Below are 72,089 nucleotides of genomic sequence, written 5' to 3' on the forward strand. Positions count from 1 at the left end.
ACATGCTAGCAAATGGAAGAGTTAAGATTTGAATCAAAGTTAACTAGCTATGGACTCTACATCGTTTTTATTTTTTCGGTGGCTACTCCCAGTATCACAAGAGAATTAAGACTATAAAGTGAGTAAAGTAGATGAGTATAGGTGACAGAAAACTGCAACTGCACATAAATCCTTGAGAAAGTAGAACTAGGGAAAAGAGAACACTGAGCAAGAAATGTAAAATGCAGAGAAACAAATAAGAAACACCAGAACTATAAAAGCCATGGTGAAACAGAGGACTCTCAAAGAAAGGTGTTAGTATCAAATACTGACAGGAATCAATGCAGTGGAAAATATATAACCAATTCTTCAGTGGAGTGAATTTGCATTAGTATGAAAAATAAATGCTTAAGATAAATTCTAAAGTAAAAAGAGCAAGTTACAGAACAGATTGCAGACTAAAATTCCATTTGTGTAAGAATAAGATACATATGCTTGAATATGCACAGAAAAAAAATTGAAATGCCATATAAGAAACTGTCAATAGTGGTTACCTCTGGTAAGTAGTAAAGCAAGATCTAGGAGAATTCATGGGCATTTTACTCTTTTCACATCCATCTGTATTGATTGAGGTTTACAAGAAGACACATATTTTTATAACAAATTAAAATATAAAGGTGGAGGGAAGGGACTTCTAAGTTAAACTGGCAGCAGGCTGATTGAGGGAGATGCACCTTCTTCAAATGCATATATAGACACCATAAGGGACCTATACTGACAACAAAGGAAAAAGAAAGTGAGAAAAGGTTTCTAAATTCAAGGCATAATTTTCTCTTATAGAGGTATCAATCTAGGGTTGACTAAATGGCACATATACATTCCCCAGCCTGAACATAAATAACATGGAGAACCAGAGGATTAAGACCATTTGTTGAGGTCTCTGAACTCCAGGCCACAGAGACTACACCTACCACAATAACTGGCTGCCATAAAATGCAAAGCTGTTGTGGTCCTACTCTCCTCAGCTCTTCCTCTTCACATCAATTCTGATCCTACAATTTACATTATGCATAGAGTGAATGAGATGGGAGTGATGTGTTACATCCCAGGAATTACACACTTCACGTGAGTACACTTAATAAGGTCCCAAGCAGAAATGCACATTTTCCTAGAAGTCCTAACAACATTTAAAAAGTGAATATATTGGATCTGAAGTAACTTTCCTATGTTCATACATGAATACACCACTATGTACAACCACAAGAATGGGATCCTGAATAAGTTATACTGCATATATGTATAATAAGTCAAAATACACTCTGCTGTCATGTGTATCTAAAAAGAAAAAATAAAAATGAAAAAAAGTTCATCTATTACAAAATAGGTACAAGTAACACTAAAGAGAACTGCATGAGTGAAGAGATGAAAAATAAGAGATGTTATTTAAGAATAACAATGTCAAAAAAATGTAATTAAAAAAAAACATTCCCCAGAAGCAACAAACAGTAGGATCCAAGCTGCAGAAAATTTTATCAGCGATATACAGAATAAGTTGGGATTTTTAAAATCAGAATGCAAAGGAAAAGGTGGAGATAAAAATTATGTGTGTCACAGTGATGTCTCAGAGCATTAAATTTAGTCTCTCTGTGTGTTTCCTTTCCTTTGTTCTTTATTCAGGGGCAATTTTACTTCTTCCAGGCTACGTTGAAAGCAAAGTTTCTAGGAAACTATTGAGCTAAAGGGAAATACAAGATAGGGAAGAAATAATAGTATTCTTGGGATTGAAATCTTTTGAAGAGGTAGGAAGGAAGCAGGAATGGGTAGAGGGAAAAGAACCAAAATTAGCAGAAAAATTACACTTATTCAGAGAAGACCAAGGGAAAACAGTAGGAGAGATTCTCAGAGCAAGCTTTTCTTGAGCATGGCTCTACCCCAGATCTCCATGTAGATTTTCTGATGTCCAGTGAGATCTTATCCCATCAAGAAAGGACTCATTACCCCATGTGCTGGGAGTATTTCAGACAGACAACTCTCATCTTCAGGCTCCTTTGGAAATTGCCTCATCTGAAGAAATACCTCTCCTGTAGGTCAGATCCTCTTTCTGGCATAGTTCACTCGTGGTGACTTACACAACACAAAAGTATGAAACTCAACGCTTCTAAAACTCAGAACAACTTTGAATTGTTAGTCCCTTTTGAAGGCAAGCTATAGTGTGTGGTAGTGTCAGTTCAAAACTCCATCATAGCTTGCCTTCAACCCTGCACAATGCTGCTGCTTCTACTTGAACAGATGTTGATCTAAGGAGTACTCTCTCCAAAACCTTTAGGCCCTGAATCTCATAACTTTCTCACCAGGAAAGACCTACTGAAATATCATCTGTGGACATTCATCAGTCCTGGAGGCTTGCACACTTCTGTAATAATATGGAGCTCAGATATCCTTCATGCAGAAAGACATAGTCAGAAGTGACTTCTCTAGTGCCAAGAAAGAACTGAAAAGATCACAAAGAGAATTTCCCTGTAAGTGGGGGAAGAGTAACTCTCACAGTCATTGGTACATTTTAAGGCAGTCCAGGAAGCTATTATACAGTTAACTGTGGTACCACTAGGGCTGCCCTGTAGACTAGTATCTCAATTGTCAAAGTGAGCATTGCTGTGAGAATTATTTGTGGGATTAGAGATCCACCTGTGTAGTAGTAGCCATAAGCAGGACCAGGAAAAGACTGCAGGGGTTGTCAAAACCAAATTAGAACCCCTGTCCTGTAGATATGGATACCTTAGAACTAGATATGCAAGAACAATGGTGCTGCTATACAACTGTACATAAAGGAAACTCAGCCTTCAACCTGTTTAAGACTGGTGACAAACAATTAGCAAATAGGGTCAAATCCAGGAATAAATCTATCCTTCTTGAGGCTGTGCTCTGAAAAGGAATGGTTTTACCCAATAGGGGAAAATATAACATTATTTTCCATTTGGTATAGATGTTCAAAACCAGAAACCTTTTGTAATCACCTGAGAAGTACATCTAGCAGTTGGAACCTGGTAACTAGAAAAATATGCCCTTTATTACCAAGGAAAACCTTCACAGAAATTCATGACTCATTTCTAAATTTTAAATTCTTTGTATGCTAGGTGAGAAATTTTCAGATCATAGCTAAGGTATGCAACCTAGATGTTTCCTGACTCACAGCTTATTAGATTCTGAGAAACAAAGGGATGCTATATCTGCAACACCTGAAATTTAATGCCATTAGAGCAACCAATACATCAAAAATGGTAATATTTAAGGAGCAAATAGTCTGTCAGAGGGCATCACTAATTAATTTATTATTCACCTATTAGTAAACCAAAAGAAAATACTGTATTTCTTTCTTTGGTTGTGAAAGCTCTGAAGAAAAAAAAAAAGCACGACCCCTAGTTTCTGGTTCTACTAGTTGTAGAAACCAATCATATGGTCAAAGAGATCCTGTTCATTCATCGAAGTAAAGTAGACAGAACCTTTCACCTTCACTTGTTGTTGTAGAGGGCTGAGATACATATGAAAGGATTGTAATGGGCTTCCTATTCAGTTTTCTGAGCAGCTATAATATCAATCTTTTTCTCAAAGTGTACAGGGATGTTAAAAATTTCAAGCATTTGTAAAGCTGAGACTATCTACGAGATTGTATTAATATGAGACACAATCAACCTATTCTCAGTATAAAAGTTTTGCATACTCAGAACTTTGCCCTTAGTCAGAGAAGGAACTGTAAGATGTTGGCTGTGGGATAGAAATAGAGTGGGAATTAAACAATCTGACAGCAGAATTTGGAGTTTTCTCCCTCTTTCTCTCTCAGAGAAGAATTTTTTAAACAATATCTTCATTTTATTTGTATGTAGTGTTGAGGATCGAACCCAGTGCCTCATGCATGCTAGGAGAGTGCTCTACCACTGAGCCACAACCCCAGCCCTCAGAGAAGAATATTTTTCCCCACAGTGTAGGGAATTTCAAAATATTCCAGATGTATTAAATACTATCATATAAATTCACAGTAATATTATGCTAAGAGAAATTAGACAAAATTAGAGAAACTACAAATTATAAATATCAAATTAGTGAAATATAACAGGAGTCCTCATGTTGCCATTACCTCATCAAAATGAAGTGTCCCACTTAAAGGGCTGAGATTATCCTTAGCTTTCTCGTTTACAGTCCACCGAAGTCGGACGGCGCCCTTTCCCCCTGGGGACCGAACAAATGTCAATGTCACATATGAATTGTCATCAGAAAACAGGGAAACATTGACCATTATCTGAAAGAAAGAAAATCCAGTAACATAAAAAGAATAACAGAAGAAACAAACAGAATCTTCTTTTCACGATGAATGCAGTTTTCAAATTTAGAATTCAATTCATGAAATGTTACAATCATGGCAGAGAAAAATATTTCACCCCACTTCCTATCCTTCTTAGACACTCAACAACATGGAATTTCCCATCTTCTCTTGCAACTAGATAGAGCCACTGAATTCTTGTGAGTAGATTATATCTAGGAGCAACATATGCTGCTGACACTCTGGCCATAAACTTCCACACAATCCTCCATATTCTCTCTTTTCCCATGTGTCAGGTGAATAGAGAGGATTCCTAGGACCTAAATGAGAGAAAGAAGGAGTCTGATACTTGAGTTATCAGTTAAAGACAAGGTATCCATAACAATTAGCCAACTAGGAATACTGGCATAGGACTCCTGTATAAATAATAATATTATGGGAAGGAACTAAGATTTAGGGTTTTTTTTGTAAAGGTGTTCAGGCTCCCCACATAATACAGACTTCAAACTGTCCTCTCAATTATCTGCAGTTTACCTACTTTAGTAAAAAGAGGTTTTTAGTTAAAAGAGGTTTAACTTGATTTAAAGAGAGGAGATTCAATACATTAATTTGCCAGTATTTTTTTTAAACAAGTCCTTATTAAAATAAGTAATTCAAATGAATTACATATGTTAACTCAGTGAAATAAAGTCTGAATTGAACCTACAATATCCACCTTCAGTGCAAATGCAAAATAACACAATGCTTCCATTTTTAAGGCAGATACAAACTTAACAAACATGAAATATAGGTTGGTTGGTTGGTTTTCCATGAGACTTTGCATTCAAACCAATAATAGAGATTTGGAGCTAACTGATATGTGTTGAATTTCCATTATTTGTTCATCAGTTCTTCATACACTTTGCTTTTTTTAAGATTCACAGAAACTCAGAAATCAGATGTGTATGCATATTTGGCAAAAAGGGGGCCTGGAAAGTAGTTTGATATTTAGACTGATATTTACTAAGAAAGAAAAAAGAAAGGAATCCATTATAAATCAATTGTATACCTGTGATGGTTTTGATTCCACAGATATAACATTAGTTTGGGTTTCATATGTAGATTTCTGTAGATCTCTGATATTCCTAGTGTCTTGGCATAGGAATATCAGAGATATTCCTATGAGCATTATTCTATGAGCAGCTTATGAACTTTGACACATTAATACTAATCTTTCCTCAATATTCTTCAGTTCTCAGTCTAATCTGTGGCACAATTAATGCTAACAGAATGTTTACTATGTGTGCAATGTTGTATGTTTATATACATGTTAAAAGATAAACTCCATGTTATTGGGGACTTTCTCAATAAAAAAGATGGGATATAAGGAAAGCAGCTGGAAAGAGCTGCCAAGAATCTATTCATTCTACACAATAAAAATAGCAAGTGACACTTAGTGTAAAGAAATCCCAGGTACATGAACTCATTTACTCCACATAACAGTTATGAGGAATTATACACTGCAGACTGAATAACCTGAATCTCACTTGTGAATCTCAAGACAAATTGGAAATTTAAGGCTATTTCGATAAGATATTATTTCCAGGCATGATTCAATTAGGTTTAGAGCACAAAAGTTTATGTTAGCAGTTAAGATAAAATGAATAAGCAAAAATTACTTATGAATAGTAGCATAACTTTATTTTCCATATAGGGAAGAGAAACTTAAAAACGCAATATCCAACATCCAACTCCAAAAGTGTGATGAACTCCAAAGCAAAAACATTAAGGTTTTACCACCTGAAGATTTCAACACTAAATCTGAAATTTTAACCTAAGCTCATAAGCTAATAGAGGAATTTTATTAAAAAATTAAGTTACTTATTCATACATATTAAAATATGCAAAGAATTCCACGTGGTTGAAAATACACAAAATATTAATGCTGTCTCTCTTAGGATACTAATATTATGGAAAATTTTACTCTCCTCTTTAAATTTGTTTTATTTTTTTCAGACTTTAATGCTGTCTGAGAGATAATCACAGCTATTCTTTTGCCAATCCATCACTCCTTGGAAACACTTGTGCAGTTTTTTGCCAAGGAAGAAAGAGAGTTTCATGGAGCCACAGCAAAACTGTGCTCTGTTCCTTTTATAGTTTCTATTTCCTAATGAAATTGAAATTTCATTGACCAAATCATTAGGTAATTATTAAGCTCTATTTTAATTCTGGAGCGTATGAAAAGCCCAGCTCTGAGAGGTAAGTTGTAGGTCTAGCCTTTCATGCACAGGACAGTAAAGACAAGGGGCAGTCAAGCAGTTTAATCACTGAAAATTATCCACAATGATCAAATATAAATGATTAAATAAAGAGAGTGATGACATATGTAATCAGGAAAGTTGCTAAGGATCTTTATGAATATTTCATCTGGGAATTTCCTTTAAAAGATAAAATCATAATAATTATGGCCCAGAGATCATGTAATAATAATTATGATAGAGTCATAGTACTTTCAGATGTGGTGATACTTTAATGTTAGTTGCCAAGCTATGCCACACAAATATTTAATTCTTATGATTAACCAAACATAAAAAGCTTTTTTCCCTCCCTCAGAAGATGAACCAATAATAAGTGAACTCCCTCTTTCAGGTCTTGGAAGAAAACAGCCAAGTGAGAAGTGAGAAGTGAAAGGGAAGAACATGACAGCATACCAGAACTGAGGGAAAATTCCCTCATCAACTAAACCCATCCTGGGATGCCACATTCAGGCCATGACAGTCCTGTTATGTGGCCAGGATGGTGATCTGTAGAATAGACAGAAAATAAAAGGTATGGACAAAAAGTAATTCTTGTTCTAGTATACTCAATAAATAGGAAATCGCATTCCCTCTGTAATTGTCCGGTGTTAGGAGCTCACATTATATCAAGCTGTATGTATATGTTGGAGGATTGGCCCCTAAATTAACAGCAAACTCAAAAGATAATTGAAGAGAGATTTGTAAAGGAAGAGTAATGAAAATTTCAAAACAAAAGTAACAGACACTTTTCTACTTAGAACTATATGAGAATTTCACACTCTCCTGATATATTTAACTTACAGTCTGTTTTTCAAATCCAAATACTCCAAGTGGAGAATCATTCTGTGGAATAATCACAGTTACCACAATATCATCCCCCAGTCTGCCACCTCCAGCCACATGGATTAAGGAAATATTGAACAACTCCTTGAGTTCAATCTCAGCATCATCAATTATGGTGATTTGTATCATTGCAGTAACCTACAAAAGAAAGGAAGAAAAGGAGAGAGGAAGAGAAAAATAGAGATAGGAAGGAAGAGAGGGAGAGAAGGGGAAGGAAATATTGCAATAATTTTTCATTATATATATTTCAATAGAAACTTAGAAACATGACACAAAAGAAAGAAGCAATAATTTTGCCTGTTAGATTTGTAATACTTTTAAAATCATGATATTTATAGTAGTTGAAAGTCAGAAATTTACAGTCTGCTATTTTTGAGATAAAACATTATAAATGTAATAAAATATACTATATTTACAGATAGAAAAAACAAGAACTTGTTAATCTTGAAAAAATATTATAAGTGCTATGAATGCTCTAACAACTATTGTACAAACATAAAACCTAGTGTGCTTTGTTTTATTATATGAAAGCAAATGAAACAATAAAAATTATAATTGAATTCTGCAATTCATATAAATGCTATTGATTTCAAATACATATATATATATATTTAATGTAGGGGAAAAGAAAAGCATGAAGAAAGGCCAAATTTGATTTTGGTTTTTTTTTTAAGATTTTTTAAAAATCAGGATTTAATTCATTTCTCTGAGTTTATGTTAAAAGTTTTATAAACTTATAAATAAACTTGGTTCACCTTGTGATTTCCCTAGTGGTCATAAACCTATACTAGGTATATATTCAATATTTAAAGTCTCTTTTTGTATGCCACAGGTAAATTCCAATACTTTGATATACATCTTTACCAGAAAATGAAGTTTTCTACCTAAAACCTTTAATTTAACAACAAGGAGAAGCAAGAAATCTGGATGTCACACTCAGATAAACGAAAGCTTGAACAAAATCAAAAGGTAAAATGGAAGCGCATTAAAATGTGTGCACCTCAAATTGGTACTGCAGGATACAGACTGTCTTCCATATTGATGTGGACTTCAAGGATCAGGATGATACTAAGGATGTTGGAAAATGATGAGACTTCAACTATGTGCTCAGAATTACTACTGATGACGTAACTAAAGTTGGAAGGTTGCTTTGGTGAAAAATCAATTTTTAGTTTCTGCTTTTTATGTAAAAATCTCATGTACTTAACATTTCCTCCTCCATGTTAATAGGAAATGATGCAAAGTTCTAAATCTGATAATAGAAAACAAAAACTCACGATTTCAAAAACATTAACTATAATAAGTCTCTATGTGTAGAAAAATGTAGATTTGCATGCTTATCCTTTAATAGAATTTCCTGAGCCCCTAGGGGCAACCAATAAGTTTATGAATACTATGCAGATTTGTCAAGGCAAGAATAAAGCTACCTATAGATTCTGCTATATGAAGTTACTAATATTTTCATGGTTGTGCATATGCCTTTTCCACTTTTCATGGAAAATATTATAAAGATATCTCATTCTTATATATTACAAAACACCCAATTTAGAAAATTTATAATACTTTGGGAATATTTTGTAATTTTTAAGCTTGGTAGACCTAAGTCTAGAATGTCATTCATTTTTCAGTTTTTAGTAAAATAAAGTAAATTTGAGACATTAATTTAATATTTAAAAATTTTATTGGAAATTCTAAATTAAAATATGCATTTATAAACATTAAGAAATAAATAGAGGGGGGTGAGGTTGTGGCTCAGTTGTACAGTGCTTGCCTAGCATGCATGAGATATGGGTTCAATCCTCAGCACCACATAAAAATAAAATAAAAGATATTGTGAAAAAATTGTCCTTAACCTTTATTAAAAATAAGAAATAGAATAAAAGCATTTGTGATCATAAATACAGTCAAGTTCATCACGTAGGTTTTTATACACTGCAGGCACCTCTAAGTCAATCATTATACTGTTTTAGAATTTTTGGTTTTTAATGGAATCAGGTGGGGAAGTTCAAAAAAGGGTGAGCTAGGCACAGTGCCTATAATCCCAGTGGTTCAGGAGGCTGAGACAGGAGGATCATGAGTTCAAAGCCAGCCTCAGCAACTTAGGGAGGCACTAAGCAAGTCAGTGAGACCCTGTCTCTAAAAAAAAAAAATACAAAATAGAGCTGGAGGTATGGCTCAATGGCCAAATGCCCCTGATTTTAATCCCCAGTATTAAAAAAAAGGGGTGTAATTCTTGCTTCTTAAATTTATCTTCATAGGCCCACATTTATTAATAATATCTGTGTCTGACTTGACACAGAAACATTCAGAGTTATAATACAACTGGCAATCATTAATGCATGCTCATTTGGTAGATACCTATAAAATTCTTGAAGAAGAATCAAAAAATACTAACATGTTCATGACAAACTTACTTGCCCATCTGCAAATTCAAGAATCCCTTGAGATGGATTAAAGTCTTCCAGGCCAGCAGTGCCTGGTATTGCTTTCCAATAAACATTTACTGTCTCAAAACTTCCAGCCAGCCGGACTACAGGAACCTGAAGAAAGTTCAAGGGTGGAGGCACCTCATGAGCAGTAATAACTCCACCAACATCCTTGAATAAAGAACACATGTTGAAAAGTAAGACAAAAGGGGCAACTATCCTAAATCATCATCTTGTAACTTTTTTGCTTCCACTTATATCTCATACTTCACTCTTCAAATTATAAGTTAATAGAACGGAAATAGGCATGATAGGTCTTTAGAACTTTTACTCTGAAATTTCACAAAAAATAAACTTGATGAATCCTTTGAGCTGGTCAAAGAGAACTAAGAATTAATTTGAAAGACAAATTTGGCTGTTCATCTATTTTAAAATACCTACAAGCAAAGCCAATTGTTTTGCAGAAAATACAAAAACACTGAACAAATCATCAGAGATGAGCTTCTACATTACTATAAATACATGAAATTCAACTCACCCTAATAACATGAAATATAAAAATTCCTCTGGGATCATCATTTTCCTCAGTCGTTATCTCAGCTGTTTCCATTCCTGGTCTCTGTACACTTGGCTGCTCTGCAGAGAAGTCAGAGTTCACCAGGTTTACCTCAGTGATGATGATGATAAATCCTTCTTCCAACTCAGGAGCATCATCCTGGGAGGTGGGGTAAAAGAAAAAGTGCTTTTCTGGTTTTGGTTGTGTTTGCGAGGTGAGGTCTCACTATGTAGAGCATACTAGTCTTGAGCTCCTGGGCCCAAGAAATTTTCCTGCCTCAATCTCCCTTGTAGCTGGAACTACAAGAATTAACAAGGATGGTAGAATATGATAGACATCATCACCCAAAGTACACGAATTGGTGTCAACATAATTTATATACAATCAGATATATGAAAAATTATGCTGTATATATGTAATAAGAATTGTAATGCATTCTGCTGTCATTTATTTAAAAACACAATTACAAAAAGAATAAACCATCACTCCCAGCTAATTTTGAAAGAAAAATATTTAATTTGCATTGGAAACTTGATATTTTTCAGTATGGAACAAATGAGTTCATCTACATGAATGGGCAGCTCTATCACACACAAAAAGATTCATATTCAAATGTATACATTCTCACTGACAACTTCAGGATCCATGGGATGTTCAAGATTAAAGGCAATGTTTCTATGGAATGCGCATTCTCATTAGAAAATAAATAAGTTTTCAAAACCTATTCCACAAATTTTATTGTTGAGGTACCAGGGAATGAACTCAGGGACACTTAACCTTTGAGTCACATCCCCAGCCCTTTTTTAAAAATTTTTAATTTTGAGACAGGGTCTCACTAAGTTGCCTAGGGCCTCACTAAATTGTTGAGGCTGCCTTTGAATTTGCAATCTTCCTGCCTCGGCCTTCCAAGCTACTAAGATTACTGGTGTGCACCACCATGCCTGACCTATCCCTCAATTTTAACATGTATTGAATATGCCTTTCATATATAATATTCTAAGAGAAGTTTAGTAAATTTTACTTTTCCTTTAAAAATGAAAGTTCTAGACCTGTAAATCTAGATGTAATACTATATTTAATTCATTCTTAAAGGTTTTTATTTTTTTTGAACATGAAATAAAATTTCAAAACATAAAAAGAAAACATGTAGAAAGGGAAAGGAAACCACCTTCCTACACTATTCCTGTATCTTTCCCAGACAGTCCTCTTCAGAAGTCACTACTAGTAGGAAAACTAATGACATTTACTAATAATATAGACATGTATAATAATCAACATATAGTGCTATTAATATTACAATGTACTATTTATTAATACCTTAGTTGATTTAAGTGCATAGTGTTGGGAATCAAACTTGCCACATGTTAGGCAAGTGTCCTGCCACTGAGCTATATTTCCAGCCCCAATAATTATAACATTAATACAACTATTGCCACTTTCAGTTTTTTTGTGTGCATCATTATAGATTTTTCCGCATTCTCTCTCTCTCTCTTTTTCTCTCTTTCAATATGTAAATATAGATATACAGAGCAAAAAGTAGACCTAAGCCATCTGAATATTAATCTGGATTCAAGTAATTGTACCCTGAAATGAAATTATTCCCCTATCAAACCAACAATAAAATTAACTAAATTGTTCCATTTTTTTAGATATTAGTTTAAAGCAACTAAACAATCAACATAATAGTACAGACAGTCAGGCAAATAATTAATCCAAATACAATGTTTCAAAGTTCACTCAAATTTGTCATTTTTGTAAGCTAGTTATAAAATATTTATTTATTCATATTAAATATTTATTTAGGTGAAAAAATTACACACATTTTCTATATTAAAAGGATCATTAAAAATGATTTTTACCTGTAAGAACATCACAATTTTACATTGAAAAGCATTTTCTTTTCTTTTCTAGCATATTTATTGCCATCCATACTTACTGGCAAAATGGCAATATTCACATGAGTTTCTTTTATGTTTTCTTTCATTATTATTGTTGTTTCTTGCAGTACATAATCTTTATTTTCAATAGCTTGATTATTTGTGTGTAGCGAGAAATTGGGTTTCGCCTTCAAGTGAATGGCAATGTCCCCAAAGAACCCTTTATCTTGAACAATGTACAACTGCAGATTGGTGATGTTCTCTATGAGACAAACATGCCTCTAGTCAGTATGCTTTTCTGTTTGCTGTCAATGTTGTTTCAAGTACTCACAGTGGAATGTTCTGCACTATCTTTTTAAACAGGTAAGCAAACAAGTAAAACAAATACAGTACATACTCCCAAGGAGTATTCTGTCCATTGTCCCCAAAGTTGTGCTGAAAATCACCATCCATTCCTAGTATTCTGTCTAATCCCTCAGCTCTGATTCCACACGTAGCTTCCTGTGTTGTACGTGTCATACTGAAATTGCTGAAAGTCTTAGGGAAGTGCATATGTAAAGTTGAACAGAGGTTATATGTTTAAAAGATTCTTGAAAATAAATAGTGAGATACATGAAGACATCATTTAATGACTAATCATTAGAATAAGAGTGATCCATGGGATGTTCAAGAGTAAAGGCAATGTTTCTATGGAATGCTCATTCTGAGCATATACTGAAGTTCATATACTGAGGTGTCTATCTCAAGGTTCAAATTATTTCACAACACCTACACTTTATTTCATTTCTTAGATTTTTAAAAAATTAATTTGTCATATAAAATGCAGTAAAAATGCCTGTCAATATTCACCTGCAGGTCTATGAATTTCTAATGACTAATGTTGTGTCTTTCTTTCCAAATTCCACAGTGAGATTCCTGGCAATTGCTAGGTATTTCAAAAATGTGTGTTAAATAAAAAAAATAAATGGCTTATTTTATCATAAGTCTATTGTTTCAGTTCTGAACACATGGAAATATAAAGACCCAGGAAATACTACATGTCATTTTTTCCCATCAACTCTTCCAATGAAAGATATTTGAAAGTTGGATATCCACACTGTTATCTGAAAATGTTAGAATCATCTCACAGTGTACTCTAAATACATATTATGTTTAACCCTTTTTAAAAATACATCAAATGACCTTCATCCATAAAATTATATTTATCCAACAATACAAATAGTTATTTAGGTGAAGATTTCAGCACTTAAAAGAAAAATAACAAGGACTGACCAATGTACACCTCACAGTATAAAATTTTTTCTCATTAATTTTTTGGATTAAGCAATTTATACATTGATACGATGTGCTTCTCACTATGTTGTCAGTGCACCATACAAGTACTAAAAATGTAGAGAGAAAATGTGGGTGAGGAAAACAAACAATGAAGAGAAACTCAAATAAAAAACAGTTACCTCTACTGCAATGACTTCACTAAACTGTTAACATTTTTACCATGATAGTATATCTTTAAAAATTGAAAGTATTTTTAAAAACCTTATTGCTAAGTAGTCACATGATCATAAAATTTGAAGAACAAAAATGGCTATGACTTGTCAAATTGGAAAAGTAATATAAAAATAGAAATTTGCATTTTTTTAAGCATCAAAAGTAAATTCATTTTTTACTAAAGCCTGAAAAATATGTAACTGAATTTACCTTTAGGCTCTGCTACTCTGGTGAAGAGAGACTTGGCATGCCAGCCCACGAAGCCATAGGGAGAGTCACTGGGCAGAGTAGTTATTACGGACTTGTTTCTTTTCTGATCAATAGTAGCATCTTTTGATGGGTCCTCAACCCCTTCTGTGGCAATTTGGGTTAGTGTTATGATCACATCCTCTGATAACTCTGGTATATCATCAGCAAGAACAGTTAGAGTAATTGTAGACAGTGCCTGGCCTTCAGTAAATGAAATCTAAAATTTTAGAGAAAGATTTTATTTATCCTGTCATTATCACTCTGCCGTAAGGATATTAAAAAGTTTGATTTTTTTCAATTATGATATAATTTAACAAAGAGTTTAGCAACAATATGTTATTATACAAATAAATAACTTTTACATTAAAAATAAGAATGGTAGGAAAAAGAAAAAGTAAACCATTTCTAAACCTAAGCTAATAAATCATATAGTCAAGTTGTCATATCCTGGAGCCTATATTTCTTTCTAATTTCGTGTACAAAGTCTTTCTGAAAATCTGCTAGATAACACATGTAAAGTTCTATAAAAATAAAAGAAGGCGGCATGACAGCTTAAACATTTTTCTCTATAGAATTTTTGTCAGGATTGCTACTCCAGATAGAAGCAACATTTAACAATGAATCAACCTAAGGAAAGAGAGAGAGAGAAAGGGAGAGAGGGAGAGGGAGAGAGGGAGAGGGAGAGAGGGAGAGAGGGAGAGAGGAGAGAGAGAGAGAGAGAGAGAGAGAGAAATACAAATCATAGCATTTCTCTCCTTCTCTGTCTCCATTGTCTAAGGAGACAGATCCTAATTTGCTAAAAGGCATCTGAAGTCCCTGTTGACCAGAATTCTGTCAGCTTCTTGAATGCTATTTCCCATTATGCCCACCTCATACCCACTCTCCAACAATATGGCTACAAACCAAAATTATTCAAATTGGTATTACAAGCCTATGCATCTACCCCTGTTGACGTGCACCTTGCCACTCAGGGAAGGCACTGGAAGATAAAAACCCAAGAGCTTTATTAATAAAATCAGGAGTGAGAAAACTACTGCCTACTGGCCAAATCTATTTTTCATAAATGAAGTTTTATTGAAACACAGCCAAGCTTATTCAATTGCATGCTGTCTATGACTGCCTACATTATCTACTTTATATCATCTAGCAAAACTGTGCAACAAAGGCAAACTAGTTGTGAGCGAGAACAAATGGCTAAGAAAGCCTAAAATATTTACTATCTATCCCTTACAGAAAAAAAGTTCTTATTCCTGAGTAAAATAATTCTTTCAATAATATAACATACATTTTGGGTAATACTATGCACTAAATTACAAATAATTTTAATCATGCTTTTATATGAAATCTTAATTGGAGATATGTAATTCAGAAATATGACTTAGAGTCTTGGTAGCTTGCATAAAGTAAATATGAAATTCAATGGAATTTGCTGTAACATTCCTTTTTTAAAGATTTTTTTATAATATTTTTTAATTGTAGATGGACACAGTATCTTTATTTTATTTATTTTTATGTGGTGCTGAGGATCGAACCCAATGCCTCACACTTGCTAGGCAAGCGCTCTACCACTGAGCCACAACCCTAGCCCTGCTATAACATTCTTAATACACTGAAATTCCACTCACCTTTCAAAATAAATGAAACTAGAAATGTGGACTATAATAATCAACTTTCCTTTTGGGGGATATTGCCATAAAAGTTTTTTAAAAATAATTCTTCAGAGAAGCATTTGGGCAAAACAAAACAAAAAACTTGACTAATGTATAAAACCCAAGGCAAGCTAAGGAGACAACCCATCTTGTACATCAGACAAGAGGCTTCCTGAAACTTCTTTTTGTGAATCATCTACTTCTGTGGCCATCCTGATTCCACTTTTGCACCTGAGCTCCAAATTTATACTGTCCTCCAGTTAATGCTAATGTGATCCTCTACCCACATCTCTTCTAGGGACATACAACCCCACAGCTGCTGGGAACAACAGCTTCTGTGCTCCTCATTGGGAATGGTCCTTACATGCAGCAAATGTCTCACCCAAGATTATGCCCCACTAGAAGGTCGCATGAAGTAAAGAACTACAAAAATGGGGAAGACAATGGTTCAGCCCTAAAATTGGAATGACTCCAAAGGATCAGCTTGACTGCAGAACTCTCCCACAGGATCAACTTCAATTATAACTTCCCATAGATCAACTTCTCCCCCTCCACTTTCTTCTCTTCCTCTTTTTCTTATGAATGCAACTCAAATAAACCTTCTGCCCATGGTTCCCAACCTCTATCACTATACAACATTGATATATCTTTTCCAGAAGGTTGATTATTTTACCCAGGCTTATTCATACTTACCAGCCCTCCCATTTTATCTAAACATTAATAACATGTTTCCATCCACAGTTTGGGTGGCTTTATCTTTCTGACAATGTAATACTAAAAATTTGATATATTGAACCTCAAGAGGGATAACTATTTACAGATAATTTGGGTTTTGTAGAAAAAAGGAACAATAACCATAGCAACAAAACTAACCTCAAATTGTATTTCTCTCTGTGGTAATTTGTAAGAATTCAGTGTTGACATTTCATCACTGAGGCAGGATCTGGTCTCATATATCAACAGTATTCATAATTTGTATGTGTCTTCTACAATTTTTGAACATTACATACCACTCCCGAGGTAGGAAATATATCATCAATACTTCCATCAGCTTCCCATACTACAGTTATATGGCCATATGTGCCTTTTAAGCGCTCAACATTCAAGGTTATGAGGCTATCTTGCTCCATTTCTTCTATTTGCTTAAATAATGAATTCTGAAAAATACGCCAAAAGTCACAAGGATTGACTTGAAATCATCTAAATATAGTCTTTTCTTTATTTCATGTTATTATGCTTTTGTAGATTTCATGGTAATAAGCAATGTGAAACAGTAAATTAAAATAACAGTTAAAAATAGTAAAGTAAGAATTACTATGATTTTATTTTTAAACATACAGGTTTAAGTAGATAAAATACTAGTCAATAAAGATTTAATTTTATAGGATTATTTTTATTTTTGTTCTATATTTTCAAATTTTGTTGAGTGAACATATTATTAAATTGATAATCAGAAAGCATGTTCTTTTATAAAAGAGTACTTATAACATGTAAAAAGTTTGTAGAATGGAAAGGACATGGAGTCAGGTGAGCAAGAAGCCTTTCCCTCAGAGTAAGGTCTGGCAATCCCTCTAGGTATATTCTTCCTAATGGTAAAATCTGTTGGACCTACAAGGTCTCCAGCTCCCACCCCAGTGCAGCCCATCGTAAGAATGAAGGTGCTCCTTCCAATCATTTGCAAATGTAACTTTATACTTAAATTCACATCCTCTTACCTATTTCTGTTCATGGTGTTTCATATCTACCTCACAAACCTTACAACTATTTTACCAGCCATAAATCTTCCTTTGCTTTATATTAGAATTTCTTTCTTCTCACCTATGCTTCCTAGCCTCTTACCATTTTCCCAAATTAATTTGTACCTCTGTGACTTAATATTCTTCACTGAACACACAACAGAAGATCTCTTGCCAGCCATTTAATGAAATTTCCTTCAAATGAATATTTTAGATAATCCCTTCTTACAATATATCCTTGGCTTCTCAAGGGTAATAAGAAAAAAATATGAAGTTTTAAAGATTTTTTCTTTCCAGTAAGATTTTTCATGTCTTTTTACTATGATAATCTGAAAAGAGACTCCCCCATTAATTTCTTAAAGCTTATGAAAGCTTCTATTTAGAATGCTAATTTCAGTAAAGATCCTATCCTACAGTGATACTTCATACAGTATTTTAACAAATTGTTACAGATGTTACAGAGTAATAAAATCTTGCTCAAGGCAAACATTCCTGAAGAAAATGCCTTGATTTTAAAATATGCATATAATTTATTCAGAAAAGATAATGCCTTTTTAAAAGAAAAAATATCCTCTCTGGCTCTATATTTTCCATAAAGGAAGGTTAGTTAAATGAGGACTTCATGCAGCCAGAAATATTCAAGATGTTCTTGTCATCTATTACACCTCATCTTGAAAGGAGACTGTCCAGACAAAAAAGAGCTGTGTTGAGAAATTCTGAAAGGACTAAAGGAATCCAGGGCACTTACCCTGGCATGGTGACACCACAGTGATTTAGTGTCTCTAGACAATTTTTAAACAAGGTTCCTAAAGTGGAATCTACCGTGCCCATACAATTGAGGATAGTCTGTGCTCTCTATCTGCAGAACAGCTTCAAGGTAAGAAGATGAACACATGCTGCAGAACATGAGGGTTCTGCTCTACATACTTGTCTGTTGTCCTGCAAAGGCTGTGGAAATGTTCTGTACCCCTCCACATTCAATGACATGATCATTGAAGCACCCTTGCAAACAACTGACTGAGGACATTAGAATGTCCAAAGCTTGTCATCTTACATCCCCCAATGTTGCTCTTCTCACAGTTGTTCATATCTTGGGGAAGGGTAAATTCATGCTTCCCATAGCTCTGCTTATTTGCTGAATTACTGCAATAGTCTCCTGAATTACTGCAATAGTCTCCACACTCCTGTGGGAGTGTCCTTCCTACTCACAGTATGTGTTCAATATTATAGTCAAAGCATTCTTTTTACAATGAATCAGGTCACACATTTCTTCTACCCTAACCCCTCCAAAGGCTTCTAAGAGGGCAAACTCAGTACGATGCTAAATAAGGGACTTGTGTACAAAAATATTGACATAGCAGTCCTGATTGTTGTCCCTAAAAAGGCCAGCTCACAGGCTAGTCCTCAGCTAGTGTTTGGGAATATGAATTTCAAGAGGGTTCCCACCATTCTCAGAACTTCTGTTTTGGGTACTGGAGGATGAACTCGAGGATACTTTACCACTGATCTATGCCCCAAACCCTTGTGTTTTTTTATTTCTAGAGAGGATATTTAGGAGAATCTTTGTCTTTTGATATCCCTGCCTTAATCTCCTGAGAGAATGATAAGATATGCACCACCACACCCTTCTCTATTCCCAGAGCTCTCAAGTTGCTCCCTGTGCCCAAGCTATTTGTACAAATGTGATTAACTAACATCTGTTTTCCTTCTGGAAGTGTAGAATTTTGGTATGTGCCAGTCAGATGGTAACCACATGACCAACTGCCAATTAAAACCTTGGGCACTGAGTCTCTAGTGAGCCTCTGGTTGGCAAAATTCCACATGTTGTAACAACTTGATGCTATGGAAATGAGTATGTCCTGTGAGACTCTGCTGGGAGGGGATTCTTGGCAGTTTACACCTGGTTTCCTCTGACTTCACCCATGAGCATTTCCCCATGGAGAATTTTGAGTTTGTATCCTTTGCTTTCATGAATTATAGCTATGAGTATGATTCAACACTAAGTGCTCCCAGTGAATCATCAAAACTATGGATGGTCTTGGGATAACAGGCCCCTGACTAGCCTCCTGGACCTATCTCCCCTGCTACACTGACTGTAGCCAGTGACTTCCTTGTTGCTCTAAAGGACAAGAGGGCACTGCAGGCCTCTCCTCTTGGTAATGGGTCCCTGTCTGAACTGTTACTACCCCAGATGTCAATATAATTCAATTTTCAACCCCTCCAGGCCTATGCCCTTCTGAAACTCCATACAGCCCTTCCTGACCATTCTATTTTATATTTCCTATCTACAACCCACACCCCTTCTTTCATGCTCCATATGCCTTCTCTGCCAGATGCTTCTCAACAGCACTAGCACCGTCAGATATAGTACATGTTTTATTGTATCTTTGCCTATTGTCAGTGTCTCCTTGATCCCCTCTAGGATAATGAAGGTAGAGATTTTTATTGTTTCATTCTCTGACATCTTTAACATCTGGCAGAATATTCAGAACATAGTGTTTATTAAATATCTGCTGCATTTATGGAATAAATGAAAAACCAACTGATCAGGTTTGTTGCCCAGTTCTGGTCAATTAGAGATAAGAAGTTTTTGAGAGGCTTTGGGAAATTTCTTCTTTAATCAAAATGGGATATAAAGTATCTTTCTGTCCCTAACTGGACATGAATAAAAAGCAGTAGCCCAAATAATAATATCAGTTCTCAAACAACCAATGAAGGATCCATTTTGAACTAACAAAGTAGAGAAAGGGAAAGGACCTCTATTGACACAGTACAATCTCCAACTTCTTTCTCTGTGGACATGCTCTTAACATTTAAGCTAATATAAATTAAGTTTTCCTTATATGTAGAAGATTTCAAAGGAAGAGAGATAATAGCTGTACAAATAACTCTAGTTCAAAAGTCAGAATACACCTAGCAAATATAATACATGATGCAACATGAATGGCTGTTCTTTTGCTCACTGGCAAAAGCTGATAAAGGCTGTGTGGGGAATATATTTAAAAAGATTAGCATGGCTGGTTTTCCTCAAGACAAGACATCTGCATGTGTGCAATGAACATATAGTTATATCTCTCTTCCATCCTCCCCACAATAAAAATATTTTATGTGATATGTATGACACAACACAGTGTATAGTGTATTAAACAGTCTGTCTCATCATTGCCCTCTGGTAAAAAGGCTAACAGCAGAGCCAAACTCCTGGACCAAGAACAATTAATTTCAAATTGAAATAAAAAGAATAACTACAAAAAATTAGGACAAGTTGATCCAGAGGCCCCATTGTGTAAGACAGCAAATTCCAAGATGCCAGCAGAATTTACCTTAGAATGCAGAACAGGGGATAAAGCCATGGCAAAGGAAAAGAGAACAGCTGCAGGGAGTATGACTCACTCACCAAGTGCAGAAAAGTCCTAATTTATAAATGAGAATGAACAAAATCACTTTGACTTACGAGTATAAAATCCTTAATATCATTACCTGAGCAAATCCAACAACTCCATAGGCATCATCATTAGACAGAATAGTTATTTTCACATAGCCATTGCTACCAATCTCTGCTCCACCTTTGGGATTTTTAAGCTGAACTTTGAAGGATTCTTCTTCTTCTGGAACTACATCATCAAGAATATTTACTGATATTGTAGCTTCTCTGTCCCCAGGTTCAAATATCAGTTCACCTGAAATAGCATAAGAAGCGTACATAAAATAAGTTAACGACAACAAATTTAAAATACACACATACTAGATTACTCATGAAACACATTACTCTGAGTAATATTAAAGTTTTGGAAGAATCACATTTCATAAATAAATTTTTAATTAAAATTATGTATATAGTACTGAAGAACTTCATAGAATTCATATTAGAGAATGGATAACATCTCTATTTCTGGCTTAAAAATAGCTGTTATATTTTATATATTCCTCAGTCATTGACACTTAGAAATTTGATGCCATATGAAATTTTAGTGAGCATACAGACACCTTGCATAAGTGTTGGACCTACCTAAGAATAAATTCAGACTAGCTGGAGATGTAGGCCAGCTCATACATGTGTGAGTGGGAAGCTCCCACAACAGCAATTAATTTCTTGCTTGAATTAAGGGACTTTACTGTAACAGAATATGCATCCTGAGCAGAACGTGCTTCCAGAACAAATGAGAACTGATCCAGCTCTTAATCCCAGCAGTAAAGAGCAGACCCTTCTTGGCCAAGTACAAGTATGTGGACTGCAAGAAAGAAAGAAAAGGCATCTTGGGGTGAAAAGTGAACTCTTTCATACACTGTCTCCCCCATTTCCAAAGCAAAACTTTTCCCAAAGTTCCATTTGGACATCTCAAATTAAGTAAATATAATGCTATTTCTAAAAGTACCTAAATATAAATAATAATTTATGAGTGCTGTGGAACGATCAATCCAGCTGGACAATGCACCCACATGCATTTAAGAGAAATGAAAACACTGTCTGGTAGTACTCACATGGGTTTTGTATTCTTAAATCTATCTCAATATCTATTTATAAGTACTTTTTAAAAACATATATATTTTTAGTTGTAGTTGAAAACAATATCTTTATTTATTTATTTTTCTGTGGTGTGAGGATGGGACCCAGTGCCTCATACATGCTAGGCGAGTGCTCTACCACTGAGCCACAACCACAGCCCCTATAAGTAATTTTTTAAAGTAAAAAATATACATAATCACACCAGTAAATGTTTTAATTTTTATATTTTCCTCTCTAGTCACTATATTAATTTATATCTGACAGTTATAAATAGTAAAAAATTGTATAAAAAATCTAAATTAAGAATTTTATCCCATATTTATAGTTTTACACAGGATTATATGTTTATATGTTGCTGTGTAGTATATAAATTCATAATTTTAATGCATAGATAATAATATGTATGGTTGATCTTCAAGATATATTTAATAATTTCCCTACATTGGCTATCTGTTGTTTTACATTTCATTTCCAATATTAAGTAAAGACAGAATTTTTATTATTTCAATAGATAAATTATTCAAGGTTATTAGGCCAAAGTGTATGAACAAATTCATGACTCCTAAAGTATATTCTGCCAATTCTTTTTGAAATGTTATCAGAAAAGTGTATTTTTATTAAATTCAAAGCAATGGCACATATTTGTATCTACAGAAGTTGGGAAGGAAGAGGGCATACATGTTGTATATAATACTAAACAATCTTGAGGCTTAATACTGGCCAAGGTGGGTAGGGGGTCCATATAGAAACATCCAAATTCCAGCACTTAGAGAAACTCAATGGAACATAAACTCCCAAATAAAACTGATTGAGTGTTAAAATAGCACATGGGACCAGAAATTATGAGGGTCTTCTAAACTGTTAGCCCATAAGTTATAGTGGCAAACCCCATATTCTTACTCCTACATATCAAGAACTACTGACCATATTTGTTTACAGCAATTAATTTAAGTACTATTATAGTTTGTAAATGTTGTGTAAAAGACTAAGAAAAGTCTTATTAACACACATGAATCTTTAACTATCCATATATTTTGCATAAAGCTTTATAAAACTGGAGATATTAAAAAAAATAAAACTCAAATGGATCTGAAAGCCCTCAAATTTAGCTGACACAGTCTCAACCAAGATCAAAACTAGAGTGATCTGAGCACCACTGATTTTGGTTCTCCACCTTCATAGATATTCCCTATTCACTTTTCAATCAGATTGGTATGAATAGGAAACAAGTTGATAATGTGATGTTCACATTAAAAATATGGGTGCTCAAATCTACTTACAGATACTCTTCAACTTGTAATGAAATTATGTCCTGATAAGTCCATAATAAGTAGAGAATAGCATCAGTCAAAATGCACTCAATACTGTTAACCCACTGAACATCACAGCTTAGATTAACCTGCTTTAAATGTGCTCAGAAAAAGCCTCCAGTTGGGCAAAATCATCTAACACAGAGTCTATTTTATAATTGAATATTGAATGTCTCATATAACTGGTTGACTACAGTACACCACACAGAATGCAATCTCTGCTGTTTGCACCGTGATTATGGGGCCAACTGGAAGCTGCACTCCTTGCTGCTGCCCAGCATTGCAATCATGCTGCATATCACTAGCCTTGGAAAAGGTCAAATTTCAAAATATACAGTATGGATTTGACTGAATATATATCACTTTCACACCATCATCAAGTCAAAAACGGAAAATCCTAAGCACAGCCATTTTAAGTCAAGGACCATCTATATATACATATAATGAGTATTTCCTCAGAAAGTAAACATTTATAACATTTCAAAAGCAGGAAATTGGGTCAGAGAATTGATAAAAAATCTGACATCTCTACTCTGGGACATGGAAGTGTAACTAGTACTCGTACTCTTCTTCCATTTAGCAAAACAATAAAAAAAGCAGAAGTTATCTCAAAAAAAGGCAACCAGATAAGACAGTTTAAGAAGTGTAGATAAAGAGAAGTTTGAGTAATGAATGGTAGAAAGTAAGTATTCTTAACTTTAAGAATGAAGACAGTAAGAGACAGTGTGGCCAGGAAGAGCTACAGAGGAAGCAGCAACATGAGGAGAGAACTGAGTTCCAGCGTAAGGAGAAGGGAAGATTTTGAGGAAGGTCTGAGATAACAGTCTATCTGTTCCACAGGGCCTTATGGGAGCATGTGGGGAGTTGAGGGAGGTGGGACAGGGCATCTGGCCTAAACATAAGGGTTTGTGTGATCTACAGGATGTACAGACCAAATGAGGATCAAAGTCTCTTCACCTCCATGTGCCCTGGACTTCTCATGAAGACTAAACAGAGATGAAGAGAGCAACCATCTATTCCAAATGATTTCCAAAAAGGATGATGTCCAGAGGCCATAGTTTTGGTGAAGCTAACAGTTGGGAGACTAAGAAAAGAGGGTTAAGGAGCCTTCCAAGCAGTATACAGAGCTTTGAGGTTTAAGTGAGATTTAAAAGAGGGGGTGCTAACTAGGCCCTGGAACATAATAAACATTCAGTCTTTAAAGGCTATAGATTTCCTTATGTTCTGAATACCTTACCAGCCCTTTAAAAAAGTGGAGTTCAACAAGGTTCAGTTTGAGTTCTTTTCTCATACTACATAGTCTCTTTCTAAACCATTCTATCTCAGCCTATACTAAAATGATCCTCTGTACTTAGTGACTTCCATTGTTTATCTGTGACTAAGGATTCTCCTCTAAACTCCAACCAATAATATTTACTCAAAGGCATCTCAAACTCAACATATCCCAACCAAATTCATTATCTTTGTCCCAGAAAGGCACAGTCCTCCCCCATGTCACCTCCATGATAGTTGTTGTATCATGTTTCCATTACCTGCAGAAATGAAGGCTATTGACAACCTCTCTCTCACCTACCCCAAACATCTTGCTGACCATCAACTCTTCCGGATTTAACTCATGAGATATCTGAATCAATCTACTCCACCTGCATCACCAACTTATTTTCCACCTGCATCACCAACCTATTTTCCACCTGCATCACTTACCACTTTCCAAGCTAGCCTAGTCTAAAGTATGTGTCTCCAGAGTGTCTTCAAATACTTTTTCTTAGTAGCCTCTAAGTTTTTCTACCATGACAGCAAAAAGCTCCCCTTTAAAACAAACACACAGTGTCTCTCTCTCTCTCTCTCTCTCTCTCTCTCTCTCTCTCTCTCTCTCTCTCTCTCTCCTTTCCTCCCTCCCTCCCTCCCCATCTCTCTCTCTATAACTTGTCTCCCTATATTTCTTCCTCACCTTCTCATAAAAAATACCCCAATACTTCTAGAAGAAAGACAAAACTCTTTCAAGTCCCCATATGATTTATCTGTTTAATCTTTGGTTACACCCCACACTAATGTCTCCTCCTTGCCTCTTTTGGGTCACACTGGTCTTCCTGGTCCTTCCCTCAAAGCACCACTCACCCTCACCACCTGACCTCTGTACATGCTGCTGCCTTTGCCTGGAGCCCATCTCATGCTCAATTCTTTGTCTCATGAACTCTTACTCAACCTATAGTTCTCAGCTAAATAATTCTTCACTAAGAAAGTTTTCTGGTTCTCTCTTTAGACCAGGTCATTTTTTCTCCATTTTGTATTATGAAAGTACAATATTCCATTCTTTTTATTTGTTTATGGATAGAAAATTGTGTGCTACGTATGATGTCTCTCTTCCCTACTATGTGCTAAACTTCTTCAAAATAAGGACAGACTATATAATTTTGCTTACCCTTGTTTCCCTAGGTTCTACCTCTGTGCTTGGCACATAATTGGCATGTAAAATACATCTATTAACTAATAAAAAAGAGAAGGGTAAAGGGCAATATGAGTTTATATGTCCTTGTAGTCTTTGTTATATTCATTCTTCCCCTTCCATATAAAGAACTCAATCACTACCCAATAATCTCTGTAAAGTCATAAATCAGAATAAAATATGTGATCCTCACAGTCATGGCAGCAATCTAATATTTTTAATAAAATATTTGACACATACAAAATAAGAAAGCCCCCGAACATTCTTTAATGCATAATTTCAGCTTTCAGGGGATCTATAATAAGCCTCTCTGAATAATTACCTAAAATCTTTTCATACTTCCACAACCTCAAGTCACAGAAACAAAAGAAATAAAGAGACCTCACAATGGGTTCTTTAATAAACCTCTGGCAGAATTTCCCACAAATTCTTTTAGAAAGTTTGCCTATTATATTTTTTAAAAAATCTTTAAAGGCAATTCTATAACTTTAATTAATGGCCCATTCACGCAGCACACTTCATCCTTAATTTATTAGACAACTATTTTCAATAATAATAAGTGCCTCAAGTAGAAACAGTTAAGCCATTTGAAAACTTGAGGTATAAGAGAAGCAAAAATTAAAAGGCACAAAATTAAGGGACAACTGAAAAAAGACAAGTATATGATGAAAGAAACATAATTTATTCAGCAAATCCATACTGAGCAAACACGAAAATCAATCAAGCTGTATATCATAAGAGAGTGCAGCAACACAGGACTTGCATCAGTGTGTGGACAATGTAAAGAGATAATCTGAGGAGGGGATAAGGAGAAAACAGGCAGGCATAGGATTTTGACAGCAGAATGAAGACAAGTCTAGAGACCTGAAACCCATGCCATAGTCCAGATGGAGAGTGGCGGGGTCTGGGAGAATATATCATGGATGCAGAGCTGAGGAGGAAGAAGTGGAAAACACAGAAACGAGATGCAGTGACGTGTGTGTGTGTGTGTGTGTGTGTGTGTGTGTGTGTGTGTATTAGAAATGAGAGGTAAATAAGCTGTGATTCCTGGTTAGTGTTGAGGTGACTTAGGGTGACAGTCACAAAGCCTAACAGAGAAGAAAGCAGTCAGGCACCTAAGAGAAAAACTGCAAATATAGACTGTCTCCTATATTTGCACCAAATCCTCCAGTCTTCTCAATATACTTTACTTTATACATTTTAACTTTTGTGAGTTAGATTATCCTCAAAAATCAATATCTCTGAAATCCAACCCTCTAACAATCTCTCTATCCATTATTCAATAGGGTCTTCATATTTTTTATTGCTTCTCTACTCAGACATTAAGACTATGAAGTTAGGGAATTCTTCATATCTACATAACAATGACTTACATATAATATTTAATTAGTAAAAGTGTGCTGTTTCATTCATATGAAATTGGTATGTCTCAATCCAACAGCAGGACTGTGATTCATTTGGACTAGCCTGTGTAGCCCCTTGGGCTCGGCTTCCAAGTTCCTCTGGGCACCTCAGCAGCATACATGATGATTCACCAATTGTGTGTTGTCCCTGTACTGTTGACACCTTCCCTAAAGGCAACCTGACCAGCTCACATGGCAACTTCTCTTTCTCTACAGCCTGCCTAAGTGATTCCTCCAGACAGCAGATATACTACACATATATCCAACTTTCTGACTTTTCAAAAAATCCTTAAATGCTAATGTTTTCTCTCTTCTTATATATACTTTCATATTTAAATATATATATATATATATTTAAATATATATATATATATTTTTTTTTAATGTCATTTACATTTTCTCTAAATAAAAGAGACAAGAGACAAAGAAGTATCCTATCTTTCTTCTTCATTAACATTTTCCCCTATATTTTAGTCACTTATTCTCAAGGAGCCTTTTGAAATTCTAGGACTTCTGGAAAGATTGTTGTACAGATATTGATTTTATACTCTTTTTAAAATACCCAGGCTCTGGAATGTGATAATTTTATTTCTAATTCAATGAGATTCAAATAATCCTGTTTCACACTGCCTTTAGGATGACTAGTTAGCAGTTAAAAAGTCCTTACCTATTCCAGAGGCTGGTGTGAAGGAATGAATTGTGTTAACGGTAGGAAAATCCAGGGTTTGGAAATATCTGAAAGAAGACTGTCCTATCTCCCAGAGGAAAATATCAATGGAATTCTGATCTCCTACAACAATAGAGTAATAATCAAATCTTGAAGTAAAAGTTACAGAAAGAAAATGGCAAAATTGCCTAGTAAGACTATAACAAAATGGTAATTCTAATTTAAGAAACAAATTTCATATGAATCCATTTAGTTCAACAAAAACATAACTTTTTAGATAATGTTTCAAATGTCTTTGAATTTACCACACAAAGTATATATATAATAGTTAGTTAGTTAGTTAGTTAGCTATTGTCCATGACCCAACCATAAAAAAAGAAAAGAAGCAAAATATTTTCTTTTTTTTAACATTGTTGAAATTTCATCTAAATTTTTGGTAAGCAAAAGAAATCATATTCTTATTTAGAAAACATTTTTGAAACAATATTGTCAAAAGTTGCTGAACACTTTTTATTAGTACTATAAATTATTCATGACACCCCAAACATATTCAGATAAAACGTTACCTGTTTGCACTTGTCTATGAAATCTTCATAGATCATTCTATTCTACCAACCACCCCTTATTTTATTTTAACATAACTTTAAATTGGTGGTTCAGGGCACTACAAGAGTACTGGCATAATGCTTATTTTTTCCTCAAATTGCATTTATACCTGATAATTAACATTATCCCTCAAGAAATAGTCTATGGATTACCTAAAAAATTGTTACAAGAGCATTTTCATATAAAACAAATATTATGAAGGCTAGACGATTTGGGTAATAACTATAGTTGCATTATAAACACCATGTCATCTTACCTAAAAAGGTATTTTTGGCAAAAATTAAGTAAATATCATCTCCTGAAGACAAAGCTTCAATTTGTTTCATTACACTGACTGGCACTTCTTCAAAGTAAATAAATGTGCTGCCAGACCATCTGAATAAAAGGACATGTAGCCTGACATTAGCCTGGGAAATTGCTAAGAACAAAGAGTTGCCTCTGTTGAATAAAGCCATGGTCAAAACACCCCGGACAGGAAGATTCTGTTGCAATGCAAAGCTCTGTCTATTCCATCTGAAGACCTGTAGGAAATGTTCAAATATAAAAACCTTCATGACTAGGAATTTAGCACTAGGAAGAATTTAGCCAATGTCACATGTCTATTCTCCTGTATCCTTTTATTTAGTTAGGATGATACTTTTATTAAGTGGGAAAGTACCAAGCCTAATGCCTTCTCCCCTTTTTTATCTCTGTGTGTGTACACACATGCATGCAGAATAAATGAAAGAGAAATTATTTGAAAATAAATCTTAGAAGTTAGTACAAGATCTTCGGATGCTGCACATCATTTCCAACGTCTTGATCAACAGCATATAGAGAAATGCCTAAACTATTTTCATCCTCATGGTGGCAATGCATACAAGGCTTCAGGGTAAGTGTTCATAATATTTACAATTAAAAGAAAGTGTATAATCGACCTGGTTTCCTATATAATTTGAGCACTTTCACAACAAATTATACTTATTCAGGAGATGGAAGATGGTGGAGGAGACAGAAGATAACGAAGTAAAGGAAAGCTACTTCCTAAGCTGCATCCTGGTGTGGTAGGAGCCCTCTTCAAACAAAGACAAGAGGCACAGCACAGCTAGTAGATGTGTGCACATGCAACTCTGTTGAGCAATGTGGCGCCTTTAGTAACCAGGTATGCATGTGTTCCCCAGAACAAAGAAAGGCAGTGTGGCACACTAAGCATGCAAACGCCACTCTGCTAACACTCAGAGCACATGTGCAACTCTGCCAACACCCCCAGTGGGCCTGTGCATCTCTGTCAAAATTTCCTTATAGAATAACCACATGAAGTGTATTTTTCCATATAGGGGAGCAAAGGAGCTAATATGTAACAGGGGAAAGGGAGACTAGCAGTGGCTATATAAGGCAAATCCCTGCTGAAATAGGGGCTTGGCTTTTGGATGAAAATCCACCCAGTCTGTCCTGGCACAAAATAAACATTACTCTTATTAACCACCTTGGTGTCATGTCTCTGTGTGTGAACCCCACAACAGTGGCCTGGGACCAAAGCAACAGGTGTACAGCTTCTTAACAAGGTGGGTAAAAGAGGAATTTCAATAAAATTTAACATTAGACATTGAAGTGGCTCAGGGACTCAGGAATTTGGGTACAGTAACTGAACAAAAAGGAATACATTGGAGCAGACCTGGCAGCCCCACCACCTATGCAGAGTCACCACAGACAGAGAAAACAGAACACAGTCTTCATAGAGAGAAACCTGAAATCAAAAATGCTACCTATTCTTAACTGATCCATAGGCTGTACTGCATGCTAATGCTTGAAAAGCACGCTCTATATTTCAACTGATTATGGAGAGATGAGGCAAGTCACAATGTCCTTCACACAGCTTTCCGGGGACCTAGGCTGGGCCAGATGGAAAGTGAGTAAAACAGTGACTACACCCAGAGCAAAGGGAGCCAAATTCACTTGTCCTTTGTCTCAGGCAGCTCATGTGACCAGCTGAAGTCTGAGCTGGCATGGTGAACACACTAAAGGACTAGACCAGAGAAGACAGTGCTCTTGAGCAGCAGTGAGTAAAGGATCAGCAACCCCCTGTCCCATGATTGGATTTTTGGGAGGGTCTTGAGAACCAGACCTGCAGATGACATTGGCTATTGTCTAATCTAGAAGTGGGTCCATCTAGTCTTTCCAAAGAAGCCCCAGCCAACAAAGCCCAGGAGGCCTAATGAGACCTCAGCCCTACCTGCTGAAACTTTTCTCACAGGATGCTGCAGAGGCAGTTCCTTAGGAGTGCACCAAACTGGTCCAGATGGACAAAACACCAGCTGACAGTTTGTCCTAACCCACCCCACCTCATACTAGTGAGAAGGGAAGCTGAGTCTTACATACTACATCAAACATCTTCAATCTTAGGCTGTTCCAAGTGGCAGCTCAGAGAGCAACACAAAACCAGGAAGTATTAAACAACCCCACCCTTTGCTCTCTCTATCTGTATACAACTCAGAAGAATTGAAAAGAAAGACTGTTGACATACACAAAAACCACCCAATGTCATCAGTTATTTTGTCTAATTCAATGGAGAAGTGTCCTTCACTATTCATTCTTCATTGCAATTTTTAAAAATTCTTTCTGGGGCTACGGCTGTAGCTCAGTGGTAGAGCACTTGCCTAGCATGGGTGAGGCAGTGGGTTTGATCCTCAGCACCACTGTAAAAAATTCAATAAAGTTATAAAAAAGTATTAAAAAATTATTTCCATGTGTGCATCATAAACAATATTATAAATCAAATGGATCAAATGTACATCTACAGAATATTCCACCCTATAACAGCAGAATTTATCTTCTCCACAGCACACAAAATTTTTTTCCAAAATAGACCATATTCAGGGCCATGAAACAAATCTTAGCAAATACCAAAACAAAAATCAACATATCCCATGTATCCTATCAGATAATAATGGAATGAAACTAGAATCAAAGCAAGAAAAATAATAGAAACCACAAAAAGATGGAGATTGAACAATACTCTCTTAAATGAAGAAAATATCAAAGAAGAAATAAGAATAGAAATTAAGAAATTCTTAGGAAAAAAAAGAGAGAAAGATACAATAGATCAGAATCTCTGGGACAGTATTAAAATAGTTCTAAGAGGAAAATTATAGCACCATTATAAAATTAAAGAATTGTCAAATAAATATGCTTATGCTTCACCTCAAGGCCTTAGAAAAAGATGAACAATCTAACCCTAAAACCAGTAGAAGACAGGAAATAATTAAGTTCAGAGCCAAAATCAATAAAGCTGAGAATAAGAAAACAATAGACAGAAACAAGATAAATAAGATTGACACTTAGCCAAACTAACAAAAAGAAAGAGTGAGAAGAAGCAAATCAACAAGATCTGAGATAAAAAAGGAAATACCAGCAAAGACCCTTTTGAAATCCAGAGTTATCAAAACCTGTTTTGAAAATTTGTACTCCAATAAGACATCAAACTATTTGTTTGCCAATGATATGATTCTATATCTAGAAGACCTAAAAAAAACTCCACTAGACCACTTCTAGAGCTTATAAATAAGTTTAGCAAAGAAGGAGAATACAAGATCACCACTCATAAAACAATAGCTTTCTTACACTCTAACCATAATTCAGCTGAGGAAGAAATGAAGAAAACCATCCCATTTATAATAATATCCAAAAAAGTGTTAAAGAGTTAATGTAAAAAAGAAGGTAAAAGAACTCAGCAATGAAAATTATAGCACATTGAAGAAAAAAACTGAATAAGACCTTATCAAATAGAAAGACATCCCATGTTCTTGAATAGACAGAATCAATATTGTCAAATGGCCACAGTACCAAAAGCAATATAGAGATTCAAAGCAATCTCATTTAAATAACAATGATATTTTTCACAAAATTAGAAAAAAACAATTCTTAAATTCATTTGGAATAATAAGAGAAACAAAATAGCCAAAGCAATACTAAGCAAGAGAAGAGAAGCAGGAGGTATCACAATACCTGATCTGAAATTATATTTCAGAGCTACAGTACCAAAAACAGCATGGTATTGGCATCAAAATAGACATGAAAACAAATAAAACAGAATAGAAGACGAAGAGACAAATCCACATACTTAGAGCCATCTGACATTTGAAAAATATGTCAAAACTATATTTTAGACAGACAAAAGACAGCCTTTTTAACAAATGGTGCTAGGAAAACTGGATAGCTATGTATAGAAAAATGAATCAGACCCCTCTATTTCACCCTATACAAACCCAAATCAACATGGATCAAATATCGGGAATTAGACCAAAAACTTTAAAACTACTAGAAGAAAACATAGGCTTCATAGTCCATCATATAGATGCTGACAAGACCCCCAAAGTGCAAGAAATAAAATGAAGAATAAATGAATGCCATAAAACTAAAAAGCTTGTCTACAGCAAAGGAAACAATTAAGAACATGAAGAGAGAGATGACAGAAAGGGAAAGAATCTTAGCCAGCTATTCTTTTGATAGGGGATTAATATCCAGAAGATTAAACAAACTTAGCACCAAATATAATATAATAATAATAATAATAATGCAATCAATAAATGGGCAAAAGTTCTAAACAGAAACTTCTCAAAAGATGAAACACAAATGGCCAAAAAATATATGAAAAAAATGTTCAACAGCTATCAGGAAAATATAAATCAAAATTACAATACAATGTAATCTCAACCCAGTCAGAATGGCACTGCTCAAGAATATGAATAATAATTGCTGGCGATGTTGGGGGGAAAGGTACACTTGAACATGCTTGATGTGACTACTAAACCACTCTGAAGAGCAGTATGGAGATTCCTCAAAAACCTAGAGATGGAACCACCCTATGACCTAGCTATCCCACTCCTTGGTATTTTTCCAGAGAGACATAAGATTGACACACTGCAAGGATATAGCCACCTCAAAGTGTATAGCAGCAAAATTTCAATAGGGAACTTCTGGAATCAACCCAGATGCCAAAAAATAGATGACTGGAATGGAATGAAAAAAAAATATATATATATATATACACACACACACACATATACATATATATATATACACACACACATATACATATATATATATATATATACTTAATATGTATCACAATTATGATACATACACACACACACAATGGAGTTTTACTCAGCCATAAAAAAAAATGAAATGATGGCACTTGCTGGTAAATGGATGAAAATGGAAAATATCATGTTAAGTGAAATTAGCCAAACTCAGAAACTCAAAGTTTATATGCAGAAGCTAGAGTAAAATAAGGAAAGGAGGAGGTAAGGAAAGGATAATACAAATGAATCAAATATTAAATAATAGACAAGTGAAAGGAAGTCTAGCAGAGTGGAGGAAAGGGATGGAGAGGGGAAGGACGATGGAAGGGAAAAAGAGGAGGGAAAAATGGATATCATGAACTAAAATAGATTTCCATGCATGTGTGAGTTTTTCAGGATGAATGCAACTACTATGTATAACTATAAAGCTCTAATTTAAAAAATAAAAAATAATAATTATGCAGTCAACAGTTAGGACTTTTGAGACAAGCATTAAGCTAGGAGCCTGGGTCCACTGACCTCCTCCTTTATCACTCTTATTAACGATGAGGAAAAGGCAAAAACTCACATAGCAATAACTGAACAAATGATGACCATAAATTAAAACTGGTACTGAAGCCAAAAGTCAGGATAATATGATGAAAAAAAATGTATGTATTAGGGGAATGAAGATAGAAGGAATGACATGACAGTTTCTAAGATACAGATGGTTATGATGCTCTGAATAAAAACTAGCCCAGAAAGCTGACAGTGCTAAGAGGTTGAACAGTCAAGACAGGAAAGGGGAACTCATGAAGTATCCTTTCTTGGGTGACCATACAATTACCATTCATGTAGGGGTTCTTTAGAGATTGAAATATTAATAATAATTATACAAGGACATGGCATGATCCAGTGCTATCCTGGGCTAGAAGAAATATGGTTATCCTACATATATAGCATACTAACTAATGCTAAATTTATTATCATTTGGAATCACTAAAATTTTTAAATGAGTAACATGAATCAATATTTTTAAAAGATTACTCCTGCTACCAATAGAGAATGAATCTGAGGAGATCAGAGAACTTCAGAGACTAGCTTGGAGACTAGCAGTTCAGGTAAGAAAAGATAAGAACTAGGCTTAGACGGAGATGAGCTGAGGTGGAAAGAAATGTCTATACTCAAAATTATTATGGAGACACAGATTCAAAAACACTTAATGATCAATTAGATGTGAAAGAAAAAAAGGGGGTAATTCAACAAAATATATCACAGAATTCTTCCTTGAGCACTTGCATTTCTGAGGTTACTATTTCCCGAGATAAAAGAAAATACTCAAACACAAGTTTCATAGAGAAAATTAATTACAGTTCAGCTTGATATACATTATAACACACTCCTAAAATATATTTAAGTGGATGCATCAATAGGCAGTTAGACATTCAAGTCTGGACTACAGAGGAAAGGTTACAGATATGATATGAAAGACATTAGCCTATAGCTGATATGTAAAGCTAGCCTGATGTTCCTATGAAGAGCTACAGAACTGATGAAATTTCCCAGAGTAGGTGAAAAGAAAAAAGAAATATGAACTAAAACTGAATTATGGAATACTCTAAGACATATTGATTCAGAAAAGGGAGGAGGAACCAGCAATGGAGACTGAGCAGACAGAGTTCTTAAGAAGGAAAGCCTTGTGGTATCATAAAGCAAGAGTAGAGGGGGTTGAGATTTGGGTATGACTAAGTCTCATGCTGGTGGGAAGTTGTATATGACAGTGATAAACATATCCACTGGATTTGGCAACCCAGTCGCCATGGGTGAGCATGAGAAGTAGACAAAGCTAGCTGACACTTCTCTCACAACGTCCTACCACAAAGGAGAGACAATAAATGAAAAAAAAAAAGAAATTAGAAAGGGAAGAGATCAAGGGATTTTGTTGTAAACTGAACAATTCTCAACTATTTATGCCAACTGTAATAATTTCATGGAGAAAGAAATGCCAGCTATGGAGGGAATAACTAAACCTTATGAAGGCTGAGGGGCAGCCATGTGAAAGGAAGGGCTTCTCCAGAAGGACACTCCTCTGCTGCAGCAGGAGGGAGGGGCAACACTGGCTTTTAAGTGGGATTTTGAATTTGGTGTTGGGAAAATAAGTAATCTCCCTCTAGTGACTTTCATTTCACTGAGGTCATTAGTTGAAAATGAGGCGATAAGAAGCATGTACAGAAGCATGAGAGACAAAAATTATCAATTAAACATTAAGGAGATTATAAAATGTAGTGTGCTAGAAAAATGTGAAATTTCTGGGGTGATGCTGAGTGCCCAATTGGCAATGTTAATCATGATTTTTTAGTGATACCATCTGTCTAGCTGTGTGATTTTTCTCCATAATGTTTTCCAACTCAATTAAATTCTGATTAAATGTTCATGTTTATGATTACATTTGCTTTGGTTCTTGAAGAACATATAATATTCATAACTGTTGTTTAAAAGTTAATTGGGACCAATCAATATTCATATTCTCCTTTACTACTTTACCACAAACTATGGTTTTCTTTTATACCAAATCTCTAGACCCTACCTCATAACTTTCAATTACAGTATTTTTCTGAATCCTCTCTTTGACTTGCAACAATTAAATAATCTTGACTGTCTGAAGTAAAATATCTTACTTGGGAACTCTCAGAAATAATGACTGTTTGCACCTGCAAGGAAGACAGAAAAGTGGGAATAAAAATTTAAAGAGTTTAACTCAGAAAGGCACTAAATATTATACTAATGAGTTAGTATTTGATGTTTAAGACTCGATGTTTAAAACTATTCTGATCACTAGGTATGCATATATCATAAGCATACATCATTTCAAGCAAACAAAAAAAGCCCCAGGTTAAGATACATGCTACAATTTGTATCAACTTGCAAAAAGTCCTGTTACTCATTAACATAGAATATACATTGTCATCCATTTAGATCAGTCTTACAAATATGAATTTCTTTTAGGTAAAGCAATATAAAATGAAGATTTTGTTTTTACTAGGAATAACTGGAATCCAGATGTGAAGGTATACACACTGTTAACAGAAGACTTCTCTTCATTTCTTTCTTTATGAGTAATTACAAAGTAGGGGGAAAGTCCAATCTTAAAGGCCTCACAATTTTTAGGATTTTGTATCTTTAAATCCTAGAAAATGAGAATTACAAAAAACAGTTAACTCATAATGTATCTCACATTTACTTGTATATTTTATTTTGTGCACTGTGGAAAAAAATAAGCAATGTTTACCTTTACTGGAATAAAAATCCCTTGCCATCGGTAAATAGTAAATGATGATTTTCTTAACATTATACCATATACTGAATCTTCCAAAGTAAAGAAACACCAGCCAGAAACTGGCTTGTCCAAAAAACTTTGAAATATTGAAAAGACAACATCCATTCTCCCTAAAAACATAAATCATTATTTACCAGTGCATATTTCCTTCTCAAACTTATCTGCTCTAATTTGTTATTTAAACATTGAGACTAATGACTTCAATACAAATGAATTCCCCATGGTGTGTGTGTGTGTGTGTGTGTGTGTGTGTGTGTGTGTGTGTGTGTGTGTGTGTGTGTTTGTGAGAGAGAGAGAGAGAGAGAGAGAGAGAGAGAGAGAGGAGAGAGAGAGAGATACAGAGATACAGAGAGAGAGAGAGAGAGAAAGAAAGAAAGAGGCTAGAAAACTTAAAAATAGTAACTTAAAATAACAATTATGGATAACAAAAGGAGTACTAATACTTCACTCTATAGCCATATGAACTTTCCCAAGGTCTATTTAAATATAAATACTTGCTAACTGTAATTTTAAAGGGAAATATGCTAAAACATGTTTTATTTCTTTTTTCCAGCACTGGGGTTTGGACTCAGGACCCTGGGCATGCTAGGCAAGCACTCTGACATTGAGCAATAGCCCCAGTCCATCTCCCACCCTTTAACACACTCTTCTAGTATCTGCAATCTACTTTTTTCTCCTGTATTTCTCACCAGGTCTCCAAATCCCCTTCGTGAGATCACTCTGCTATCCCTAGCCATTCAATCTGATGCTTTTCAATTTTCAGGCTGGGTCTTCTTCCCTTCTCTGTCTAGAGCTCCTCTTCTCAGATTGTTAAATCAATGTCCACGACTTTAAAAACAGTAACACATGTCAGATCCCTAAGTCTATCTTGCAGCAGAGACCTTCCTTTGAGTATAAATGCCTTCTCAAAAGGAACTCAAACTTAACATGTGCTATAACACATTTATTTTAATTCCCTCGCCAAAACAACACCTAGCCTTCTTTCACATATCTCTTAGTCAGTAGCAAGACACTCCATCCTACCACACAAGCTGAGGAAATAGGAGTCATCTGGGACTCAGCCTCACCCTTGCACCCAGTTCATCACCTGCTCTAAACTTCTATCATCTGTTGCCCTTTTGCTCATCTCCATGCATCCTCTCTTCTCTGCTATACCAGCCAATTCTTTTTTTAAAAAAGAGAGAGTGAGAGAGGAGAGAGAGAGAGAGAGAGAGAGAGAGAGAGAGAGAGAGAGAGAGAGAATTTTTAATATTTATTTTTTAGTTCTCGGCAGACACAATATCTTTGTTGGTATGTGGTGCTGAGGATCGAACCCGGGCCGCATGCACGCCAGGCGAGCGCGCTACCGTTTGAGCCATATCCCCAGCCCCCAACCAATTCTTTACACGGTCCTATGAATAACACTGAAAAATGCAAACATGATCATACCATACCATCTTCCCCATGCCTAAACTACTCAAAGGTTTTCCATTAACTCTGGGATAAAAGATTGACATCCATAAAATATTTCTCAAGTTCTTCAATGATCTCTGCATCTCCCCTATTTCTGTACTCCCTATTCACTGAGGTTCTTCAATTATGACATGTCCTTTCATGCCTGAGTTTCCTGCCACTAAAGCTTCCCCCTCTTGTCTCCCAGGTTCCTCCAACCCAGTTCTTTGCATATTTGATTCCTCCACATTGATTTTTACTTATTTATTTTGGTACACCTTAAATTCTAAGCTCCATGAGCTCAATACCATACCTAGGCACTCAATAAATATTCTTGGATATAGTAATAAAATTAAATATCTGTTTCCCATTTTTAATAAATCCATAAGTTATAATTCATGGAAATAATGTAAATCTTATACATGCAACATTTCTGAGTTACAGCATTTTGTTCTCATAAAAAACTAAACATACTCATGCCAAAGGCTGTTTCAGATATCTTCTCCCACTGCACACTCACAGCTAAATCAATGCCATTAGTAGGCGACACATTTAAGTATACTGTTCTGTTGGTTTCTTCAATATCTATAGAAGTGGCTCTGAAATTATGGAAAACAGAAAAAGAATATAATTTTTACATATTTAAAATATATGTCACATTACCAGCATATGCTTAATATGCATCTACATTTATATAACCCAAATGACATGCACAAATTTGATACATGAATATTTTCAAGACAAATGGGTGCTTGAAAATATTCATTTATGGAGTTTTTTTAAAAAATACAAATGCAACACTCATAATCAGAAAATACTGAAGATCAGTAATTTAACATTACACATTTTAAAACTGTCTTTTTTGAATTTTTCACACATAAATCAAAAACATCTGACAGTAAAAAACAGGAAATTCCTAGTATAGAAATAAAACTAAATCTCTTAAAATACTGTATATGAATATCTGTCAGTTTCCAAAGGAAATTTTATAACTATAATCATTTTAATATGTTTAAAGAGTCATGTGTTTGGATTCAGTGACCAAGTATATTTTATATTTTTTCTTGCTTTTTATTTCTAAAATCACAAAATAATGCAGGCCTTTTCCTAGAAGTGTGAACTATGAGAACATAAGAATTCTGATGACACCATTTAGCAGGCCATGGTTAAGTCTTTGATGTTCTCTGTAATAAGAGAGCTTGTGGACTATGGATCTGTCTTCTGGAATTCATTTTAAAAGTCCACTTTACATAATCACACCTCAATTTTCTTTTGCATTTTCTTATGTCAAAAATTATTTCTTTCTTATTTTCAGAAGTTATATTTTCTTATAAATAAATTATACCTATTTTCAATAGCAGAAATACCGAACAGCCCCAAATGGGCCTGATTTTGTAATACTGTTATCAAGGTTTGAACCTGTGCCCCTAGTCTCGCACCTCCCATAGGATTAAACAAGGTGCAAACAAAATGCTCATCCATTTCTGGTTCTGTGTCTAATACAGCAAAAATGTGCAGAGCCTGAAAACAAAATAAAAAAAGTAAAGTTACTAGAATAGAATATATTTGCAAAACACATACAGAGAAATTTAATAAACATTTTAGAAACCAAAATAATGTCTTTCAAAAAACAGCACCTCTTTTTTATTTAATAATGGTCCCCATAATGTGATAGCTACTTTTGGGATTTTCATGTTATTACTTTTGGGAGTTTCAACATTGTGGTACACTACATGGAAGTGTCTAAAAAAATAAATGACATTTTTAAATAACACAGAATAAAATATTAAAATATTAAATTCATGTCCTTTTTTGGGATACTTTTTTATCCTGCTCTGGCTATATAACTTCATTAATGTCTTTCTAGTCTAGGATTCACCATTAAAGCCATGGTAGAGGGGCTGGGGTTCTGGCTCAGGGGTAGCACTTCCCTAGCATGTTTGAGGCACTGGATTGAATTCTCAGCACCACATATAAATAAATAAGGGTCCATTGACAATTAAAATATATATATTACAAAAAAGCCATAGTAGGAACAAATTAGAAACACCCCAAATGTTCATCAACAGGAAAATGGATAAACAAATGGTGATCTGTTCCATAAAACTCTATTCAACAATAAAAAAGGATCAGCTACGCATGTCTGCAACCACACAAAAGAAGCATGAAAGAAGCTAAACACAAAAGAATAGATACTATAAGGCCCTATTTATACAAAGCTCAAGAATCAGCAAAAATGAGTCAATTAAAACATTACAAAGTAGTTTCCTCTTGAAAAGGCAAGACGCAAAAGAGAACCATCTGGGTAACAGTAGTGTTAATATCTTTAATCTGAGTGGAGGTATTATGTTTTGGATATGAAATGTTCTCCAAAGTCTCATGTGCTCAGAGGTAGACTTTTTGGAAAGTGATAAATCATGAGGGCTCTGATCTCATCAGTAGATTAATCCACTGATGGCTGAATGGATTACTTGTATTAAGTGGGTCACAAGGGATAGAGGTTGTCCTGGAAAGGTCTGGATTCTCTCTGGCACTTTCCTCTTGCTTTCTGTTTTCTCCAGGTACAATAAGCTGAGCAGCTTTCCTCAACTCCACCCTTCCACCAAGATGATTCTACCTTGGAGCCCAATGACATAGCCTGAATCCTCTGAAACACTAAGCGAAAATAAATCTTTCCCCATTAAGTTGTTCTTATCAGTATTTTGTTCATAGTGATGAAAAGCTGACTAATACAGGTCATTATATGTGTGTATACTATGTTTAAAATCATTAATCCATATGTTTGGAATTGGTGCATTTTACTATTTATATGTCAAAATAAAAACGTGGAGCAAAAACAGTTGTGTGAGCCAAAAATATTTAATCCAACTTTCTCTAATGTTTAATTTACCAAATGAACAAAAGTTTTTACTTAAATACACGCCGAGAAAAAGACACAAAATATTACAGTAAAAAAATTTTAAACATTTTAAATTACAAAAAAAAATTATTAAGAGAAAAAATGTGAATAAAGCAATGACAAATTTTAATATACTTCACATTTGAACTTTTGTATTTTTCACAATTTAAGTGTGTCTTTGAAGAAATCAAAGATTTTAAATTTGGAAGAACGTTTAAAAAATGAACAAAAAAAATGTTGAACTTTACAAAAACTTAAAATTGAGAAAGTTATTTGATTGTTAGATAAATTAGTTTAGAGGAAAGGGCTGCAAATATATTTCTTTAAAGCAGTATTTTAGCTAGCTTGAAAAATGTCTAAAGATAATGCGATGAACTAATTTAAACTTCAACTATATTTTTAAAAATAAAGTTTAGTAGGAACAGAAAATCAATATACAGGAATGGAAAATATATAGAAAAATAAGTTGGGAAACTAAACTTATGTAAGGATAGATCACATTTATAATTAATCTCAAATCCAGGATTTTTCTCTTTCAAACACTATTCCTATTCTCAAACAGTTTGAAGCAGAAGTTACATGCTGTTTAATTAAAATATAGCAAAAAGAAATGACTGACTGGGGCTGGGAGCTTTTTTTGGCTTATGCTTTACATATAAAGTGAAGTATACCATTTAAATAAGTTTGGAATTTAAAATAAAAAAAACAATATGTGTATTTTTATTATTTACATATTTCTCTATTAATAGTAAATTTCTTCAGTTGCCCTCTATACATATTATATAGTACATTAGCACTTGTCACATAATAATCTAATCGTGTCTTTATTTCTCACCTAAGTTGGAAATATCTTTTTCTTTTTTTGAGGATGCAGGAAAAATATTTTGTAAATATTAGAGTTATAAGCTTCATCCTTATTAAAGTTGCATACTGTACCTTGAGTCGAACACCTTCTTCTAATACAATATAGCCTTTGGAAGGAGTCAGGTCCTTGGATTCTGTTGAAGAATTCACTTCTGTGACAATGAACTGAACTGTCACAGTTCCAAACAGTCCTCATGCAGGTTCCCGAACAATGTACAAGACCGCAACACTTTCCTGAACATAGAGAGCTGCTGGCTCTCTCAGGAAAAAAGTGCTCACTGTTTTTAAATGACAGAACTCCAGGGCCATCATCATTAGCAAGGATGGTCATTACAGCTGTCAAAACAAAAATATTCAAAGATAAATGAAAATAAGAGGGGCTGTTATAAGTGCTTAAATGAGTGTGGATATTTCATTGGAAAAAAGGTCAACTCTTGACCACAAGTGATCATTTTAAGAGTACCTTTTCCTTTTTTTTAAAGAGGGTTAATTTTTAAAGCATTACATAAAATTTCATATTCCTTTATTATATGAAAATACTCTGCAATCTTAGAATGGAAGGTAGGTTTGTCAACCTGATGTGAGGCTACCTCTCAGAAGTCAACAGCAGAGACCAAATTTAATGACGAAACAGTGAAAACATTCCCAGTAAAAACAGAAGCTAACCAATCCCTAAAAAACAAATGCCAAATGTCATCTTTGATATAAGGAGAGCAACTAAGAACAGAATAGGGAGGAAGAGCATGAGAAGAAGATCACCACTAAACAAGGATGAGAGGGGGGAGGGAAAGAGAGAGAGAAGGGAAATTGCATGGTAAAGGAAGGAGACCCTCATTGTTATACAAAATTACATAAAAGAGAAAGTGAGGGAAAAGGGGAAAAACAAGAGAGAGAAATGAATTACAGTAGATGGGGTAGAGAGAAAAATGGGAGGGGAGGGGAGTGGAGGGGAGGGGGGATAGTAGAGGATAGGAAAGGCAGCAGAATACCACATACACTAGTATGGCAGTAGGTAAAAAAGTGGATGTGTAACCCATGTGAATCTGCAATATGTATATGGGGTAAAATTGGGAGTTCATAATCCGCTTGAATCAAATGTATGAAATATGATATGTCAAGAGCTTTGTAATGTTTTGAATAACTAATAATAATAATAATAATAAAAGAAAGAAACAAGATAATGATGACTGCCAGCACTGGTACTGCTCAACATGTCCTGGAGCTATCCATCAGGCAAAGGTAATAGAAAAGAAGGTCCAGAACTTTCATCCTTAAATGAAATGCTTGTCTACTACCAAGATACAAGAAAAAAAATTATCATATGATAAGAGTTTGAAATATAAATTTAGAAGAGATTCAAGATAGTGGAATAGAGGAAGGTTGCATTTCCAGTTGCTCCATGACTCCACACTCAAGTAGCAGGAGAACTGCTTCTCAGTAAGGTGGGTAAAAGAGGGAACTCACTGAAATTCAATTTTAGATAATAATGGTCTCTTAGAATCATAGAAATGAACATGCGGGCTGGGGATGTGGCTCAAGCGGTAGCACGCTCGCCTGGCATGCGTGTGGCCCGGGTTCAATCCTCAGCACCACATACCAACAAAGATGTTGTGTCCACCGAATACTAAAAAATAAATATTAAAAAAAAATAGAAATGAACATGCATTGAACAAAGAACAAGAAAGAGTACATTGGAGCCAACTTGGTTGCAGCAGCAGCAGCACTGATTGGCCACAGAGGGGAGGGGTAATATGTATAGAGAGAGACACAACCTATTGGCATGGGAAAACCTATGGATGATAAAAAGTCATAATTTAGCTATCCAGAGGCTGCACAACAGGTTCTTGTTTGAAATGTGCTTGTCGTGAAATCTGTTTCTCTCAACTGACAAGGGAAGACCTGACATGGAAGTCATCTTGAGGAGGCCACCTTGCAGTTTGCTACTGCAGAAGCCTGTAAGATCAAACAAGAACTGCCATAATGTCCCATCATGTGGCCCAACGTGTACCTAGTAGAACACAAATCCAAGAGTTACGGAGAATATTGTACCCATGGTGATTCAAGTAAGAAATACAGAGGGGAGTGCAACTCACTAACCCTTTGAGTCTGGTGGCTCACATAACCAGCTGAAGAGGTCATGAAACTGAACAAGTGGGTGTGAATACACTTAGGGACTAAGTGTGGGAAGGCTATGTTTGTGGGCAGCAGAGTGTGTAAGACTTATAGAGACGTGAAACACGTGGAGAGGACTGGCTTTCCTGTCCTACAAATAGAATTCTAGGAAGATTCCTGAGATCCTGGCAGCGATTGCCATCAGCCTGGCACTAAAAATGTGTGTTCTCCAGGGAAGATAATACTCAACAAAGTCCTTAAGCTCTGATTAGACCTAAGCCCTAGCCACCAGAACATCACTACTAGGACTGTGCAGAAGCTCTGCACTCGGAGTGCATCAATGTTATCTGTATGCACAAAACTGCAGTTGACAGTACTTCCCATTCCTTCCTATCTTATAATGGTAATCAGGGAAGCTGAAAGCTATTTCAAACAACTTCAGTGTTAGGCCAATGCAGTGGGCAGTTTAGTGAACAACACAAAAAGAGGAAGTAGTTAACCTCCAAACAAGGTTGTGTCTCTTACTCTCAATACATAGCCCAAGAAGAAACAGAATGACAGTTGAGGATAGGCACCGACATCCACCTTTATCAACACTCTGAAACACCTAAGTGGAGATAATTCTTTAAGTGTGCATGTGTGTATGTATTCTTGCTGGAGTGATTCGTTGGTAGACATATATACATACATACATACATACATACATTTGTTTTTTTTTATCTCAGTTTTAGCATTTTTTAAACATGTTTATTTTTCCTTGAATTGACCCTTAAGGGTCTGTGTTTTTGTCTTGTTAATTTTGGTTTTGTTTTGTTTCTTTTTTTACTTGTTTCTCTTTCTCTCCTTTTTTTTCTTCTCACAGTCAAATTCTCTTGTTCATTCTTTTTCTTTCCCTTTATTTTGTTTTATCTATTTTTTCTCCTCCTTCTTTATAGTCATCACTTGAAACATATTTTCTGCATTCTCCCTGTTCATGTTTTGAACATTCTAAATTTAGGAAATGACTCAATAGTATCTTTAGTACCAACTAACTTTTTTTTTGTTCTTTACATAAATATACCCATTCATAAACACTGACATAGAATTCCAAGATGCCTAATTTAAAATGTTTTTTTTATTCTAAGTAGAAATCATCAAGTCTCTCTAATCTGCCTTTCCCCCATATTAGGGAAACCAGCACGAGAAAGAGGTGAGAAGAAATTGTCAAATACCTATTGTCTGTTTCCCCAGTTCCAGTCCAGGAGAAGGATTTATTAAAATGAGCTGAAATTTTTCATCTCCTTCTGGAATGTAAAAATCAAGAATCATGATTTCTATATTTTTATGTCTTTCTCCATCAGAAAAATGAAGAATCTGGTTAAAAGTTAAAAGGAATAATATCATTTTAAAAAAACATTTTTTTAAATAAAATGTTTGGGATGAAACAATATAGTTGCGAACACAAAGAATTAGCTATCTTAATTTATTTAAATTGACAGTGTTTTATTTTAAAAGTAAAATTTATGGAGGAAAAGAAGAAGCTGAACATCTGATTAAGGGGAAAATGTTACTAAGAAACAAAGTAAAAAGTTTTTAAAACACAAAGTGTTTCAGTAAGTTAAAAACAATGAAATAAAGGATAAAAATTTCAAAATAAGAAACACTTTGAGAAGGTCATCTAATGATATGAGTTCCTTAACACAAGATCTGTATTCTCCAATATCAATTGTTACAATAAAAAAATTAATATGCACAGAATAATTGTTACCATAAGACTAAATTTATATTACTTACTAAAATACTAAAATTATTTTGCCGCATGAAAATCTGTTCTAATTTACTGTGAATTGGGTTATATAATAGTGTACTAATTTATGTAGGACATAAGTCACTATAATTCTCAGGAAACAGTAATTTTAAAATAATGCATAAAGGTTGTCTGGGATAGATGTTAAGACCTACCACTGGGGTGAAGATGTAATCCAGCCCCAGTTGTGCTTCCAAATTCTGGGTGTACACAAACAAGGACACATGGCCAAGAGCCCCTTCACTCCCGTGAGCTACCAATATTACACTTTCAAGAGTTTCATTTACTTCAAATCTGTAAGAACAGAAAGAGAAAGTAAAGAAAGTACTTTTTTCCTATTTTGAACTTCTATTTGGTAGATGGTAAAAGATCTGAAGCTTGGAGAAGGGCTCACAGAGCCTTGGGATCACCTGCTGTGCTGCCATTGGATCATCCCTCGGGCACCATCGTTGGCATCAATAATGATTTGTGCAGTCAAGCCTTCTGAATCTGAAAAATATGCAGATGTATTTAAATGAATACAAATTTATTACTATAAATTTTGTATAAAGTTTTATTATTAAACTTTAAAATTTTATTATGCTTGATCTAGAATTTAAAGATAGTCCCTATGAGATTATATAATTCCTAATATGAATATTGCTGATATTACTCAAAAGATTTTAAGACTACAAAGGCACCAATGCTAATAACATCTGAAAAAGACCACTTTGCTAACAAGAGCCACTGACTTATAAAACTTAAATCAATCACAAACAGCATGAAATAATAAGCAACTAAGGTTATGGAGCTTTTTTTATTATTTTAATAAAATTTAAAACTTGGCACCTCTGTTCTGTAATAGAACTATTTCAGATGGGAAGGAGTAGAGAGGCAGAAAAAAGAGGTAAAAGAAATGAGAAGAGAAGGGGAGGCCAGGAGTGGCACAGAGACAGGTCTGGTAAAGAGACACAAGGACAGGGATACACAAACCAGAAAGCAAGAAAGATGAGGTTTCTATTAAGGAGAAGGAGAAGGAAAAGAAGAAGAAGACTTTGTAGAATGAAAAAAGAGAGTAAGATTGAAGTGAATTTCTCTTATTATTTTTATTTTGTACTCTGTCCATCAAGCTTAATATGTTACCAATACCTGCTATTCAGTCTTGAAATATTAACTAACCCTGTTACTTATGTTTGTTGGTTGTTTTTTTTTAATATTTGCTCTTTTCCTTAGTCTAGGTTGCCTGTGACAGCTGCAGAGGTAGAGAAAGGAGTAGGGGTTTATGCACTAATCTCTAGATTGAAGAGAGCAATACTGAGAGAATATAAAACCAAGAGAGAATATAAAACTAGGATTTGTGCCCATCAAAGTATCCCAGCCCTGCCATTTCATAGCTGTGTAATTTTGGTCATATTATTTAATTTCTCTAGTCTCAGTCCCTTCATCTATAAAATGAGAAGATGTAAGTAACAGCAGTTTGTCACTGAAAACATATGAAATAGAAGCATCATAATACATTGAACATCACTCACCTACTCAACCCACCTCTAATATGAATATCACAGAAACAGGAAGAATTTTATTAGTTTTCTTAGTATGAAAAATGTTTATCATGTAACCAGACTCTATGGAACAGCCAAGTCATTGCACTTTTCTATTTTTTTGAAAAAGATCTGAAATTTGTCAAACAATAATATGTAGGAAACTAATTACTTCCTTTCAGTGTTCTCAAACTTGTCACAATGAGTCTCTGATGTGAATAAGGAATGCTGTTCCTCAAGCCACTGGGCTTGCCCAGGCTTCTTCTTCACCAGGTTAATGTCCCCTGGGTGCAATATTCTTTCTACCCTCATGATGGGGCCATGGAGCTAGGCACCCTCTGTGCTACTCACCCCCACCTCCTAGTGGGCCATCACACACACACACAGGCTTCAGACAAAATTCCTTAATACTAAAACATTCAAACTGCAAACAGGAGTTTTTGCTCCAACATGGGAAGTCATCTTTTTAAAGGAATCTACATAAATCTATACCAAAGTTCAAATTTTACCTTTCAGTCTTTAATGAATTAACTGAGTCTTTTCTAAAGCATGAAAAGAAAAAGATCAAAGGTCAAAAAAGAATCAGAGAACACAACAAACAAACAAAAGATCTCTTACCAAAAAGAAAATAAAATCACCTGAAAGTTGGAGAACTAATGAAAATAGCTAATTAAAATGTTTAAAGAACATGAAAATAAAATGCCTTCCCAAGAGCTAATTTTATTTTGAGGATTACAAATTTGCTTATAAAATAGTTGTAAAATGTAAAGACCACCACATAATAATTCTTAATGTGTTTATACTATCCAATGCCCAAAACCACAATAATGCTGCTCTCTAAAATAAATGTAAAAAGCTCACATAGTTGAAATGAACAAACACACTTCTGATTAAAAATGAAGTTACTTTACTTCACTGGAAGAAAGTAAAATGAAACAAGCAAACAAAAGAGCCATCATACCTAGTCTTGGAGGAAAAGAGGTTAAAGGGGCCATGGTAAGTTCCACATAGGTTAAATTTACTAGGAAATATTCTTCTAGTTCAGGTGTATCATGCTACAAAAATTACATTCATTAAATTCCTTTAATTATGCTTTCAAAAGAATTACAAATCAAAAGCTATTTTAAGTTGTCTTACAAATATATATGCATCAAAGTATACAGAAAGTATCAAAATGAAATTGCAGCAGAAAATATCTAAATTGGAAAAAAAATAAAAGTATTAAACTTATACCTAGCTGTATAGGTTGAACAGTATGAAACCACTTAATAATATATTTTCAGCCTAGACCTACATAATACACAAACCAATTATATAAATATATAAACCTGGTTATTTTAAATGTAACATGAACAAAACATTTTAAATTCCATAATATCCAATGTTTAGAATGAGGGGTAGAATGATATCATTATAATACACACACACACACACACACACACACACACACACACATTACATATATGCTTTGCAATGAAAGAGATCTTCAAAATTCTATAATTTTAGGTAAGTTGCTTAAATATTAAGGCTCCAATTCAATCATATTTATAATGGAAGAAATAATAGCTACTTTGGGGTGAGATTGTAATAATAATTTAAAATAATGTTTGTGGAGTACATAATCTATAGACAATAATTTTTAAGTGATAGTTATTATTATTAATCATTAGACCACATAATACCAATGAAAAACAAGGCTGATGCCCAAAAAGTAAAGATAAGCAAAATCCATGTCAGGAGGAACCAGCCAACCACTAACAGTTACACACTGTGTAACTATTGCTTTTGTTCATCAAACCTGCAGTGTTTTAATCTAGTGCTACTCAAAGAGCAGAAAATGTTGTAAAGAGCTAGAGAGAAAGAAAAGTGAAACTGAAAACCCAGGTTTAAAAATTTAGACTATAGGGGGAAGAAAAGAATGGCTATATATTTTCTGTTTTTAAAACTAACATAACTAAGGAATAATCCACTTACTTAAATTCAGTTACATTAACAGATGAGACATTTGAAAGATGACTTGCCTGTGATTTTTGTCAAATCCTGTGTTACCTGTTACATACTGATATAATATTACCTTTTATTTTATAGATTTGGAATTCTCATAATGCTACCTTAGCTCATAGTGCCACAGAAATCAATAAAAGCTACTCACTTCAGATGGCTTATCCTACTTTTAAATTAATAAAAATAAAAGACCCTGAGAGAATAGAAGCTATTAAAAATGGAATCCCCAAAATACATAGTAAATTGAAAAATATTTTTTCAAATGAAATATTCATACTCCACTACATACCATCCCCTAACCTCACTATAATACTATTTTTATAAACCTCTTGGAAATGTAGTTTAGTAGCTGAAACACTAAGCCCTAAATCAACATGGGAGTTCACAATATGAAAAATTAATTAAAGTACAATTTCAGCCACCAATGATTACTTTAAGCTTGACCATAATCACATTTTATGGTATCAGTCTCTAGTGAGGTTCCTGCTGTCTCTAATTTAACAGGTTCTACCCACAAAGACTGTGACCTACATGAATATGCTGGTCCAATAAATTGTTTGTAGTAATCAAAATGCTCCTTTGGAGCCTCTTAGGCCAGTTTCTTCCTATAGGGAACTGCCCTGAAGAAATTCTCTTTTTCACAAGATGTTTCTATAAGCAAAAGCACAAAAGCAGGATAGCCCCTCTAAACAGGAGGAGAAACTTCTGTGTGATTTGAAAAAAAAAATTCATGAAAAATAATAAGCCGATTTAAAGGAACCAGAAGAGGGAATGAAACAGAAATGAATTCAAGAGTTTCTGGAGATTATAGTTGTAAACTATACCAACTTTATATTAAAGGCAGAGTAATGTTTTAATATAGAGAGAATTAAAAATTATCACATTATCTTAGCTTTCATGAAATTCATTACTTAAAAAGGGCTTGCATGCTTTGCTTGCTGACTTGTACTTCTACTGTTTGGTAGAAATCTCTTCCTGGAATATTAATATGTTTTAGGATATTCTCTCAGGTTCTACTTTGGGGTTACTTCAGGTTTATTATAATAACAGGAAAATAACAAGAGAGTTTTACCTCAAGTATAGTGATGTTGATGGCTGCTGCTACTTCCCCTTCTTCTAAAATCAGAAAGCCAATTACTGGGACAAAATCAACTTCTGCTTCTGCAAGATTTCCCTCAGTTTGATTCTTCAGACTCAACATTCCAGGAACGGTGGTATAGGTAACATTGATAGCTCCTAATTGAATTGGTTCAAAAAGGTTTTGTAGTTATTTAAACTTCTAAATAAGTCTCACTGTGTCGTCAGCTTTTCCTTTAGCGACTGCAGTAACTTCTACTGTTGACCTCAATTCCTTGGCCTTTCCTATTTCCACAGTCTTTACCATGTGAGGATCAGCGATGGCCCTTTCTGGGTAAGGCATACAAACCCCACCTGGGGACTCTGAGTTTGTGTAATAAAATTGATGATGTGCTAGTCATGAGCCTAGACCTAAGGTTTTCACTTGCTTTCTTGTGCTTCTACTTGTCCAGGAGAAGAATAAAAAACATGGAGAACAGCCAGCCCAGCCAAGCCCAGTGTTATCAGTGAACCCACATGCCACCTCCTACCACATGCTACTGAGATTTGTTACACATCATTTCTGTGCAAATAGATAATTCCCTTGGAATCTTTTTAAAACTAAAGAAGTTATAAAGTACTAAACCAAACTAATAAATATTATTTTTCCTTCGCTGATTTAGTTTAGTAATGGCTTTATCCACACAAGTAGAATACTTAGAAAGCCTTTGCCAGAAACCCCATTCATTCTAGAGCAATACAAACCTAGAGATCCAAATTCTCTGTTGATGAAAAGCTGAATTGTTATGTTAGCCTCCTGCAGTAAGACAAATCTTGATGAAAGAGCAAAATTTAAAACTCCATGTGGTTCATCACTGGCTTCCACCATCAAGACAGCTGAGTATCCTTGAGGATCAAGCAGAGCAATTCCTGTTGGTGGAACTCCTAAAAATATCAGGGACCCCATTAGGAAACCTAACATAAATTTGGCATTAACATCTAAATATGTAAAACATATCCCCACTCTAAAGCATTTTAAAGTCACCAGAAAGGATTCTCCTTTGTCACATCTCTATAGAAATCTCCAGGTGACAAAGATCCTGCATTCCATCCACTCTTCCAGAGAGTAAATCATGAAGTTTTCACTTGGCATATATTATTGTCATTATTGATTGTATTTGTTATCTGATTTCAGAAATGAAGTAAAATCTAAGAAAAGTACCTAGATGTCTACTCAAAAATGACTAAATTTGAATTGTTATACACTATACTTGGTCTAAAATCCAAATGAGTTTGTTGACATAAAATTAATTTCAAAATTGTCTACCCTTGAAATGTATTTCATTCCATAAATAACTATTTAGCAAAACATTTTAGAGCTTTTTTCACTTGTCCACAAAGTATTCCCAATCCTGTGGTAGTGTTTTTTGGATCTAACATTTCTATGGAACAAACAATATATAAAGTAACATTTTTAAAATTGATATTTAATTGTTAAAAATACAGAAAGCAATACCGTTTCTTTTTTGAAAAGAAAAAGTTCAAAACTGAATTCTGAACTACCTTGTGTCCTGACATCATACAGAATGACTTGATACACTCTTTTTCCTCAGGAATGTTGTCATCCAACAAATGCACCAATATTGTTTGATTCATTGTCCCCTATGTCAAAAAGAAAGAAATCCATCTATGTTTTGTTACTGAACATAAACAATCTCCTCATTGTATTAACCTTATAAATCATGCATCCAAACATATTTTCATTTAAACAAACATGTCTTTGAATTAATGAAATTAATTAAATAATAAATATTGACATGAGAAACAAGGCTTAAAGCAGAAAGGAGCTAAGTGTGGAAGATTCTGAAAGCTGAGTTAATTAATGTAAATATTATCTCATGAGCTTTATTAAAACCTTCACACAAAGCAGTAAGTTGGGGAGATTTTTACAACAGTGGTGAATAGGAAAAAAAATGAAGAAAGGGAAAGAAGATACCAATGTTGTAGAGATGTCAGTTACACAAAGTTCACTGTAGTGCACAGGCAGAGGTAATAACTATTTGACTTAATACTCAGAAAGTGAAAATGAAAAGAAAAAGAATGCATACATCATCAAAGAAGAATTTATACCAATATGTGTGAAAAGAGAGAATGATGATAACTACAATACAGTGATGTTGATTTCTATCCCATTTTCCTTAACACTGTTTTTTCCTAGAAATTTATGGTGAAACTTTTCTTTGTGGTATTACCTCAGGAAAGAAGAGTTGTCCAGTAAAGTTAGCAATATTGAATTCTATATTTGTCCAATAATTTTCCAGTTAACAGTAACATTTCCTCTACCAGGAGGTGTTCTTATCACATGGAATTGCAACATTTCTCCTGCAAGTGAAATGTCCTCATTGATAAGTACTTAATGGAAAATGAGCATTTACATTTGAACTCAACAAAACCCAAATCTCAAGCATTCAGCTACTGCAGCAACTTTTCCAAGAACATTACAAAGCTGATCTGTTTTATATTCTCTAGAAGCCTTATTCATGCTTATTGCTCATTAACACAGAAATTCCACTTCTTAATACTTTCATTCAGGAAATTCAGTATATAAAATTTATAAGAGCACATGCTAAAATGGGAAACACAAACTAGTATACACTCCAAAACATGCACCAGAACATGAATGTTCTGCAAGTCAAAGAAAATAATAAAGTCCTCATGATCAAAACTATAACATGAGCAAATTCTTTCTTCACTTTTCAAAAGGAAACAAATTTCTTACACCGATATGCAATGTGATTTTACACAATGCATGCATAAAAATGCTTGCAAATACCTGAAAATCACATTTCTTTAGATTGTAACTTACATATACCATCAATGATTTTGTTTTATAGAAAGAAATACAAAGGAAAGGTGTCAAATATATATATCAATGTCTGTAACTTCATCAAAGTCACAGTCATTTGGCCTAGATAACAAGTATTTTAGATACTTCTCATTCTTGGTTTTTATCTCTATGTATCATTTTATCAAATAGGAGAAAACCATAAGAATTTCTTTTTCATATTGCTAGAAGTGGGAAGAAAATTGCTAAGAAAAATAAGCTGATGACTATGTGACTTGCTGAAAAAATACTCAATTCTCTCGTTTTATATGATGATGAATACATGTGAATGTATTCTAATGAAAAATAAAGAATACTATTATAGAAAGATAAACAGAACAATGCTTAAAAGGTTTAAAAGAACACATCCTTATTCAAATTTTATAACACAGACATATAATTGAAATCCACAACTATGCATTTAAAACGTCACTTTTACTCAGTTATCCAAATAGCTTTAGCAAGAACTCCAACATTTTTAAAACAAGGGAGTAAAGACAAAACAATAAAATGTAATATTTTATCAAACTACTACAGTTTATATTTCTAAAGATAATAAAATGAATACATATTTCTAATAGAAATTTCTTAAATAAAATCATTGATTTATTAATTTAGAAAATATTATATTAATTGCTAAAAACAAAATAATTTTTCATACTAAATTTTAACACATAAATTTAATGTAATTAATCATTTTTGGAGAGTAGAGAATACATATAAAAAAAGATAAATGCATTAAAAAAATGTTTCATTTTTGTTTCATTTTAACTATTTCAATACAAACATTAGTATTCTAAGTATTGGCTTTTCCTTTTCTTTTCTTTTTTTTTCTTAGCACATAAATACTGCAAGTGAAGAATCAAATTCTCTAAAATATTAGTATAACAGAAAAAATGTACAATCAGCCATAATTGCCAGCATACTATTTAATTTTTTTATTTGTATAACTCATTTGAATAAAAGATAGACAGACAGTACTATCAAACTCTGGAGTTTCTCTATTGTACAAATTTCTTATAGAGCAACTTAGTGTTGAAAAATAAGTTTGTTACTGAAAAGTATAGGAAAATCCTTGAAGTTAAGATGTTTCACCTGCAATATTGTCTGCTTACACAAATAAAAAGGTCCTAAAGTCATAGTTTTCAAATATTTATGAATTGAAAGTCTGATAATAGTTCAAAAATAAAATTATGATAGTTTGATTAAATGCAAAAAAGGCAAAAAAAAAAACCCCACGAATAGCAAGAAAATAAAATGTGGGTCAATAAAGATCCATGTTGAAGGGGGACTTAAAATAATAAAAAAATTATGGCTGAAATTTGTATATGAAGATTTGGGAATCAATATTCCATTCTGAGGTTAAAATAAAAGTGAAATGTTGAAGAGAAGAAAAAAAAGTATTCCCACAAACTTACTATGTGGAAAATATGCAGTATAACACTACTTTAAAAATTTCACTTCTGAAAATTTAACAAGTTGCCATAAAAATAACTTTCAAGAAATCATTGCAAGAAACAAAATTCGAAGTATGGGTACAATGGGGCACACACACATACACACACATCCAGATAAGTGAAAAGTAAACAAAGTATTTCTTAAACACATAATCTTATAAACCTATTGCTAATTTATCATGCCAAAAGTAAGAATAGTGTGCAAATTTTTCTAAACCATAAAATGTTGAAATTGATTCTTCTTCCTAACACAGACACCTAGAAGCTAGGCCTATTTAAAACGCATCTGAGAAAAAAGCAGTGGATATACCACAGGGTCACCTTCTACCAAAACACAGAGTTGACCAACAAAGTTAAGTGAAAACAGGAAGACTCAGAAACAAGTGCTTAGTCTTCAAAATCTAAGATGAAAGACAGTAGGAAAATTCTTGAGAGTGTATGTTCAAGTTATCCCATAAGAAACATTTTCCTAAGTGGTATACTGCCTTCTGGTTTTTCCCAAAAATGAAAGTTGGAGGAACACCCTCAACTATCAAAGTCTGACCACATTACTTGAAAGTCATCTTGATATAAAATTCACGAAGTCCACCCAAAGTGGACAACACATTTCAAGCTTCAGGCAAAAGATCTATCAAATAGTGTCTAGACCTAGCCTAATACAGATAAAGAAAATAAAACAAAAATGTTTTATTCACTTATTCCTCAAACCAAGATTCTTTTTATAAAGATAAATGGCAACTAAGAGGTACATAAAATAATAGAAAACAAAATACAGAAAAATAGCTTAGTCAATAAATGATACATGATATATATGGATCACCCAAATTTATTGACTCTACAATGAAAAAAATGTGAAATATTAAAGGAATATGAATAATTTGAATCATAGACTGCCAATGTGAACACTTTGAAAAAAAATTTCTAATATAGCATGCCAATATTGGTATTTTTGAAAATAATTACATTTCTTATTCAAATCTTTATGTAAAAAGCTTCATGCTGTCCCTAATAAAATAAAAAAATTTAAATCTATTGAACATGACATGATGATTATGATGTTGCTGAGTTGGGTGAGTGAAAAATCTAACACAGGTTTATAAAAAGTACATTTATGCATGATTTGCAATCACAGTAAAGTCCATTGTCCCATATTTCTAAATTCTGTCCATTACATTTGGAAAAAGTAATATTTACCACTGGTCATCTCTCTAAATGCTTTAGGACAAAACATAGAAATAGGATTCCTCAGAATTTAATACATAGCAATTCCTTTCTGTAAATCACAAATGGAATTCTAGAGCCCAAAGTCCAGTATCATCCACATTTTAAATCTAATCACACAGATGAAGTTCCAACACTAGCCAGAAGCAATGTTAACATTGTTGAGAGCCCACAGAACACGATTTTTTACTCTATTTTTTAGCAGTTAACCTTGAAGAATCACCATAAGGTTTTTATTAGTTCACTTTAGTAAACTCATCTTAATACATATTTCTCTATGAAGTTTTTGTAGTAGTATTATAAAGAATACATACATAAAATACTGAATTCTTGAGGTTCATTATGATTTTGAAAAAATAAAATTAATTTAGGGTGTCAGAAATGGCTTAGGAATAAAGGGGGGGGGAGTAAAAAAATAAAAATTACCCTTCACTTTTATTTGAAAGATGTAAAATAGCTATGGAGTGCTCATGCAAGCAATAAAAACAATTCAGTGTTTTCTTTCCCATACCAAACACAGAATCATAGACTGGTATGCTGATGCAAATTTTTAACCAATAACCCACTTGAACCATGTATTTTAATTACAAATCCATTTTTCTCTTTGTGTCTCCTGCAGTACCCAGCTTTCGATAAATGAAGCTACCAGAATACGGTTTTCAGGTGAAGTTCATCCAACCCAAAGAGAATACAGGTGCTGGTGTCTGAAATTTCTCCAAGATCTTTGGTGCCCAGAAGGAGAGCCTTGGTTTCTTTAGAAACTATGCATTACTATCATCACCACTAGACACTCACAGGATGCACGTGCACAATACTAGGTATCTTACAGTTAAAAACTCCTTATGTTAATGGACATTAATATTTTTTGTATTTTTTAAAAATGAAATTCCAGAGCTGGGGTTGTGGCTCAGTGGTAGAGCACTTGCCTCATATGTGTGAGGCACTGAGTTCAACTCTCAGTATCACATATAAATAAATGAATAAAATAAAGGTTCATCAACAACTAAAAAAATATTTTCTTAAAAAAATGAAAAATTCCATCATATCACAGCAAAGCACATGTCTAGTCTAGCTCTAAATTCCTTCTTTCATCTGACCTTCCCTGGCCTTAGCTTTATTTGTAGCCTCCATACTATCAACACTTAAATTCTGTATTTATACAGTATTCCCTGCCCAAGTTTCTTCAACAAAGCAAAAGCAAATTCAATATACTCCTCTTTAATTTATTTTCTCCAATATTTCTCCTTTCCTTGTTCTCATGGCCAAAGAGCAGTGCTTCTCAAAATTTTATACTATAAAAAGGCTGGGGTTGTAGCTCAGTGGCAGAGCACTTGTCTAGCATGTGTGAGGCACTAGGTTCCATCTCCAGCACCACATAAAAATAAATAAATAAACAAAATAAAGGTATTTTTAAAAACAGAACACATGGAATACAAGCCCATAGATAATGCTTCTGGATGTCAAAGCAAAGTGAAACTGGTGTAAAAGTTTATCTCAACATAGACCATTAGCACTCTGTGAATGCGAATAGGCCTGAGAACATGAGGACACTGCTTTTTTTTTTTTTTTTTTTTAGTTGTAGATGGACACAATCCCTTTATTTTATTTATTTATTTTTATATAGTGCTGAGGATCGAACCCAGTGCCTCACACATGTTAGGCAATCATTCTACCACTGAGCCACAACCCCAGTCCGAGGACCCTGCTTTGAGGGCACTCCCCAAAGGCCACTACATCCTTTAGTTTATCCTTAGATATCATCTTTCTATCCCAAATTTTTCTTTATGCTCAAGTGCCTAGCGATTTCTGCAGGCTCATCTCCTACCAGGTAAGACCCTATCCCCCAATTTATAGCTTTGCCTCTCTATATCCACAGCATCATGTGATCAAGTTTCTCAATTGATGAACATTCTCTTTTACTTCTGGCCTTTGTACATACTCTTAGCTCTGTGAGAGGACTTCAATGATCCACATACAGGATTTGATTAATTGCTTCCTTCCTTCCCTTTCTCCTCCTTTTTTTCTTCCTTCCTTCCTTCCTTCCTTCCTTTCCTCTTTCCTTCTTTGGTAATGGGAATTGAACTCAGGGATACTCTACCACTAAGCTACATCCCCAGTTTTTTGTATTTTAAGACAAGAGTCTCACTAAGTTGCTGAGGCTGGTCTCAAACTTGCAATCCTCCTGCCTCAGCCTCCTGAGTCACTGAGATTACATACATGAACCCTTGTGCCTGGCCCAATACTCCTCTTCTGGGTTCCCTCAGCCCCTGGGATTACACCCATCTCAACTTCTTGTCAACTGGTGAGTGATTTTCTGGTTACTTATTGGATGAGACTATAAACTGAAGTGGGTGCAGGGATTGTCACTTGCTCACTGCTGTCCCCCATCTCCTCAGGCAGTACCTGGTACCACCTGTTCATATATGTTGAAGGGACAAAGTAAGGCGAGGAATATAAAAAATGATGTCCAGCTGATGGGTGGTGACATTATTCCTAGGGTTCAAGGATGAATTGTGTTTTAGGAGTGGGGCTGTGGGGGAGGGGAAAGAAGAGCTTTGCTTTAGAACCAGTTGAGCTGGAGGTGTCTGAGGGTCACCCTGGAGGACACGTGCAGGAGGCTGTCCACTCTGTGGGGCAGGAGCTCAAAAGGAGCAGTTTGGACTGGAACGGTCTGCCGAGAGGTGAGAGCTAAAACTTTAGGAATGGATTTGAAACCTGATGTTTTGGATTCCTAAGTCAACAGCCAGCCAGAAACCAGTTTATTTTGAAACACTGGTGGCTAAGGATGTGACAGGAAGAGATGGAAGGAGGCGGTGGGAGGTGGCGCCCTCCCCCTGTGGGGTTCAGGGGGATCCCTCCTCTGGAACTGCCCCAGCTGTCACACACCTCTGCAGGGAGAGAGGGCCCGGCTGGGGAGTTGGCTTGGGAAGGAAGGCTGGACAGATTAGAGGTCCTGCTGGCCTCTCTCTGTAGTCCCCACCCCTCCAGGTGCTCCCATTTCTCCCTGGGGCCTTCCCCTGGCTGGAGCCCATGGAACCTGGTTGGTGGTGTGTTCCCCCATCTCCACGGGCTCCTAACACCCCCTTTCCCTCCTGCCTCTCCCCTGCCCTAGGCCAGCCTCAGTAACCAATGCACCTTCTCTTTCCTCAGGCAGGCCAGGAACCATGCCAAGCGTTGTGCTTCCTGGTTTGGGGATGAATCTGGCTTCCCTCCCCAGATTCCCCGCCCTTACTCCAGAGTCACGCCATACGCTGAGCAACAGAGGAACTGAGGGCCATGAAGACCCTTGAGCCGGAGAGCCATGGAGGCAGGCCCAGTCCCCGACTCCTGATGCCAGCCAGGTGGCATTCCAGTGAGAGGGGCAAGGAGCAGCGTCAGAGCTAGAAGTGCTGCGGACAAACTGTCAGGACTGGGGACTGCTCAGAAGCCTGGCAGGCTAACATCAGCACAATATGACCACACCTCAGAAACCAAGGAGTCCATAAGTATGGATTATGTTGCAAGGTCAAGCTCATTTTGCAGCAGGCCAAGTCTTCTCCTGTGCAGACTCTGAGTTCTCCACTACAAAGGAAGGAAATATTTGAGATCCATGGGCCTAACATCAAGTCCTGGTGTCACCTCTTCCTTGCTGGACAACTTGGAGCAAGGAAGTCACTTTGCTAGTGGAAACCTCAGTTTGCTCATCTGTACAATGGGGACAAGAATAAGCACATTGGGAGTGCTTTGGGAACAGTCAGGGGCTGTCATAGGAGGGGTGTTGTATTTATCTACATAGCTTGGGTGGAGAAGAAACAGGTGGCTTTTTGCTTCTCTGTCATCTGAGGGCCCATTCCCCAGTTTCTTCCACTTGATACGGTGGGATTTCTTGAAGCCTTGGCCCATGGAGGGTCAGGACTCAGAACGCTGGGTTCCTGTGTGGCTGGAGGATTTTCTGCAAGCAGCTGGACTCTTTGGTGCCCCAGAGAGGTGTACAAGGAGGGGCAGAGAAAGGGCAATCTTGCTCCTCCACTTCCCTTCCAAACTGCTCTCCCTCCTTGTGGCTGACATGATCAAAGCAGAGGTTCACACAAAGGTGAGGCCCAAAGGACCAGCAAGGCCCTTCCCACATGTGGCATGGGGAGGGGGTTGCAGAACAAATGTGGCCACGAGGAGGGCTGGTGCGTGTGTGATGGAGAACAGGGCTGGGTGGGAAGGTGCTAGAGTGAGTTCCTTGGTTGCTGAGGGTTTGCTCTTTTCTCTCAGTTGCTGGGAGGCCTTGGTCTTCACCCCCTCCCCTGTGCTCCCTGCAGAGCTGTGCCCATGGCCCCCACTCAGGCCCAGTAGGAAAGAAGAGCAGGCCACCTACCTGGGTGGCCACAGAGTGCATTAGCAGGCCACCCCCTGAGCAGCTGGCAACACTCCGCCTCCCGAGTGCCCTCTTGCCTCTCGGTGGGATGTGCACCCACGGGGCCCCTCGATTCCTGGGCCGACAATTGGAGAAGTCTTCTGTTGCCCCTGATGGCCCAAGTGTCTGACGTGTCCCATGCCTGGGTTTTGCCCGCCCCTTGCGTGCATAAAAAGCGGCCTGTGCTATGGAGCAGGGGTGTTGTCCTCCTGGACCAGGACAGGGACTCCTGTGTGGCAGGAGGGCTGTGCCCTGGCTTGGGATGGCTGGAGAAGAAGGGCTCAGCTCTGCAGCTCTAAGGCCTCCTGCAAGGTAAGATGGGAACAGAAACAGTCGCTTTGTTTTAGAGAAGAGGAATAAAGATGCTGTCTCTCCTGGGTTCACTCCAGTATCCCAGGATCTTATCTGCCAACTCGACCAGTAAATGTGCCTTCCAAACAATGCCCAGGCCAGCCCACCCTATGCCCCACTTCCCATCCTTGGTGGAGATCTTGGGGGAGATGCCTCTGACCATTGTTTCCAGAGACGGCTCACTCGGGTCAGGCCTAGGACAGGCTAGGGTCCTCAGCCCCCACACCCTATAGGGAGGCACATGCTGTCCTAGAGAAACAGTCCTTCCAGCCTTTGTTCTTCGCTGGGCATGAAGCCACAAAGACACCAGGGCTGGGTGAAAGGCAAGCATTGGGTAGACAGTTTCCCTTTTGATTTCCCATGGGAAGGGTTTTGAATGAGAGGAGACTGAGGTAAGGAGCAGATACTTGGCTCAGGATCATGGCAGAGTTAGAATGGCACCATAACATAGAAGGGACCCTAGAGTTGATTTAGTTACCCTCTTGAATTTTAGGGAATGGGTTTGTCTTGATCAGGGTTGTGTCCTCAAAAATGAGATCCATGCCTGGCACAAAGTAAGTGTTCAATAAATATCTGTTGGGTGTGTGACTCTCTCTGCGTTCCAATCTGGTTTTCCACTCACATTACCAAAAGCTGACAATTCTCCTGGTGCTCTGGACTGGGAGTTCTGTTATATCCCTCCCTCCCTCCTTCTGCCCTTCCTTCCTTCCTTCTTCCCCTCCTTCCCTCCCTCTTTTCTTTTTTCTTTTCTGTTTCTTGCTCTTTCTTTCTTTCAGCACTGGGGATTGAGCCCAGGGGTGCTCTTCCACTGAGCCACATCCCCAGCACTCTTTATTTTTTATTTTGAGACAGGGTCTCAAAAAAGTGTCTGAGGCTGTTCTTCAACTTGCAATCCTGGTGCCTCAGCCTCCCCTGTCACATGCCTATGTTGTTGGGGTGCAGCGGAGCGTCAGAGGGGAGAAACCACACAAGAGACTCACTTCATGCAATCACAGGGGGGGAAGTTTATTGAGGATCTTGTTCCAGCGTGCTGGGACTCTGTGCCCACTCAAGAAGGGAGAGCGGCTCAGAGCCCAGAGCAGAGTTCAAGCGGAGTTTAAGTACACTTTTCGGAGAGGGTGGGGGGCTTTGCATACATCAGAACAAATCATCATGAGGCGCGGGACAATTGAACAACAATTCTGACACATGATTAGTACATATATTGGCGGGAACAATCAGGGCAGGAATGATTGGTGCTCCTAGGTGGGGTACACATTCAAACTGATTGGTTTGGACCCTGAATATCTACGTGACAAACTGCACAGGGTCTTGAATGCTTACGTGAGGAGTTGCACAGGAGCCCAGTCCATAAATCACTAAATGGTCAGTAGGGCCTTGTTCTAACTGCCTCAGGAATTTAACCCATGCTTTGCAGTTTTAGAAGCAGGTTTACAAGCCTGGTCCTTTACACTTTAACTCAGGCTCTGCGGCTTAGAATCAGCTTGGAAATTTTACCTTTACAATGTCACTATGTCCGACTAGCCACATTACTCTAGCCACATTGCTTTTTAGCTAAAGGACGTCAGGACTTGGTTTCTTTCTTTACAAAATGGAGATGGTTGTTTCCATCTCTAAGTTGTTGAGAGTCATTTTCCTGAGGTACATTTGGGAGGTGTCCTGGTGCATAGTTTAAATATTGTTCTTTCCCCTTTCTTCTCTCTGAGTCTTCTGTTCCATCAGCCTTAGACATTTCTTATTATTTCCTGTAATCCTCACAACAAGCACTATCAGACGTGGTGTTGGCAAAATCCTCATTTTATAGATGTTGAAACTGAGGCCAGATGAGAGCCATTGTGGTCACACAGAATGGGCGGGTCAGGGTCTGAACAGCATTCTGTCTGGTTCCTCGTGTTTTTCTCTGATGTGATACTTGTCCCTTCCCACAGATGATAGCTTCTGTCTGACTCTAGCCTTGGGATGTCAGGCTCTTCTCTATATTTCTAAAGGCCTTGCTTTCTTCAGTTATCTCATGGGAACAATTATCCCACATGCCCCACCCTTGATGACAACCAGATTGGATTGACCACTGGTTGCCATCCCTCTGAGTGACTCCTAGACTGCGTGCCTTGGACTGCCATCCTCCAGGCATTCTTGGGGAGGTAGCTGAAACCCCCATGCTTTTGTGCCCTTTCCAGGAAATATATCTGAAAGCAAGGGAGTGAGAGGGACATTATTAGAGGGATAACATTGGGTCAACTGTTGTTTATTAAAACAGCAGTAAATCATTTTAAAAACTATTAGCAACAAATGACTTGTGACACAGTACAACCAATGAGGATGCCCCAGTGCACTGCAGCTCCTGAGGGAGAACTGCTGGTGTTTCTGATTGCTCTTTCGGGAATGTGTAAAGTCCCATGCAAATGGGAGCAATGACTAGCATTGTTCTTATGATTAGCATTGTTCTTATCCTGGGAGGGAGGGTATCCTGTAAAGATTAACACCAGAGGCTCAGAAGCCAAACCACTTGGGTTAAAATGCTGGCTCAGCCACTTCCTGGCTGTATAACAGCAGGCCAGTTACTTGTTAGCTTGCGACCTCAGTTTTTCCACCTGCTAAATGGGAATAATAATAGTATCCACTTACCAGGGTTGTGTGAGAATCAAATGAGATAAGTTAAAAGTGCTTAGGACAGTGGCTAGTTCAATGGTCCACAAACTACAACTGCCGGGCAAGTCTGTTTTGCTGCCTGTGTTTATAAATAAAGTTTTACTTGACACAGCCATTATTGATTAGTTTACCCATCATCCATGGCTGGTTTGTGCTACAAAAAGAGAGATGAGTGGTTGCAACATTAACTCCATAGCCTGTGAAGCATAAGATGTTCATTCTCTGGTCCCAGGCAGGAAAGTTTGCCAACCCTTGTGCTAGTTCATAGGTGAATTACCCAGTAAATATTAGCTGCTGTTACTTCATTTCATTTAATTCTTCCAAAAGCTCATTCATTGTGAACATGAGGATCCAACTCCAGAGAGGGGAAGTGACTTGTCCAAGGCCACACAGCTAGGATGGTTCAGGACTGGGAGTTGAACTTTCACCTCCAAGAACTTTCTAGAATGTGATACTGACTGCTGCAGTCTGGCTGGGCATAATAACTGAGCTGCCACAAAGCCTTATAGATTCAAATAGCAAGTCTTTATTCCCCAACTCTCACCGGCACTGCACACACCACCCAGGAACACACTCCCTACACTTGGCTCTGTCCAATCTCCCTGAACCCCCAAGGTGGGGGGGTGGGGGGGGTTGGGGACTCACAGAAACTCCAAAGTAGTGGGCGCCTGAGGCAGCAAGAGCCACCCTATTGCCCACAGTAAAGGTCAAATATACAATTCAATCAATCCAGCATCACAGCAATTATATACAGCTTAACTCAAATCATCATCTCAATGGTTCGATGTCACCTTTCAACCATTCCCTCTGGCAAATGCCAGGAGTCATTCTCACTGGGCTGTGGCTCTCAACAACTGACCAGGGATTCTCCCATGCTTGGAGTCTTTGGGCTTTGAGTTCTTCCCAAATTAGTACTTAGGAGGAACTGGCTTAGCTCCCTAGGCAAGGATGGCCCACTCCAAGCCCAGGAACACATCCTCCCTCTCTCTGACCAAGGCTCTCCCCAGCCAGCAGGAACAGAACAGCTTTGTTGCCCCATTTAGGCCTTTCAACAGCTTGGTCTGCCTTCCTCTCCTTGGGCCCATGGCCTTGCTAGGCTGGACTGCATTGGACAACTCCCTGGTGATTGACGTTTCTGTTCCCCCCTCAGGACTCTGTGGTCTGCTTATTGGCCTTGCCCTTGTCCTTGTAATGGACTGGTCTGAGGCCATTTCCATTTCCTTTGGTGTGTTCTCCTGTCCCATAGCAACTATGACATGATTATGTTGTTCTCCCTTATCCTTAATCCTCTCAAACTACCTAGTTATCTTTAATTTCCTGTCCATTTCTCATACCGGGAAGTTAAGTGGAGCTGAGTCAGGCCCGCAGTGATGGAGTAGCATGGGAAAGCTCAGAAATGCTCACCCTGGGTCCCTGGAGCCCAGAGAGGTAGCTTGGGCCCTGGAGCCTGTGGAGGTTGGCAGGATACACCACCCCCAGGCTGGACCCTCTCTGCTCCAAACCAGAAATCATGTGCAGACAGCAGCGCTGGGTTTCTGGGGCCTTCCTCCCTCTTGGGCAGTCTAGGTTCTTTTGAACTAGTAGGATCAATAACCTCCAAAGTTTCCACCTCCCCCAGCCACCTATATCAAATAATGCACTCTCAGATACCTGTCCCAGTGTCCCTAAGTCTCATGGACCCAGCAGTGATAGCCCAGGACAAATTCTACCTAGACTGTGCTCTGTGTGTGTGTGTGTGTGTATGTACGCATGCATATATGTGCAGTCTTGCACACGTCCCCATGACCACAAACTTCCTTTGGCATAGTCTGGCATATGCTAAACACTCAGGATGTGGCATTTCCTGCCTCTCTTTGGTGACAATTGTGCCTAAGGTTCAGCAGAACTAGTCAGATCAGCACACAGTAGACATTTATTAAATGACTAGATTGACGAAGTGTGTTCTTTCTAAAAGTGTCCTCTGTGCATTTCTACATGTGCACGTGTGTGTGTGTGTGTGTGTGTGTGTGTGTGTGTGTGTGTGTGTGTGAAATGGCTGCACCTTGGGCATGGAGTGTGTGTAGAGTATATGTTACATGTGGGCAACAGTGTGCATGACATGCTGCTCTGTTTGTCCCCAGGGGGTTGGGTGCAGGCAGGAAAGCACAGTAATTCAGAATCTGGGGTGCATACTCAGAAGTCAGAATGACCCAGACGTGAGTCCCCGCTCTGCACTTTCTCATGGTATCACCTTGGTCCATCAATCTATGGAAGTCCTAGCTTCACTTCCTGTCAAAAAGGGAAACACATTTCAAATAGCAAACTCACAGTGATGTAGGGAGCTTAAATGCTCCAGTGTAGATCAAACTCCTACTATGTGAACGACACATTAACCTAGGTATAATTATACCATTAATAGACAAATGTGTATTTTGGATAAATATCTGCATTAAATAGAATTTTAAAAAATAAGGGTTTGAAATGGAGTTCAAACAAAAGTCTTAAGTTTTTCTCTCAGTAGACTTTATTTATTTTAAAAATGAATATGTGTGCTTATGCCAGAAGTTTAAGTTGGCCTACACCCTCTAAATTTGTGTCTTTCAATTCTCAGCAATTTTTTTTGCATATTTTCAGTAACATAATCTGAACAAAACAATGGCATTTCCCGATTTGTTAGTTAAATTTCTCACTTTCCCCAATTTTACCTCCTGCTCTTTCCCTCTTTTCTATTCTGGCTGAGGCTTCAGAATGCCCTAATTTTACATTTTCTTAGCCTCTTTAATGTAGAAGACAGAGCATGTAAAATAAGAGGCAAGCTTCTATTATCACAGGTGATGAGTGTTTCCTGCAAGAAAATACATGGGAATGGTGAGGAAGTGAAGGGAACCTTTGCAGTAGCCACTGCTCATTCTCCCCATTTCTGGCCTGATATGTGTAACAAGGAGCTGCAGCAGTGACTCACCATTGCTCCACCTAAAGGAGCAGTCCAGAGTGGCAGCCTATTGTCCTCTCAGAAGTGGGCATTTTTACATTGCTTTTGCCAGAAGCACCCACCATGCTTGGTCCAATCAGTTTGACTACAACAGCGTGAATGTATAGTGGGAGCATCCTTTAGAATGCCACCAGTTTTTTAGCACAGATGCAATACTTGCACATATAGTCTACCCAGGTGCAAACCTGGGCTATGCTGAGACTACAGAAAGATCCCAGCATCTTAGTGACCTGCATGTGTTAGGTAACAAAGTAAATGTAGATTTGTAGACAATCATAACTGGCTTCAAAACATATTTCCATGATCTTATTCAGATGACTTTATGGCCATCTCAAAGATTAAAACTCAGATTTGCAACCTGGAGTCAATTCTTACCTAAAATTTTTTATGATGAAAAATTGCCTGTTTCTACTGAAAAGAATTTTAATTTTCTAAGCATAGAAATTTCAAGTAAAAATCGCATACTTCATGACAGAAAATATTTCTAAAGTAAATGTTATAAATAGGTTTTGAGTACTTGTTATGAGCAAAATGCTGACAGGTTTACAGTGAGTCCAAAGTTCACTAACTTTGAAGACTTTTATTAAGCCAGCATCGCCCGGGCTAGTTCCTCCTAATACAGTCATACATGGTGAATAAATGGAGATTTTCCTTAAAAGAGCTTGTTAGCATGCCTGAGGAGAAATACACATAGACAGATAATTTTAAAAATCACGTGAAAGGGCATATTACAAAGCCTTGGGTAGTTAGGGTAGACTTTCTGGAGACAGTTCTATTGGAACTGTGGTCAAATTTATGTAGGAATTGGCCAAAGAAAATATGTTATTGGTGATTTGAACTTTAAAATATATTCCAGGTGGAGGATATCACATGTGCAATCAAGAAAGAATGGATTGCAAGTGTTTATCACAGAGTGACCAATTCCATAAGACACTAATCCCATAGAGGAGGGCTCTGCCCTCATGACTTCATCACTCCCAAAGGTCCCACCTGCAAATACCTTCACTTTGGGATTAGAGTTTCAACATAAGAATTTGGGTTGAAACAAGCATTTAAATTTTTTTCAGTATGATTTATATACCAACAATGATTAACAGTCACAGCTTCAGCCTACTGTCTTTCAAGGTTTAAGCCCAGTAGAAAAGACGGTGTCTTCTATGGTTATGGAATAGTAATTTGCATTGGCTCTGGCTCTGAGTAGGTCATTTGCCTCTGTTAAATAATGACTGCTGTCAGGGGCATCTGGATACTGATTGGTCAAACTAGGAAATACCTTCCACCTTGGAACAGAGGTTGGAGTGGAGGCCATTATGCACTTATAAATTGGCTTTAAAAATTAGAAAGAAAAAAAAAGGCTTTTAAAAAGCCTTAGTATTTATGGCATTTATTAGTTTCTTTAGTATAAATACTTCCATCATGGCTAATTTGAAGATGCCTGACTTGCATGACTTCTGAATGTTTAACAGTCAGCTCCTGTAGGCAAGTTGCAGCAGCTCCAGCACACCATCTTTGGGCTGAAGAAAGAGCTGCCAGAATCCCAAGGATTGCAAGTGAGGGAGAGCATGGTACTTTAAAAGAAAATCAAAATGGTGCCATAAAGAGGAGTGGTGCCAGGTATCCAAAGCCAACAAGTAAATATGTACTATTCTATTTAAGAATTTGTACACATTCTTAGGTAATTTATTTGGATAACAGTTTTAAGGACCATATAATATTCCATTCAATGAAAGTTTACCTTTTTTTTACTGTTGAATGTTTAAGTTGGTAGAATTCTAAATAATACTTCATTGGACATGTCAATGCCCAAAGCCATTTTGTACCCTTAACACAAGTTTGTTGAGATAGTTTGCTTATGTGCAATTACTATGTTCAAGGAATAGATCTTTTAATGCTTTTAATAAATATTCTCTAATAGATGTACAAAATAGTTTTACCATTTTATATCACTCCCATCATTGTAGGAAAGTAATTATTTCATTATGTTGTCATTAAGTATAATTAAAAAATAATTGATAGGACAAAATTGAATATCATTTTGTTTAGCATTTGTTCAAATTTCTAAAAATGCAGACATTTCAATGATGTTCTTACAATAGGCATACTTCTTATATTGAATTTTCCTCTCATTTCCCAGTTGTGTGTTTATATGTGATCTTACCATACTATTGTCATAGGAATTTATCTTCTTTTACTTAATTAACACATCAAGTAGATAATACTGGAAATTCTAGTCCAAAGCACAGCTTGATAAATGTTGATGGGGTATTTTATATAAAACTCTGATTCTATATGATTGAAGATAACACTGGCTTATCTAATAGATAAATCCTCACATACAGTGAGTCAGCACAATAGAAATTTATCTCTTGCTCATGTTAGTGTTTCATAATGACTTTTCTCAGTTAAACATCTTCCTCGAAATCATTTAAGGACAAAACCTCATTCTGTCCCATGATTTTCCTTTTCCCTTGGGCAATCCACACAGCTGTTTCCATTCAGTGGGAGGGGGGATGAAAAAGGGATGAAGTTTGGGAGAATTTTATGGCATCCTGCAAGTGCAGCAGTCCTTACACACACATTCCACTGACTCAAACTCAATCAGCTGGCAACATTAATTGCAAGGGAGTAAAAAAAAAGGATGTGGTGAGCATCTATCCAGTATTTGCCCAAACTTCTATATCTGAAATGGAAAAATGTTTTCAAACAGTCTGATTTTGTTCCATGCTACATAAGTGTACCTGGGAATAAATCACTAACATTGCTGGGATTATGTACAAGATTTAAATATGGAATGTGAAACTTAAAGTATTGATAAGAGATATATAGATTTTTAAATAGAGCAAAGTGGTGGGGAAAATTTTTTGAATACTCATTGAATGGCTTTTAGTTTAGACAATGTAAAAAAAATGGAGTTTGTTGGACAAAGTGACCTTGACAAATAACTTTTGGTTAGGTATCATTCAATGTATAAGAAAATTAGTATAATCAGCTCAACTAGTAAACTGGCTTATTATAATGTCATTTTAATTAAATATTTTAGTGAAAAAGTTGTTTATGGATTGAAGAAAATCTTTGCAAATCATATATCTGATGAAGGTTAATATATAAAAGAAAAATCCTTACAACCTGATAGCAGAAAAAACAATGGGCGAATAGATAAAAAGAACCGTGGATGTGTGAATATACTCAGTTGTATATACACATAAAAATACACAATGGAATATTTAGTAAGCTTTAAAAAAAGGGAGATCCTGTCATTCACTACAACATGTCTAGCCTGGTGGAAATTATGTTAAGTGAAATAGCCAGACATAGAAAGAAAAATATTGCATGATTTCAGTTGCATGTGGTATCTTCTTTTATTAAGAAATTAAAATACAGAAATAGGGACAGAGTGAGGATAAGGGGAATGGGAGACATAGATCAAAGATACAAACTAACAGATATATAGGACTGACATTTCCAAAGGTCTAATGTATATAATGAGGACTAAGTTAGTCATTGTTTTTGGAATTTTTACCAAATGAGTAGATTTAAATTGTTCTTGCCATACACAAGAAATAGGTAACCATGTGAGATGATGGATATGTCAATTCACTTCACTATAATAACTAATTAATTAGCTATATTTTATCTTAAAACATCATGTTGTATACCTTTAATGTATGCAATAAAATTTATTTTAAAAAAACAAACAAGAATATTTTAGCTCTCTTTTTTCTCCTTACACAGGTGATTAAAGTGTACAGTGAAGATGAAACCAGCAGGGCTTTAGAGGTACCCAGTGACATAACAGCCCGAGATGTTTGCCAGCTGTTGATCCTGAAGAATCATTTCATTGATGACCACAGTTGGACCCTTTTTGAACACCTGCCTCATATAAGTCTAGGTAAGGATATAGAATCATAATGTTGCATCATTTTTTGTGCCCTGTAGGTCATGTGACAAAGATTTTCTTCAGATATATAAAAATAAACAAAAGGAATATGATCAGATCTTTTCTTTACTTTTTATTTTTCATTGCTGGTGATTAGTCAAGAATATAGCACCAAATGGAAACAAGAATAGAAATATTATAAATTTAGCATTGTTCCTTGTTTAAATAATGACATCAGAATTTTAGAACTAAAATATAGAGTTTAAATTGTCTTCTTCTTCTTCTTCTTCTTCTTCTTCTTCTTCTTCTTCTTCTTCTTCTTCTTCTTCTTCTTCTTTTTCTTCTTCTTCTTTTTTTTGGAAGTGAGATTGCACTATGTTGCTCAGGCTGATCTTGATTTCCTGAGCTCAAGGGATTCTCCTGCCTCAACTTCAAGAGTATAGGTTCAAAGAGCCATATCAGCTCTGAGTTCAAATTGAAGGAAAGATAAATTTCATAATAATCTTTGGAAACACAATTAAACTTTTTTTGAGAAGTTGACAAAGCATAATGTTATTTGGACTATTTTTTATGTTGATGGCAGTATGGGCAATTATAAGTATCCATAGTAGTTCTCTCTGTCCACCCCATCATCCCCCCTTTCTTTTTTGTTTTACTCTTTTTGTGGTGCTGGGGATCAAACTTAGGGCCTTGCATGCTGTCTACCAATGAGCTACACCCTCAATTCCCAATGGTCATTCTCTTTTTGGGGGGGAGTGGAGGGTACTGGGGATAGAACTCAGGAGCACTTAACCACTGATCCACATACCCGAGCCCTATTTTGTATTTTTTTAGAGACAACATCTCACTGAGTCACTTAGTCCCTTGCTTTTGATGAGGCTGACTTTTTAACTCATGATCCTCCCTCAGCCTCCCCAGCCAGTTGGATTATAGGCGTGCACCACTGTGCCCAGCTTGTCATTCTCTTAATAGTGTTGTGCACCGTAGATTTTACTTGAAAGTTATAAAGAACTCCTTTATATTTTGAAGATATAAAGATTAACCTTTTCAATTTTTTTAAAAAATTATTTGTTCTTTTAAATTGTACATGACAGTAGAGTCTATTTTGCCATATTTATACCAACATGGAGTATGTCTTATTCTGCTTCAGTTGCTAGTCTTGTGAATGTACACAATGTTGAGTTTCACTGTGTTCTATTCATATATGTACATAGGAAAGTTTCGTCAGATTTAAACCACTTGTCTTTCCTATTTCTATCCTCTTTCCCTTTCCTTCATTCCCCTTTGTCTAATCCAATGAACTTCTGTTTTTTAATTGGAAATGAGGTTTTGTATTATGAACTCTGGAGAGTTTTTAAAGCTTCTTTTAATAAGTTATAAAGAATTCATTACTCAAGGGATACAGGGTTCGACAATAGTTTTATTCCCTGTTTATTTTTAATGGCATTTATTTTATTTTATTTTATTTTTATTTTTGGTCATTCAAAACATTACGTAGTTCTTGATATATCATATTTCACACTTTGATTCAAGTGAGTTATGAACTCCCATTTTTACCTCATATACAGATTGCAGAATCACATCAGTTACTCTTCCATTGGTTTACATATTGACATACTAGTGTCTGTTGTATTCTGCTGCCTTTCCTATCCTCTGCTATACCCCCTCCCCTCCCCTCCCTTCCCCTCTTCTCTCTCTCTCTCCCCTGTACTGTAATTCATTTCTCCCCTTGTGTTATTTTTTCCTTTCCCCTCACTTCCTCTTGTATGTAATTTTGTATAACCCTGAGGGTCTCCTTCCATTTCCATGCAATTTCCCTTCTCTCTCCCTTTCCCTCCCACCTCTCATCCTTGTTTAATGTTGGTCTTCTTCTCATGCTCTTCTTCCCTAGTCTGTTCTTAGATACTCTCC

At 36.0% G+C, this 72,089-nt stretch overlaps 2 protein-coding genes across 2 annotated transcripts; both read right to left on the reverse strand.

Annotated features, from left to right (window-relative positions):
- Positions 1-10,368: 10,368 nt before the first annotated feature.
- On the reverse strand, positions 10,369-39,589 carry LOC144374387 (adhesion G-protein coupled receptor V1-like). Its single transcript, XM_078037233.1, has 7 exons — positions 39,489-39,589; positions 38,618-38,742; positions 20,875-21,074; positions 16,669-16,815; positions 13,971-14,226; positions 12,332-12,534; positions 10,369-10,554 (listed from the first exon to the last, which is right to left on the reverse strand). Exons 1-7 carry the CDS (start codon positions 39,587-39,589, stop codon positions 10,369-10,371), a joined length of 1,218 nt encoding a protein of 405 aa, XP_077893359.1.
- On the reverse strand, positions 39,495-46,848 carry LOC144374391 (adhesion G-protein coupled receptor V1-like). Its single transcript, XM_078037236.1, has 6 exons — positions 46,633-46,848; positions 46,215-46,293; positions 45,960-46,098; positions 45,230-45,371; positions 41,979-42,242; positions 39,495-39,664 (listed from the first exon to the last, which is right to left on the reverse strand). Exons 2-6 carry the CDS (start codon positions 46,235-46,237, stop codon positions 39,618-39,620), a joined length of 615 nt encoding a protein of 204 aa, XP_077893362.1. The 5' UTR covers positions 46,238-46,293; positions 46,633-46,848; the 3' UTR covers positions 39,495-39,617.
- Positions 46,849-72,089: the final 25,241 nt, after the last annotated feature.

This window comes from Ictidomys tridecemlineatus, unplaced genomic scaffold (assembly GCF_052094955.1).
Source record: "Ictidomys tridecemlineatus isolate mIctTri1 unplaced genomic scaffold, mIctTri1.hap1 Scaffold_67, whole genome shotgun sequence".
NCBI classification, from domain to species: domain Eukaryota; kingdom Metazoa; phylum Chordata; class Mammalia; order Rodentia; family Sciuridae; genus Ictidomys; species Ictidomys tridecemlineatus.

Excerpts from the sequence above, each read along its gene's own strand:
- LOC144374391 (XM_078037236.1), bottom strand. The coding sequence starts at position 46,237 with ATGATCCAATGGCAGCACAGCAG. Across the intron at positions 45,372-45,959 it reads ATTACATCTTCACCCCAGTG|ATTCTTCATTTTTCTGATGG; the intron begins GTAGGTCTTAAC and ends ACTTTTAACCAG. Across the intron at positions 39,665-41,978 it reads AAGAAGGTGTTCGACTCAAG|GCTCTGCACATTTTTGCTGT; the intron begins GTACAGTATGCA and ends TTTTGTTTTCAG.
- LOC144374387 (XM_078037233.1), bottom strand. The coding sequence starts at position 39,589 with ATGGGAGGTGCGAGACTAGGGGCACAGGTTCAAACCTTGATAACAGTA. Across the intron at positions 16,816-20,874 it reads GAGTTGTTGGATTTGCTCAG|AATTCATTATTTAAGCAAAT; the intron begins GTAATGATATTA and ends CGTATTTTTCAG. Across the intron at positions 14,227-16,668 it reads TATTTCCTACCTCGGGAGTG|ATTTCATTTACTGAAGGCCA; the intron begins GTATGTAATGTT and ends CTAAAATTTTAG.